Source organism: Cuculus canorus, chromosome 14, assembly GCF_017976375.1.
Source record: "Cuculus canorus isolate bCucCan1 chromosome 14, bCucCan1.pri, whole genome shotgun sequence".
NCBI lineage: Eukaryota > Metazoa > Chordata > Aves > Cuculiformes > Cuculidae > Cuculus > Cuculus canorus.
Genome location: NC_071414.1, coordinates 13,578,524 through 13,641,694, shown reverse-complemented (window position 1 = coordinate 13,641,694; position 63,171 = coordinate 13,578,524). Strand labels below are relative to the sequence as shown.

At 47.5% G+C, this 63,171-nt stretch overlaps 3 protein-coding genes and 1 long non-coding RNA gene across 5 annotated transcripts; 1 reads left to right on the top strand and 3 right to left on the bottom strand.

The window, feature by feature from the left end:
• Positions 1 to 9,986: 9,986 nt before the first annotated feature.
• Positions 9,987 to 23,868, bottom strand: LOC104060023 (LON peptidase N-terminal domain and RING finger protein 1-like). Its single transcript, XM_054079785.1, has 12 exons — positions 23,337 to 23,868; positions 20,299 to 20,417; positions 19,534 to 19,656; positions 18,667 to 18,798; positions 17,871 to 17,994; positions 16,986 to 17,079; positions 15,251 to 15,365; positions 14,484 to 14,605; positions 13,939 to 14,097; positions 13,011 to 13,173; positions 12,776 to 12,922; positions 9,987 to 11,651 (listed from the first exon to the last, which is right to left on the bottom strand). Exons 1-12 carry the CDS (start codon positions 23,851 to 23,853, stop codon positions 11,454 to 11,456), a joined length of 2,013 nt encoding a protein of 670 aa, XP_053935760.1. The 5' UTR covers positions 23,854 to 23,868; the 3' UTR covers positions 9,987 to 11,453.
• Positions 23,869 to 32,012: 8,144 nt separating this feature from the next.
• On the bottom strand, positions 32,013 to 35,901 carry LOC128853589 (uncharacterized). The gene is made up of 5 exons (XR_008452198.1): positions 35,172 to 35,901; positions 32,938 to 32,998; positions 32,733 to 32,842; positions 32,395 to 32,445; positions 32,013 to 32,203 (listed from the first exon to the last, which is right to left on the bottom strand). It is a non-coding gene; the product is annotated as an uncharacterized LOC128853589 (long non-coding RNA).
• A 3,356-nt stretch (positions 35,902 to 39,257) lies between these two features.
• Positions 39,258 to 49,311, bottom strand: FAM114A2 (family with sequence similarity 114 member A2). The gene is made up of 14 exons (XM_054079409.1): positions 49,169 to 49,311; positions 47,688 to 47,899; positions 47,370 to 47,469; positions 46,825 to 46,920; positions 46,429 to 46,541; positions 45,350 to 45,484; positions 45,029 to 45,187; positions 44,281 to 44,404; positions 43,253 to 43,332; positions 42,479 to 42,607; positions 42,120 to 42,259; positions 41,287 to 41,359; positions 40,649 to 40,702; positions 39,258 to 39,918 (listed from the first exon to the last, which is right to left on the bottom strand). Exons 2-14 carry the CDS (start codon positions 47,895 to 47,897, stop codon positions 39,817 to 39,819), a joined length of 1,515 nt encoding a protein of 504 aa, XP_053935384.1. The 5' UTR covers positions 47,898 to 47,899; positions 49,169 to 49,311; the 3' UTR covers positions 39,258 to 39,816.
• MFAP3 (microfibril associated protein 3) lies at positions 49,279 to 59,562 on the top strand. Of its 2 annotated transcripts, none has more exons than XM_054079410.1 (3): positions 49,279 to 49,419; positions 53,684 to 54,145; positions 55,499 to 59,562. In XM_054079410.1, exons 2-3 carry the CDS (start codon positions 53,866 to 53,868, stop codon positions 56,242 to 56,244), a joined length of 1,026 nt encoding a protein of 341 aa, XP_053935385.1. In that variant the 5' UTR covers positions 49,279 to 49,419; positions 53,684 to 53,865; the 3' UTR covers positions 56,245 to 59,562. The 2 variants fall into 2 exon arrangements, with proteins under 2 accessions (XP_053935385.1, XP_053935386.1); XM_054079411.1 differs by lacking the exon at positions 49,279 to 49,419 and adding an exon at positions 49,655 to 49,799.
• The last annotated feature ends 3,609 nt before the right edge of the window (positions 59,563 to 63,171 follow it).

Here is a 63,171-nt window from a genome sequence, read left to right as displayed (position 1 = left end):
TTTTTTGCCAAGAGTTGGCCATATTTGCTGTGACCACCCAAGAGCAGACTTATAAATGCATCGGCTGTGTGTCTTCATCAATGATCCGGGATGCTGGTGGCGCAATGCTGTGAGCTTGCTCCCTGCCTGACCACGCTCTCATGAGCAGGACTTCTAGGTCTGGCCTCGAGCAGGCAGGAGGATGAAGATCTGCCTGTTCAGCCGGCACAAGCAGGACTACTGCCAGGGAAACGGCCAAGAGAAGTGGGGCACAGAGCTCAGGAAAGGCAGTTTTTCAGTGAGTGGGTGCCAGTGCGGCTCTCGGGAATATGTCCTTCTTCTCTGGACCCAGAACATCCATCCTCACATAAATCCACCTCTGTGCCAGAAGCACTGAACGAAGCAGAGCTGCTGAGTAAAGAGAGGCCCCATCATTACAGCCTGTTTGTCTCGAAGCTCATTTTGAGGAACCACAAGCGATAATCTCTTTCTTAATAAAATAGCCAAGAATAGCCATATCTGAGCAGCTCTTGCTACTTGATTAATCTCATCTCAGCCCTGACCTCCCTATCCCAAAGCTTCTTCCACAGACTTGCCTTTTTCCACTGAGTCATGCACAGTGCAGATCTCTCAGCTCCCAGGCTGTTTCTTCAGTCGCGTTATATTTTTAAAGCCTAGGTTGGTTTTTTTCCTCCCCCTGTGTTGAGCCAAGTATAGGTTGTGGTCTGGTTTATGAAGTCAGGATTTGCACCTCCTGCCAGAAATCCTAGTTAACAGCTTCCAAAAGGATCCCGGTGCTCAGTACATCCCATGCCACGTTGGCTATGCCGCAGCTTTTGGCATCGGCGAAGAAGGAGCACCATTGCAGCAGCCAATAAGGGGGAACACGTTGCTCTCTTCTGCCCAGTCATTCCCTCCTTGGTCTCAAGTTTTCAGGATCTCCAGAATTTTCAAATGGCTATTACAACCCCCCAAACTGCCTCCCTCCTGTTGTCCCACCTGCCCACTCCTCGGCTGCGGCGTTCATCAATGGGAACCTCCGTCTCATGAGCCTGTGAAGTCTCTGCCCTCAATTCTGCCAATGAGCATCACAGACATGGAAAGAAAAAAGAAGAAAAAAAATTAGACAAAAACATGAAGTCCAGGGATGGTCATTACTTTCATTGGTTTAAGGGGTTTGTGCTATCCCATGTCAGCTTAGATGAGGTCAATATAATAATAGCCGTAGATGACAGAGAAATATTGAGCATTAAGGAGTAGCTTCAAGTTAATCTCAGCTTTATTTATTTATTTTTAAGTACAGCAATGCACCTCCCAGCTCCCTTATCTTTTTGGGTGCACCTGGAACTGCAAAAGCTTTAAACTTGCAAATCCAAAGCTTAAACAGCGTAAATAGTTTTGCTTCAAACATTCCAGAATGGTAAATAAAAAAAAAGAGAAAAAAGAAAAAAAAGAAAGATCGTACTCTATATTTGGCCTTTGGATTTGTTGCTCATGCAAAAGAGAAAGGTTTGGGGGAGCTTATGGATTTGTAGAGAAGTCGAAAATCTTGTGCCTTCTTAGCAGCCTCCATTGCAACGCAGGCAGAAAGGGGAAAGCTGCTCCTTTTCTTATGTGCCAGTGTGAGCTCCAGTGCTGCCCATCCGCCCCTGCTGAAAGGTCCTGCTGCAACGTCAGCCCTGGGGCTTGATTTCCCCCAGCTCTACTCAATGCCTTGAAAAACTGCTTTTTAAGCAACTCTTTTCTCATCTCAGAATAAAACTTGCCTTCCTCCTACTGCAGTTATTTGTGGAAGATTTATAAAGTGTCCGTGAAGGAGAATAATTCTCCCCCTTTACTCCCAGGCCTTTCAAAATTCTGGAAAAAAAATATAAAAATATTAATCATCATCATAGAAAAACAATGGTGATGTCAGTGTGTCTGAGTGATGTCAGGAGTGGTCATGAAGACAGCCCGGTAACTAACCCCCGAAGGATCCCCACGGGTCTCTGCTCCAAAGGAGCCTGTGAGTGGCAGAGCAGGGCGCTGTGCCCTGCCAGCGGTGCCGGAGGTGACTGTCAGCAGAGGTTGCTCTGCCAGCGCAGATTTTCATCCTGCTGTTAAAGAGCTCTGACAGCACACGCTGGCTGAAGGTGGATGTTTGCATCAGTCTAATGACACTGCCTGCATCCCTTGCTGTGGAAATACAGCCAGAGGCGCCAGGAAGGGGCTGTGACCTTGAGGCAAACCCTGGTCAGAGGGATGAGGACAGCTTAAGCTATTTCCCAGAGGAAGACAAAAAGGGTTACAGGCCATATCTCCTCTCTCTAAGTTTCTCTGCACATTGGGAGCAGGACAGAGTCTGTCAGCAGCGTGGCATTTCCCACTGCTTGGGGCAGTCCACCCCAGGGTGTTATAACCCCTCAGTTTGAGCTGGGATCGAGGAACCAAGAATGGGGTTTTCACAGCATTTGGGGGATGTCATGCCTGACTCCTCAATGTTTGATTTTTGACCAAGATCTTGCAGGCTCTCCAGACTTGTAAAGAGGGTGTGTGCTGCTTGGCCCATCTTTCAGCTATTTGCAGCAAAACAGGGCACTGTGTATAAGAAAAAGAAGAGCCGCAGCAGCAATTCAATGACTCGCAAATAAAATTTGATGAGGAGATGCCTCCATTCAGTCCTGGCTACTTTTTCCATTTACACAACACTTCCTAAAGTACATGGTGGCTGGTTGTGAACAGTGAGCAAATCTGTCCAGACAACAGAAGTCCAGTGGACTTGAGTTTGATGTGGTAAGGGCTTTTAAGGTTAAATCCCCTATTTCTAAGGCATCTTTTGGAGTTTAAGAACAGGTTAATGTGCCAGTGGAGTCAGATCCATTTTTCAGCTTTTCTTCTTGGAGAAAAGACAAGGGTCGATGTGCTTTCTGCAGGCTCAAAAAGCAAGGAGATGGAGAAGGCTTCCAATTTATTCATATTAATGATATTTCTTTCCAGTCCTGACTTTTACAGCACTTCCCAGTTTGAGTTCCTCATTTTTCAGTGTTTGGGGCTAGCTGGCAGGTTTTCAGTTTCCATCAGTAGCGTAAAGCAGATGGTTACCCCTAAGTGCCTGAAAGTGCCCAGGAGAGCCAGCGGAACTCTGGAGGAGGGAGGAGGTTGGTGACATCCTTGCTGTGGAGAGAATGAAGAGGGACAGCTTCACCACAACACCGGCCTACCTGCTGCTTTTCAGTAATCACCCAATTTAGCTGCCTTTTTCCCCCCTCTCTCTTTTTTCACTATTAAGATTTATGGGGAGGATAGTGCTCAGCTGCATATGAGTGCAATAAACCTCTTGCGGCTGGTAAAAACCGAAGAGCTATTCTTCCAGCTTGTTAGCAGGCAGGAAGATGGAAGGAAGTGGGAGGAATCCAGAGGGTGAGGTTTTCTAATGCCTCGCTCGTCACTGCCAAACCCAGCGCTATTTATGGTGCAATTATCACCACAGACAGACTCCTTTATCATCCAGCCAATATTCTCACAGAAATCCTGTTGCAGCACAGCCACTCCATATATCATCTGGGTGCAGGCAAGAGCCAGGTGAAGAGGTTCGCTTGCAGGGAACACGTCTGCCAGACGCTGCTTGGCCCTGGCATCCCTGCCCACCCTGTATTTACAACCAGGGAGGACGCTGCTGTCCTTCTGCCCTCCCAGCAGTCCCTAAAGCAGCGAGAGGAGGCAGAGATAGCGTCTGGCTGTTCTCCACAGCAATGCCAACAGGGGCTCCCTGAGGGAACCTGCTCCTGTTGGTGCAGGACAGAGGGGCTTTCAGTAGTTACACAGAGCCAGCAATGAGGCTGCTGCACTGAAGGTGGCTCAGGGCAGCGGGGGAGAGAGAGAAGGAATTGCAGAGTAGTTGCAGGAGGTAAGTTTTGACCTTTCTGTGTTCTGATAAATGAATGACAACGCAGAAGAGGGGGAATCAAGCACCGTATATCCTGGTTGTGTCCCAGAGCAGCAGGTTCTCTGGGTCTCTGTGTACCCCCACAGCTCTGCTGCACTCTCCTCACCTCTTGCCTGGCTCCACTGCCTGAACCGGTGCTGCAAGCATCATCCTTGAGGAGTCAGCTTGGGTGGGCAGGACAGCTTCACCGACCAAAATTGCTCTTCCCAAACTTCCTTTTCCTCTAGGGAGGAAACTGCACTTCTCTCCTTACTTTGTGCTGAAATCTCTTCCAAATTTCGGCTGTGCTTTTCCACAGAGCAATGGGGTCTTGGTGCAAACTCCCACGCAGCCCACTCTTCTGGCTGGTTTGGGAAAAGACCAGAGCAGTTTGGCTCATGCACAGCACCAGTGAAGCTAGATATCCTCTTCAATACCTGTCTGGAAAAAGGCTGTGGTGTAGGCTCTGAGGTGCAGGCTCAACTTGGGGTTGAGGTTTCCCTTCCTCTCCTCATTGGCAGATGCATTTCTTTTCCCTCTTTCATTGCTTGTTTTCACAGACCTTGTCAGGACCTCAATATATCTGGAAGCCTCTTCCCCAGAGTCAAACGTGGGTGGTACTGGGCAGCTGCTAGCGGGAACCAGCAAGAACAGACGCAAGGCTGCTGAGTCACGTAGCTTAATTTTCCTGAGGAATTGGATTAAACTCCCACCCACATCGCTTTTTCCACTGCCAGGGCAGAGCTGGGATGTGCCCTGGTCTGCGTTCCACCATCTCCCCTTTCTCTTTCACTGCGCAGAGCCAGGCTGCATTTTATAACGGGTGAGCCTTAATACTTGCAAGGAGTGAAATTCTTGAGGTAGAGGAGGTAAACTAATCACTGCCTGTTTACCTTTTAATTGTCACTGACTCCTGTCTTTTCACGTTCCTGGTGCTTGAAAAGGGAAGAACAGATCTGGGCAATGTAATTTCATACCCCAAACACACTGGCTTAATTGCAATCCCCATAAGCCAGCCACACAAAACTCTAAACAAATTTGATTAATTTATTTCAATTTGCACAAGTCTCCCTCTCAGACTGTAATTAATGGAGGGAAACAATTAAGGTAAACACAGAACAGCTGAGAGAGCTGTCCTTGCTAAAAGTCACATTTTATTTTAATAATGCTATATTTATATAAGTTCCACTCTTTTAACAAGTTTCTCCTTTCCTCAATGTTTAATCAGTCCTGTAAATATTTTGCCTGGGATGAAATAGTTTTGTGAAATCAGAAATCAGCAGTGAGGACACGAGGCAGGTAGAGATCGAATCACCGGTGGATGCTTGGGGAACGAGGGCTGTGGGCAAAGACTCAGGCAAGAGACCAGTGTATATAGGTAGGGTCCAAGATGATCCTCTCTCCGCAAGCCGGCACGCTCCACCCGAGTACCAGCAACGGCTTGTTTGATGATGTTTGCTTTGGTTGTGGGGTGGTGCCTACACCAATGGCGATCTCACCAAGTGCCCATTGCTCCTATCCATGGCAGCAAACGGTGCCCCTTGTTGCCAGCTGCCAGTTCTCTTAGAATCCTACGCATCTGGTCCGAAGCTAATTGGTGTTCATTAAGACTTAGTCCCCAAGAGAGCCATTAGTATCAGTGATGGCTCTCTGCATTGCTGTGCCATCCAAGGACGGAGTTCCACCTGGACCTTGACGCGGCAGGAGCAGGACAGAGCTGTCTTGGGGGTAATCCTGCACCTCCTGCCCAGGGCTCAGCCTCAGGTGTGTGCCTGTCATGGGACTGGGGGTGTTGATTCCTCCACCAGTTGCTCCCTGAGGGGCTGAAAGGTGGCCCTGAGTCAGGTGGAGTGGGAGGAGGGTTTGGAGACAGCCCCATGTGGCTGCCCCAATCCACAGCTCTCCAGCTGCAGGTTGGCAGCGCTGCTGGTGTGATCGGCCCAAATGGGTTTTATAAAGCTTGTAGGAAAACCCTGTCCCAATAAATCTGTTTACTTAAAGTGTAAGTGACCCATGTCACATCGAGACAGCTCCACCTGACATATCTTCTCGGGTTTTCTGGTTGTGCTTGGACCAGGCCTTGGCTCCGCACATCTCCTGGCTGCAGCACAGCCTGGGAATGTGCCAGCGAGGCACCTCCAAAATGCCACCAAATGGGAGGCAAAGGCATTTGTTCAGTTACCACTTGATCACTCTGGGTGACCTTCAGCACATGTCTGCAATCACCCTGCTCGGCTCCATACAGGATAGAAACTGATTTCACACCAGGCACAGCCTGACCAGAGGATGCGATGGAGCCATTTCTTCAGGGTGACAGGCAGGTCTCACTCCAATCACTCTAGCAATGACTTTTATTCACTTTTTTTCATCACTTGTCATTTTCTGTCTTTGAATACATCCCGTGGGTGAGTTTTCTTGAAAGAAACAGCACATCTGTCTTCATTGCTTTCCTTTATTTTTTTTTTTTTTGAAAAAGCAGGAACAATACAGCTTGTCTTTCATTGCACAAACTGGTATTGCTAAAGGATGGAAAAAAATCAGGTGCTGGTTTTCTCCCTTTATCTTCCCACCTTCATTAACCTTAACACATACTGTGCACATCTTCCAGCAACAGCATGGCCTTGCTAGAGAAGATCTTAGCACGAACAATGCCATGTTGATTTTCCACTGTCTCAAGCACTAGCTGGTCTAATTAGCTTGGAAATGCATCATTTGTTAAAGAAAGATGAGGCACAGCCTGACACCTGCTGTATAAATTATTTGCCACTTTAGTTAATTGCTTGCCAACACTATTAGGTAGGGGAAGGTGACACCGATGCCTGGAGTTGAAGGTGCTGAATGGGAAGAGAGGAAATGGGGTGGAATAGTGGACAGGAGCTCAGGAGAGCTGGAGGATGCATTTTGGTATGGTGGAAGCAGGGCCAGTGCTAATTTATACCTCTGCAGGGATGTAAACAACAAGTGGAGGATACGTCCCTCACAGAGGTGAGGGCTGGATAAGGTGGGAAGAGGGACCCGCTTGCAGAATGGTCCCCTGAATACCAAAGACGTTGTCGGGTGATCCTGGGCAACAAGTTGTCTCTCCCCACCTCTGGCTGCTGACTGTAAAATCTGGAAAAGGATACAGATGTCCATTTGAAAAGTTCTGATGATGAGTGTTATATAAAGGTCAGAAATTATTACTAGGTATTGTTGGGATGTGCACAGGAGGAGCACATGCAGAAATGGAAAAATACAGGGAGGAAACAAATTTGAGCAGCAGAAAGCGAAGTGCAGTGGCACACGAGGGACAGTTTCTGTGTTGCAGAGCTGGGTCACTCACCTTCCTTTGAATGCCGAGCACCTCTGAGAAGCCTCTGCAGAGATGGACCCATTTCTCCGTGGCTCTGGCTGTAAATGAAGCTGCTGCATGCAGTGCTACAGAGTCTGGGGCAGAGAGGCTGTAGGTGCCCATAGCTGCCAGTCCCAGCTGTGACAAGCAGAACCAGATCTGGCCTCTCTGCAGGCGAGTGGTGAAGGACAAGGTGAAGTAGGAGTCCTTGGAGATGAAGAAGGAGTCACCTCTGGACACCCTGGGTGCTCTGTGCCCCCACAGACAGAGTCAAGCCTTAGCAGCCTGTGTCCAAGACTGCCCAGAATGGATCTTGAAGAGAAAAGCAGCTCAGAATGGGGTGCTTTGGTGGGAGCAAGAAATAAGCACAACATTCACTTTACAGTCCCACTTGATAGTGAGGATGCTAGAGTTCCCTCACCTAGGTAGACATTTGGTCTAAGGTTGGAAGAGTGGCAGCACAGATGTGGCTGGGTCCCTCCCAACTGCCTCGGTCCTGATCCCAACTGCTCAGTGAAGCAACCTGTCATCCCAGTGCAGCTGAGAGGGGATCTGTATTTGCAAGGAGAGGGGTGTAGGGCACTGTTATGTTCCAATTATGTGCTCGGACAAGAAGGTTCTTCACCCCCTCCTTTGAGCTGAGGCCATGACCAGCAAGCAGGGTGGCTGGAGGAAAGTAGGGTGGAGGGCATCCACCAACAAGACCTTGCTGGATGGAGTGGAGAAAGGATCTCCCAGGACAGACTCTGTACATCTGGGAAAGAGGAGATGGCCTCAAATGATGCTCTGCACCAGCTTCACTTCTGGCTGTTAGACAGCTCTGGGCAGCCCAGCTCTACTCGCTGTGCAGGGCCAGGACTGACATTAGAGCTGCTTTTGGGGCTTGAGGGTGAGAAAAGCCTGGCCAAGGTTCTGGCAGCAGCTGATACTGTACATCCTCTGCAGTGTGCCTCCCTTCCCACCCGTACTCAGACTCTTCCTGACATCTAGTGGGAGCTGGGCAACACAGCATAGGGATCTGGTGCCAGCTACAGACTCCCGGACACACAGACGCACACTAGCCACCTGGCTGGGCACAATGCCTGGGCTGCTGGAGCCACCGAAGGGACTGGCATCAGCCACAGCATCCAGCTGGGCTTCACCAGGGCATGTATTTTCCTTCACGAAGAATTGTTGGGTGTCAAATTCAAGGTATCATTCCTCATAGAGCCAGTTATTAATGGCCTGGCACAGACTGTGCTCTGAGGCATGGGAACTTTTCAGAGTTACCCACCATCTCAGACCACTTGAGCCGTCTCCCTCTCTCCTGGTGTTGTCCCAGGCTCCCAGGCAGGGTACAAAACAGAGCTGGGCAGAGGACGTTCCCTTCTTGCCCTTGGTTTTGGATGGCACATTTGGGAGGTAGAGGTAAGAGGTGAAGTGGGAGCAAGAGACAGGTGACAGCTGTTGTGGCAGGACATCTCCATGCTGGGGTTTGAAGACCATCCCTTCTCCCTCCAGGGCCACCCTTTCATTTTAGAGCCATGCATGTCTCTCTGGATGACATGTCTCCCTAATCCCTAATGACAGCTGCCAAAACCAAACCCGCTCCTGGCTCACAGCCCTCTGCCCCCGGTTACAAAGGCAGAACAGGGACAGATGCTCCCCACAGCATTCAAAGGACAGATACCCTGCAGGGCATCCTGCCCTAGTCAGCATCTCTACCAGACTGGTCTCCTGATTTGGTCTTTTTCTATCAGCCCTTCCTTCCCCAAAGCCTTTATCTGCAATGACAGGCAGGAGCTAGTCCCTTCTTCCACATGCTCACTTTCTGGAAGCAAAACCAGCTTATTTTTTCCCATGTTGCTACTTACCTTTGCTGGACTGTGTTCACTGCATCTATCTAAGTTGCTGTCTAAAGGCCAGGGTGTCACCTCTTGCCACAGCCCTGTCTCCCTGGAGATGTCCAAGCACTTGCATTAATCACTGGCTAAAAGTTAAGCACCAGCAACAATACAACAACAAAAGAGGTCTTTATTTCAATGACCAGAAAGAAAATTTAATTCAAAGATCAAAGATATTAGTACAAACCCCAAAGGCGCTCAAAGCAAACTGGAGAGATTTGCATGAGTGCCCTCCCAAAGCAGCCAGGCAGATGTGGTCCTGGTCACTGCCTCTCCCCCAGTGTGGACACAGTGTAGACTCATGCTTCTCCCCTACATCTTCCCATGCTTCCCCCTTCCTGGAGGGACCCACAGCTGCCCAGGTAGCTCCCACTCCTGGGGAACAGGAAACACGGGGGATAGATGAGGGGCCTTGGTGGTCACTGGGTGAGCTCATATTGACCCTATAGAAAAGAAAGGCACTTCCCAAACTTCAGTGGCAACCCATCACCTGCACACACACACACAAACACTCCCCAGGACTGAAGTGGAACATCCATCACCTGCCCGTGCCCACCCCAATCCAACAGCCTGGGGATATAGGCCCTTAAGGGAGTCATGCTGCCCCAGAGAAAGCAGCAAAGTGGGAGAGGACCTGGCTTAAAGGTAGAGGAGCAAATCCAGCTTTGAGTTGTACTCAGCTGCTCTGTGCTTATTATGGTCCCTGAAGAGCAAGCTCTCGACTTCCCCAACTGTCTCTCCGGGCAGGCACTTTGCTGGAGAGATGGGACTGAGACCCCTTGCCCCTGGAGAGAGCAAGACGGGGAAAGACGGTGACCCTGGGTAGCAACCGCTCTGGAGCTGTGTCCAGAGTCTCCTGCCCTGGGCTCAACCAGACCAAGGAAGTAGGACCACTTCAGGATGCTGAGATGCATCATGTGCAGCAAGGATTATTGTAGTCCCAAGTAGATTTTCTTTCCCACACACAAATCCAACAGCTTGTTGAGCCCCAAGATGGGGTGTGGAGCCTTTGGGAAAAGCAGGGATAAAATTCTGGAAGTAACGTTAATCCAGTGACTCACTAAGTGGCAATCACTCCTAAAATTCAACCCAAAGCCACTGAAATTATGGATAGGAGACAAAAATCCCAAACTTTCAGCATTTCCATGGAGGGATGTCTGGACTGTCCTGGGGATTCTCTTTTCCCCATGTTTAGAGACAAGAAGCAGCCAGGCACTTGCAGACAGGCACTTTCTCTCCTGATATGGGACTCACAGCCTCAGACACTGGTCCTGCCCCCTCTCTGACTCTCCAGAAATCTGCCTCCTTTTGACATCACTCTTTCAATGGATGCTGAACTGTTCCGAGTCCCAAATGCAAGGATCCAGCCTCAGATCCTGTTTTTCTCCTGAGGATGCAGAAAGTTCACAAGAAACACTGAACATGGGAAAATTGCACTAGTCAAGGAGCAGACAGTCTCACAAAGCCACTTCCAGGCTTAATTCCCTCACTTCATCAGCTCCTTCAGGCTCCCAGGCCTGACCCTGCAACCTGAACCCAGCCAGGCTCAGGAACAGCAGCCTTTGGGTGGGAGCAAAAGCACCAATGCTGCCAAATGTCCCTCTTCCCACAGCACTTCACAGCAGGGGAGTTGGCAGCTGGGGAAGCAGTCAGCAGCCTCCAGCAAGGTTCCAGCCCAGGGAAGTGGCTGGTGAGCTCAGCACAGCAAACACAGCAGAGCACCAAGCAGAGCAGTGGGAAGGGAACATCTGGACCTGGGCACATTTTGAGAGAAGCACCTCTTTGCTGAGTGGCCATGGAGGTGGTTAGGAGAAGGATCAAGAGTTTCAGATTGTTTAATTTAACCTTTCTTACTGTTCAAAAAGAAATTGAGTCAAAGTCATAAGCAGAGGCAGAGCCATCAGCTCCTGAGGCTGGGGGAAGCCACTGAGACCTCTCTGCTTCCCGGTGCCACCTTTCCCAAGGCTCTAAACCTGCTGCACAGAGCAGGACCACCTATGAAAATCCTCTACGCTGTCCTTCAAAGTGAAAGAACCAAAACCAAATTGATCTTGGCACTACATCTTTAGCCCTAAGGAGACTACTCCTTTGCGCCACAGCAGCTCAATAAGTTTTGCTTCCTGAGATGCAAGCCAGCTTTCTATCCTCGTTCCCCCTTTGGTGGCACATCACAACCGCATCACCGAGCAGCTCCCCGAGGCAGCATGGACGGCAGTGCTGCTGCCAGTGAGGCATCAGCCCCACTGAGTTGGGCAGAGGGTGCCTGGCTCATTGCTAGGGGGGCTCAAACTACCTGCAAACCCATGAAAGCAACACATAAGAGAAACACAAAGGGGGTACGGAGGGCACAGGGGCTTCAGACACAGCCCTGGGGGCTGCGCTCAGGCAGCGGGCGCCGGGCTGGGGGCTGCTGCAGCAGGGCAGTGAGGATGCGCTGCAGCTGGATGAGGCGGGCACGCAGGGAGGTGGAGGAGAAGAGGTTGAGCTGGTAGGATGGGTCAAGGGGCAGGATGGAGATGAGCCACCAGCACCACGTCGGGCCATCTGCTGAAGCCTGGAGGAGAGAAAGGGACAGACCCCCATGTCAGGAACTGAAGGGTGAATGTGTGGCCTCTGGACAGCGTTGCTGATGGGAAACAATTGCTCTTGTCAGGATAGCAATGCCAGCTCTGGCTAAGGTTTTCTTCTGTAACAACACTTTTGTCTGTCCAGTCTCAAAACTTCTGGATAAACTAATTCAATTTCCAGACAAGCATTCCCCAGGGAGTCTCCAGACACAGATGTAACCAGGAAAAAAAGTCTATATTAAAGATGCAAAAAACACCTTGTGCGTTTCCTTGTTTAAGGCAATGCTTGTACAGGCCAAATCCTGTGTGGTCAGTGTCTTTTGGGGCATTTGCCTTATTATCAAAGAGGTCAGATGCACGCCAGGCAGGCGCAACTACTGGGCAGTGCTTTTGTAAACCAGCTTTTTTAAAACCTGAGCCAAACTAAGAGGGAAATGCTCATCTCAGCTGAAGGAGGTTGAGTCGTTGCACATTTTTGAGCACATTGTTGATGCAATTACTGGCCAGGATAGCTTTAGCCCAGGACAAGTCAGCAAGAGCACAGTTGTTACAATTCAGACAAAAAACACTTCCTTAAAGGAGTAAAAACTAACTTTGGAAATGTTTGTTTCCCTCCAGAATCTGAATTTGTCAGAGTAATTTAATGATCAAACTGGATCTTGCCATTTTAGCTCCTCTCCTCTGGCCAGCTGCAACTATCTCAAAGGAATGCAATGAGAAAGAAGACCTCAGATTCACTGAGCTGTAGAGGTCACTTCTTTGCCCATTTTTGGGTTGTTTTTTTACGAAGTGTTTTCAAACCCAGACAGTTCAGTTTCTCAGTTCTTATTTAAGAAAAGACTCTGGGAAAGCTTTTAAAACTCCGTGCTCAGTTTCCAAGAACAGTTTAAACTAACAAAGAAACATTAAAAGGCTTTAACAAACCAGTCCTACCATCTCTCTGAGTGAGAGATGCCGTAATTCCTAACAGGATGGGAAAACAAGGTTTGTTTTGCTCATCTTGAGGGTGATCCAGGCAAGGGAGCAGGGTGGTTGGCACAGGAAGGGCACTGCTTCGGAGTGTCTCTTGGTACCCTCTCTATTTAGAGCACCCCTTCCCTCAAGGCATTACCTGGATGTCCTCTTCCTTCTCAGGCAGTGGTCCATGCTGCATCAAAATGTGCCTAGAGGCAAGGTCTCCATGCTCGCAGAAGCGCTGAGCCAAGCAGTAGGTGCTTTCGTGCAGGCACTGCAACTCCTGCAGCTCCTCTCCGGCCACCTGTGTGGAGGGAAGAGGAATGCAGATGGTGTCATGGGCAGGCTCTGTCCCACCAGAGCAGGGACATTTGCCCTGGCCCTGCCCTCACCTTCTTGTCCTCCAGGAACTCAATGTCCGCAGTGTTGTAACCATCCCTGTGTCCGCGGCTCAGCACCCGGAACCGCCGCCGGCCGATGGTGTCCACCAAGGACCTCCCATCCGCCAGCAGCTCGATCTGCCGAATCTCCAGCATGCAGCCATAGTCAGCAAAACTTGGGGGAGGCAGAGAGAGAAAAGAGGGACTGAGCTGGAATCCTAGTGGCGAGAGAGCTGCTTCCCCTGAAGACACCACCTCCAAAAGAGGAAAAGGCCTAGGAACAAGCTAGATGGGAGTGGGCAAATTCAAAGATTCTCTCAATTCTTCTGAGTTACGTCTTGCTGCTAATGGGCAGGGAAGAGTGCTCTCCTGGATTTGCCATATACCAAAAATACTTAGATCCTCATATCGCCCTAATGTCCAGAGGCTGAAGACACCATCCCTTACAGAGACATCCTCCTAAATCCCGGAAACTGTTACCTTATTTCACTTGAACAGGACTGTAGCAAGGCAGGAGATGTCATGTAAAGATAGGTATTTAGCAGCGTACTTGGGTTAGGAGCCTAGAGACTGAGCCCATCCAGGATGAGAAGGTGCCACTAGGAACATCGTAAGGATGATCACGCTGCACCAAGCACAAGTCCATTTAACTCTACATGCTTTCATAGCTTGTTAAGGATAAAGTAGGAGAAATATGGCAGTTTTCAAGTGCTAACTAAGAGATGGAGGTCACAGCCAGGGAAACATGCAGCTCAGAGACATTCTGGGCCAGAAGCTGTTCCCAGACCATCATATTTAACAGTCACTGCTGATTCTTCCCAGCACTAGCCCCAGTCCTTGCCTGGCTGGTAGGGATGCTGGGAAGCAACAAGACCCTGCTGTGTGGAGAATGCACCACAGAGGAGGCAGCAGAGGGAAGCTGTCTTGCCCAGGAGCTCACCTTTTCCCATTCTCATGTATACACATGCCGAACCTCCTCGTGCCGGTCTCCTGGCACCGCCGGATCATGAGGCGGTAGCGAGGCTCAAAGACGTGCAGAGGGCAGGCGATGCCTGGGAAGGACATTGTGCATACGAAGATGGGGATGTTCTTGGTCAGGCTGAGGAACGGGAGGAGAGACTACTGTGAAACCTTCTAGAGCAAATCCCATCCCGAGGGCTCTGCATCAGCTACTCCCCTGAAACGGATGTGTCCTTTATGCCAAGAAGTGATGCTCCAGCGCAGACCTTCCATTTGGCCCACCAAGACCCCAGAGACAGACTCTGCCCACAAAACACTTCTTTGCAGAAATGGTCCCTCATCCCCAGGTGCCCCACGGGCCATGTCCGCACTTACCTGGCACTGCTGTGATGTGGTCCTAGAAGCAGGACAGGCATCACTAGAGCAGAACCAAGCCAGAGCAATGGTATGTGGTATGGACAGCCCCCTTTGGAGCCTTTCATGGCCCTCATGCATAAACACACACTGCAGTGGGTCCCAACCTACTTGGAAAGCTCTGCCATCTCAGCCTGGTGCAGCTCCCGGCGCTCGGCTAGCTGTGTAGGGAAGGTGGCCAGTATGATGTCTTGCAGCAGCACAGTGGGGTTGTAGCTTCCAGCCTTGAGGTACTAAAAGAAATTAGACCCAGAAATAGGTTAGAAAAGAGCAGGGGGAGAGCCCTGAGACCCTGCCGGGCTCTGAATCACGCTCACTTTTATTGGAGCTGAAGGTAATTTTAGACCAGAGAAAGTCTGGGATAAAACCTATTGGGGGTTGTCGAGCTGTCTAGCAGGACGGGATGTCAGCTCCACTGAGACCTCCAGACGTGGCTCAGACGCAGGGCCCGTCCAGCACAGTGTCCTGTCTCTGACAGTGACGCAGTCCTTGTATGACAACCTAATTTCCCTGATGGTCTCATCCGTATCCCTTTTCATTAAAGATTAAATCAAATCTCCAGGCTAGCAGGTTTTCCATCCATTTCCATTTTTAAAAGTAATTAGCATTCACTTCTTTCTTTCTCTCTCTCTCTCTCACTCTCAGTCCTGTTTACAATCTCACTAAATCATTGTGGCATCTTGTGGAAATTAATCTCTTGGTCTTAATTATCAACTGTCTCATCATTCCCATGTGAGTGGAGCTGACACTACTGTGCCAGGGAGCTGCTAACATGTAGGCACTGCACTTTCCCACCTCAGCCCTGGGCACACTGCTGGAAGACAGAGATGGTCCTTGTCTCTCCCTTGGGCTCCCTCCCATGGGACACGTGCCCTCACCTCTCTCAGGCTCTGTTTGCAGAGGGGGCAGTTGGGGCGGTGGTCCAGGCAGCGTTCGAGGCACTCCTTGCAGAAGGTGTGCCCACATGGTGTTGTCACTGGCTCAAAGAACATCCTGCAAAGGGACCAAAATCAACAACCTGCAGAAAGCAATGCTTGGGAAGGAGCACGGGTAAGGCCAGAAAAGAGAGACATAAGAGAGCCTCTGTGCACAGGGCTGGGTGTCTTCAAGGCTGTCATTCTCCAGACCTAACTCAGCACTCTGCTTTGGAAACTCTAGCTGGTCTCAGCCCTACAGCAAGGGGGTTCCACAAAGCGCTCAGGCACTTGCAGAGGCCATGGGTGTAGTTTCTGGCTATTCCCAGCCTTGTACCTGCATCTTCCTTGAGTCACCTTGATGACAGCAAGCGACTGTGCTTCCAGCAGAAACAAGGCACTCCTCATGTCCCCTACCACCATTTCAAGATAAATCTGCTGCCTTCACCAGCCTTCTGCACTGAAGACAGTGATGCTGCAGGGATGCAATGCCACAAAAAGCTTTCTCATGCCCTGTTTTCCAAGCCCTGGCAGCCCACAGCCATGAAGCTCACCTTCACTAAAGCTGCGTTGGCTAAATTTTGCTCCTAACTCCTGTTAATTAAATTTAAAGGTTCCTAATGGGCTTATTCCTTTAATTAGAAGTCTGGGTTCAGGCTGTCGGACTTGCACAATAATGTAAGATGAGAACTGTCCTGGGCCTGAGCACTGCTCCCCAACCCAGCAGGGTTCCCACAGATCCCATCAATACACACATGGCACCCCCTGGTCGTGGCCAGGGCTGCTGTTCCCTTGACTCCCACTGAAGCGTGCAGCCCAAAAAGCAGCAATGGGAAAGTAAATCCTTCTCGTCTTCTCCAAGAGTAGAGCTGGCAGTGAGCACTCAGTTTGCTCACAGGAGCTCCAGGATCAGATATAAAATTAAGGTCTCAGGAAAGCCCTGCTCAGCAGTAAGCCCTCACTCCTCCTGAACATTACATTTCCCTGCTTTCAGAAGAGGCATAAATTCACCTAATTCAGACTAGATATAGCCTTGATCTCTCTCTCTCTCCCTCGTGCTATTTTGCCGTGCCATGCCCAGACCTGAACAAAGTCGCAACACAGGAGACCCTGACTGTCTTGCACATCAGGCAGTGCAATGCTCAGCCCTCTGCCAACAGCTGCTTGCATAACTGTTCGAGGTCCTGGGACACGCCACAAATAATAGCCTGATTTCAGCATGCCCTGTGATAGCACCCAGCCCTCCCCCTTTCCTGAGTCAGTAGATGGATACGGGGTCTATCCTATCCCCTTTGCCACCTCCAGGCAAAGAGCTCGCAAATGCTCTCCTCTGCATTCGCAATGCCTTCACCACTGATGGTATTTCCGTGCGGCAACACCTTCCGGTTCCGGCCTGCAGTTACAAAGGGCAACCACTGTTTTCAGTCTTTGAACATCTCCACCTCCACATTTACGTCCTGAGTGATGCAGACCTAACGCTGCTGCACCCTGAGACAGGGTGATCTGAACTCTTACAGCCTGTCAAGACAAAACATGTCTCTGTCCTCTCCTCTTATCTGTTTTATCTACTGAAACCTGTGTTTCAGCACTACTAGGGACTGAGTTTGCTATTAAGATGTGAAGAAAGATCCACACCAGGAAAGAAAACCTAGCAGGTACTAATTTGTCATCCTAAAAGCTCTCGCGACGGAGAACTCACCGTATGCAGAGGGAGCACTCCACGTCAGATACGCTCAGCACCTCCCTGAGGCACAGCTGGGTACATGTTTCTGCTGCTGTTTCATCTTCATTATCTAGTGGCAGAAGAGAAGGAAAGAGAAGAAGACCCTCCACTTCGATACTGAAAATTAATCTTTGCCTTCTGACCTTTGTTCTGAGGTCTAAGTAGTTAACCGCTACACTGTGAAAGTGCTTTGAAAGTTAAAACCAAAACTGCTAGGAAATGCATAACATAAGCCCCTCTATTAACCAATCCATGCTCATCCATAGCTTTTATATCAGTGGGTCTCATGGTGCTTGGTAGGGGAAATTTCCCCTCCTTCTGCAGGCAGGGAAACTGAGGCATCAGAAGATGAAGCGACCTAAGAAGCTCCCAGATGGATGTCTCTGGAGACTGGCCACAAGGCATCGTCACTGCCTTGTGCAAACCCACGTACATGGAAGCCATCCGGCTGTACGATAATGGCAAGTTAATGTCAACGGAGCTGCCGCTTTCCCCAGAGCATGACACGCTGTGTGCATCACAAGGGAAATTAAGTTCTGATCTAAAAGCCACGGAAACCAAAGGAAGCCTCTCCCTGTGTCCACACAGGGAACAAATGATGCCTGACTTTAGCAAGACCTTTTGACCAAGTGAGGCCAAAGGTTTGGTGTACATTCACCGGCTCAACCCAGGATGATTGCATCCTCCTCACATGCATGCGAAGGAGCGCGTGTACTGGCCAGAGCTGCCCCACCAAGTGCCCCTGGGATGACTGCTCGCTGAGCTGGAACACACCACCAGCACAAAGTTTTCAGTGCCAAAATGGATTTTAAGCAAGTATTTTGCATGAGATGAGGTTTTGGTACCTGTGACAACACTCACCTACCAACTGCTGGTCTTGCCTCTCTGATGAAGTTTCTGGTTCCTTCCATCGTCCCGTGGCTGTCCCCTGGCTGAGCTCAGATCCAGCAACTCCTCTGCCGTCTGCCGGCTCTCCCTCCTGATCCTAGACACAGCAATGAAATTGAACCCAAACCTCTTCTCCCTTTGAATACACTGCCCGATCCGCCCCACCAGGCCCAACGGCACAGGAGTTTTTCTGGTGTTGCTGTATATCAACTTCTTGCACCTGAGGGACAGCAGGAGAGTGTGGCCTTCCGGCATTCCTGCTCATCTCATGGTTAAAACACGGGTTTAATCTCTCCAGATGTACCACCTAGTATTTGGGTGTATCTGAGCCCATTTTCTCCTACTTCCCCCCTTTCTCCAAACCTGCCAAGTTCCTATAGAGAATGCAAAGAATGAAAGAAAAAAAAAATGACATTAAAACTGATATTTTCTTTTCTATTTTTTTCTTAATGTAGTGTGACTGGGGTGTTTTAAACACAATAACAGTCTAAATTCTTACCAGACGTATTGCAAAAAGAAAACTGAGAAAAGAGTGAAAGAGAGCAAAACACTTTCTCCAGTCCCCACAGCATCAGCCGTGATGGTGTCTTTGCTCTCCCACCCTTTGCTAGCTGCAGCTTCTCATTGCAGCACACAACCACATGGCTATGGTCCTGCACAGTGTCCCCTTATCACACCTCCATTCCCACCATTGGAAAATCCCAGTTCAGGATGTCCCCGAGGGACATAAAGTCCCATCACAATCTCAGAGGGTTGCAAGTTCTCTTACTTCAGCTTGTGTGGAGGAAGATGGGAGAGCAGGACTTCCTCCATCGCCCTGGGGACTAGTCGAGCCCTGGTGAGCATTACCCAGGCACGCAGCATCCGTGCGTGGCCGCGGAGCATCCTCGCGCATGAGGATCTGCAAAGAGAAAGCAGGGCTCAGAGGCTGCGGGGAGGCAGGTGGGCTGCCAGGCTCCCTCCTTCCCCAGAGCAGCCTCCTGCTCCCCGCAGGGCACATCAGGGTTAGTTGCTTCAGCTCTGGCTGAGCTCTGTGTCAAACAAACATCTTAGCATTGCATAAGGAAGGAAGCAGCATGAGGCAGCGAACAAAATGGTGTATTTTAAGGGCTGTAAGAACATGCAGGCATGTTCTCCATCACCCACAAAGAGTAGGAAGGGAGTAAGTTGTGAGGAGTACAAGGTCATTGCCCATTCCCCTGCCCTTGCCCTCCTGCAGGGCATGAAGTCCCCACACCAGGGACACTGCTGGAGGCCCCACCGTTAACAGTAATTTTGTTACATGGGTGGACACTGGCCTGAAACCACCTGCAAAAAAGACACTGACTCTCCAGTGGCAGCTTTCAACTGGCTGCTTTCCCTCGGGTGACTACTGATGCTGCCTTGAAGCCCACACCATGCCATATCAGCATCTAAACCTTGCAAAACCTGAAACTCAAAGAGGAAAGGGAGTTTTCCTCACAGGTAAACCTACACCAGAGCAATGGGAAGGCTCTTGGACCAGGATGCGACTTCTCTTTATCCCAATACTGGCCAGAGCAGCAAAACCACGACTGACATGAGTCCTTTGGAGGAAAAGCGTATTTCCATCTATGATGTGAGATCATGAGACCCTGCCATGGTACAGGCCACACACCTTCTCCATCTCTCTCCGAGCAGGGTGGAAATGGGGACTGAGTGTCAGGCAGTGCTCCCATGCCAGCAGGGCTTCAGCTCTCCGTCCCATCTCCAGAAGCACCTTTCCTTTTCTGAAGAAGCCCTGCAAAGCAGAAAAACCTGCAGTGACTATAAGACAGTGACCGGCTGAACACGTGTCCCTTTAGCTCCCGTGTGAGCCCAGATGAGGTCTCTCTCCAGCCTCCTGTTCGCCTCCATCCCAGGCCAAGGCACTTGGACATGTTGCTGCTCCCGTGCTCAGACTTGTCCAAAAAAGACAGGTCCACCTGCAGCCAGGTACCCATAAAACAGGGCTCTCCCAAAATACAGCAGTTGCAAAAGCCAAGCAAACAAACCCTACGGAGACCTAGAGAAGGAGTTTCTGCTTTTGAATCTATGAAACTGCTGCCAATGGGTGATTCACAAATGAGCAAGAGAGCTCCAAGGGCTGATTTCTGCAAGGGCAGCTCAGCCTCTGCCCAACGCCTCCCCGAGCCCCCAGCTCTGATTCCGCGCACCAGCACAGCTCCATGCCCTCACTGCGGTGCTGGACACGTACTGGTCCTCTCCCATGAGTGCAACACAGTGCTTGCAGCCAAGATTTGCAACTCAATAGGTTTAGCAACTGTATTTCTGAGGCAGATGAATCCAATGGCTACAGAATTCAGGAAAACATGGAACTGCTCTGGTACAGTAAGATTTGGCTCCAAGTGCAGCCACCTACTGGGACCCTCCTTCCACTCACCTCAAGCTCTCCAGGCTGAGCCCTGCACACAGCATCCAGGTCCTCCAGCGCCTGTGCGTGCTGACCCAGAGCCACAAATACCTCTGCCCGGCACAGCCGCAGAGAGCTGGCGTCTGGTGCTGGAAAGAGAAATGCTGTCACTTGTGTGATGAGCCCGTGCCCGGTGAGGCAGTGAAGCTGGATAAGGCCAGGGAGATGCCATGGTGGTGGGACAGTCACTGGCTTCATAAGTCTCAGTGAGGAAGTTATTTCCCCTAAACATCTACTTTTAAACATTTTGAGGCTCTTTCCTTCAATTTCCTCCATCTCCGCCAAACATGGTCAGCTAAGGGCCCCCACCATGGCCTTGGGGCTCAGCCACACTGGGATCTGAGCTCTCATCCATCCTTTTGGGATGCAGCAAAAAGGCTGTACCATACACTTACTCCCTACTGAGGCTGTAAAAACATCGCGGAGCCTCCTGGACCTGCCTGGCTGCTGCTGCTCTCCCGAGGCAGAGGGGAAACCGGGGGCAGTGCAAGGGTCTGCCCCCATCACACAACTCAGGGTTTCCAAGTATGAGAAAAGGTTGAGATTTCCCAAACGGAGAAAGAGAATTTGTCATCCAGTTCCTCATCAGAGAGACGTCACTGATGGGATCTCAGTGGTGGCAGGGACACAGCTCCTGCAGGCACTGCTGGTTATGACACCCCAAATGACATAGTGCAGGGTACCTTGCACACTCCTGCCTGTTCCTAAATAACAGGCCTCAGAGAAACTCCATAAAGACCTTCCTTCCAGCAGGGGAATTGGGGTGGTAGAGTCAGGGGATTACAAGCATGCAGCATCCCAAAAGCCCACATTCATGAAGTAACGAGGTGCGGTAATGTTCGTGGGTTTGAACTGCAGAGATTCACAGACCCACCCCATTATATCACAGCTTGCTGTGGAGGTGACCTACATCCAGTGCTGTGCTGGCTTTCTGGCTAAGACAATGACTCTCTGCACCCAGCCCTGCATTCCACCCCAGCACTGAGCATCACCAGACAGCTGCCAAGGGCTGGGGTCGGGGACCAGCTGCTCTGGCCATGGCTTTACTGGCCATGCTGAGCTGTTCAGCAGAGCAACACCTGATCCCTCAAAGCTTGCTTTCATTTATAATGTTATCTGGAACCTTAGGACTCAAGTCGGGAAACGTGGTAACTTGCTGCTCAGTACCCTGTCCTGCAGGTGCGCATCCAGAGATGAAATACTACAGCCCTACTGACAGGTAGAGATGAACAGAGGGGTACAAAGTCCAGAGGCTTATTTTCCATGTGGGCAAACCTATTCAAACATTTGCACAGCCTGGCAATAAAGCAAATCATTTGGTAAAAACAAGATGTGTAAAATGGGGCTATGAATTCTGCATTCCACTTCTGCTGCAGCTATTTTTTGATCTATGATATCATTAGACATTAGGGACGTAAGCCAGCTGGCGGCACTGGCGGCTGATGAATGACTGATAGTGCTCCCCAGCCTCCCAGCTCCAGGCACAGCAGGAGGCCTCCTGTGTTACGCATTACAGTGCATTTTTTTGTTCACCTGAAAAACAGATGATAAAAAGTTGACAATCTATTTTCTGCCAAGCAAAGAGAGCTGCTCTGCAGGCTGGCATGAGCCGGGCACTGCAAACTGGTCCACAGCATGACAATGAACCACAAAAAAACCCCATAACATTTATCAGCAGTTATGTTTGAAAGTGAAGGGGAACCTGCAAGAAGTTGTGCAGCCTGAAAGTGGAAAAGCCTGCAAGAGTTGGAAAGCATGTCCCAAAAGCACCACCCACGTGGTTGAGCCCAAGCAGCACCAGCAAGCGCAGGTTTATGGGAGCTGCAGCTGTGACTGCAATTTCCTCATTGTCCTAAGCCAGACTTCTCCTATCCTTCAGGGAATCGAGCATGCAGGGAAGACCGAGGACAGAGCTTGCAATGTTTCTTCTTCATACTCACAGAGGCATTTTAAAGAGAGATATAGAACTGTACACCCCAATCAGACAAAAGCGTGGCAATAAGGAAAACAGTACTAGAGAACTGTGCACGTGAATTTGCATTGAAGGACAGGCATGAGATGGATGCCTCCGGAGGTTGCATAAAGGGACCTGCTTTTTGCTGCCAACATCAGAATCAGCCAGCCCACTCAGCCCTTTGGTTCCAGGCATAATCTGAACCTCTGGCACTTGTCTCGCAGCGGGCGATGAATAAGTGTCTGCACCGTGGGAGGAGAGCTGACTGCTGTCATAGAAACGCCAGTGGAGAAAGGACCTTCTGCCTTGGCTGTCCCAACCCCCTGCTCCAGACACATTGTATAACCCCTTTTATTTAAGCATTACTTCCCAAGAAATCCACTTACAGTCACACATTAAAGCAGATCAACCCCCCTGGGCCCCATCCTGAGCCTGCAGGTAAATATTTCGCCGGAGCTGGTTGCAGGAGGAGGCTGGGGGGAACACACAGGACACCCTGCCCTGTGCACCGGGGCTGGCACAGGAGCTCAGCCAATGCTGTGTCCTGGCCAGGCTCTAGAGGCGAGGACACCTCTGTCCCAGACTGGAAAAGTCCCAGCCACTTTACATAATGTTCCCCCTCACCCCTCCCCGGGCAAAGCTCTTCCTCTGACCCTGAAATATTGCTGGGCAGCAAAATGCAAGAAGCTGTTTGCAGCTCTTTCCTCCGCAGCCACTTGCCAACCCCAGGAGCGTGTGGCCGACGGCACCCAGGCTGTGCGCCCTGCCTGGCAGCGGGACCTCACCTGGCCACCACCCCGGGACACCTATGGACACGGGAGAAATGCCCAGCAGCTAGATCCCCCTCTCCATCCCCACCAATTTTCCTTTTCCAACACTCCCACCTTCCCAGGTCTTCCAGCTCCAGCCCGCACAGTCTCAGAAGGACAAAGTGACCCCCATTGGTACCCACCTGCTCCGAGCGCACAGCCCGAGCATCCTCCTCCCGGCTGCAGCGCTCAGCATGCCCCCCACCCCCACCCCCCCCCAGCCCCTCGGCTCCGGCGATGCTTACCCAGCTCGACCCCTTTCTGAGCCATCCGCAGCGCCTCCCGCGCGTCCCCGCGGGTGACACAGGCTCGGATGCGCGCCCCCAGCCCGGCCAGCCGGCTCTCCCGCGGCACGCATTTCTCCAGGAGGCCGCACAGCACCACGTTGCACCTCGCCCCCCCGACGCCCGGCAGCTTCAGCCTCTCCTGGCACAGGGGGCAGCGGGAGGGCACCGTCCCCCCGAGGCACGGCTTGCAGAAGGAGTGACCGCACGACACGGTCACCGGCTCCCAGAGGAGGAGGAGGCAGCAGGGGCACTGCAGCGCGTCCGAGCCGGGTTTGAGGGGCTGCCGGGGTGGGGAGGACGGGTCGGGGGCGCTGCGGCTCATGGCAGAGGCTGCGGGTGCTGCGGCGAGGGCTGGCGCTGCCCGCACCCCCCGCGCACCCCCGGCTCGGCTCAGCCCATCCTCCCCGCGGCTCCGGCGCGTCCCGGGGCAGGATCCCCCCGGCAGGACCGGCGGCCGAGCTGCCGGGGACACCATTGGCTGCCGCCGCCGCCCCACCCCGCTCCGCCCCGGCCACGTTTCGTAACGGAGCCGGCGGGATCGGGGAGGGGAGAGCCGGCGTGGGACCCGCGCGGGGCTGAGCGGCGCCTCGGGGCGATGGGGGCTGCGGGGCTGGAGCCTCAGAGAGGGGGTGCAGAGGGGTTGGGGGCTCCGGGGCTGATCCCCGGGGAGCCGGAACGCGGGGATGGTGGGGGGCTCCGATGCTGATCCTTCAGAGCTGGGGTGCAGAGGTGTTGGGGGTCTCCAGTGCCAATCCACAGCGGTCGGGATGCGGGGATGTTGGGGGCTCTGGTGCTGATCCCTCAGAGCTGGGGTGCAGAGGTGTTGAGGTGCTGCGGTGTTGATCTCTCAAAGCTGGGATGCAGAGGCGTTGGAGGCTCCGGTGCCAACCCCCAGGAGCCGGGATGCAGGGTTGTTGTGGGGCTCTGATGCTGATCCCCCAGGAGCTGGGATGCAGGGATGTTGGTATTGATCCCTTGAAGCTGGGATGCAGAGGTGTTGGGGGCTCTGGTATTGATCCCTTGAAGCTGGGATGCAGAGGTGTTGGGGGCTCTGGTATTGATCCCTTGGAGCTGGGATGCAGAGGTGTTGGGGGGCTCTGGTATTGATCCCTTGAAGCTGGGATGCAGAGGTGTTGGGGGCTCCGGTGCCAACCCCCAGGAGCCGGGATGCAGGGTTGTTGCAGGGCTGTAATGCTGACCCCCCAGGAGCTGGGACTCAGGGATGTTGGGAGGCTCCCATGCTGATCCCTCAAAGCTGGGATGCAGAGGTGTTAGGGGTTCCGGTGCCAACCCCCAGGAGATGGAACAAGGGGTTGCTGGGGGGCTCTGGAATAGCCAGGGTGCAGGGTGCAAGTCAGGGCACTGGAGTGTGAAGCCATGCAGGCGGTGCTGGAGAGCCCTTTGGACCCAACTGGGTGCTTGGTCCCTGGGGGGATCTGAAGCAGAGACAGGGTACAAGGTGCTGGGGGGTGTTACGGGGTTCTTTGGAGTGGGGCCAGGGCAGTTTGGAGCCATCCCATGGTGCGTGCAGCCTGCGGTATCTGGGATGCTGCAGAGCAGGGCTGGAGCACAAGTCCTGAGGAACACAGGGTGCTCTGGAATGCAGCCAGGTGGGTGTGATGCTCCAGAGTAGCAGAATACCTGCGGTGCTTGGGAGCAGAATTCAGAGTGGGAATTCCAGAGTGCAGGGTGTTGTGGTGCTCCAGAGCAGCCAGGGCTGCTGAGGTTGGGGTGCATCAAGCGTGCATTTGCTAAGCATGATAGGATTTATTTTATAATCTTTTTTTTTTCACTTAAAGGTGGGAAACAGCTCAGGGTCAGTGCAAGGTGAGGAGTTCCAGGTGTTGCTGCAGGAAAATACAGCTCCTCCTCTGGCTCCCTCCACTGCTTGTGCTTCAGCTTGAGTAGAGCCTTACTAGCATGGCCCAGAACATTGATAGGGTGACATGAGGATCAGGGATTTCACACCAGCTATGTCTGCTGTGTTCGTTTCAACTACTGAAATTTGATTTTGACATATGAGGGACTAAGGAGTAGCTCAGAGGTGATGGCAACTTCTCAGTGGTGCCTTTTTTGTGTGGAGAGGAGACCTGTGTGTTCCTAGAGGTGTCTTTGAAGACACTGTAAGCACGTGCTAAACAGCAGCATGCACTGGGAATGTCATGACTCCTTTTACACACAGCTGCCCCCACTCTGCCCACCAACCTCCTCCTTCATGGGTGACTGTGTCACCATCAGACCTGAAAGTCCTGTTTGACAGAGGTAAAACTAGTCTCCGTTTCGAAAGCATGGGAAGGAGGAAAGCGTCGGCATCCCAGCTGAGGAGGAGCGTTGACTTTAGCAAGGGTCACGCAGGGCTGCTGTGGCACAGATGTGTAAGAGCCGGTGCAGCCTGCACAGGATCAGGTCCTGTTTCATTTTTGTTTTTTTCTGCTTGGGTGATTGGCCAAAGAACCAGGGCCAAATCCAGCCTCAGCATCTGTGCAGAACCACTCCTGCCCCCATGCTTTACATCACTGTGCATGGATCCCAGCTTGTCTGCAAGCCTTGAGAGTTGCCTTAAGGAATTATTTACACCTCAGTAAATGCAAATGACATGCAGGGAGTTATTTGCATCATGCCCTTTCCAGCCTGTCAACAAATATGTCAGCTCCCTAGAATTTTTGCTGTCTTTGCATCATAATATTTCTAGGTCTGAGATGTCATTCAAAAACCAGGTTTCCCCATTTGCCACATGCACGTAAAAGCCAGTCCTAGTAAGAGAAGCAAAAGGAAGTGGAAGCAGGTGGTGTGGGAGGTTTCATTGGCAGCCACGGCTCATCTTTTATAAGAAGCACCTTTTCTTTCAGATCTCTGTATGCAATAAGAGGAGCTGCTCCATGCCTGGTTTTCTCTTGGGCAGAGGCAAGTAGATTTCCACGCTGCTCCTTGATGTTTGGTATTCTAGGTCTGCACGTTGTCTAGGGTTGGGCAGGGAGCAATCATCTAAATTACATGGTATTGTTCCTGGATCCTGAAACTCTGCTGCTTGAGAGCTCAGAGAGGCCCTGACTCTCTCAGTAAGGAGGATCAGATGTAAACAGGATTGAAGAATTAAAGAAAACTTCAATATTTTCTTTGAACAAAAGTGTTAATATTTTGCCTTCTGAGTCATACAGGCTTTGCCTGAGGCATCATCATTCCTGGAGGAATGAATTGACTATCATGTGGATTGGCAGGACACAGAGCTGCAATGTAATGTTACCTCATTGCTCATGTAACTGGGCTTATGCCTGAACTCCTGGGAACTGGAGAGTCACAGGGGGACAGCCCAGATCTGTATCTGGTTCATTTTACAATCTTAGGTGAAACACCTTGGCAAAGAGGTTGGCAGGACGTTATCACTTGTTCTTGGAAGCAAGTCCCACATAAAATGCGTTGAGATGTACTTTTCCATGGTTGGTCATGTACTCCAGAGAAGGGACTACTGCTAAAAGCAAGGTGAGAATTCTCCCCTTTATCTGAGCAGGAAGCCCTAGGGTAAAGGCCAAGACCTTTGTCTGTGATGCAGGGTGCTGTAGGTTTGCCTTGATGCATTGCAATTGTTTCATCAGTGGTTCAAGGACAGCTGAGAATCCTCTGTCTGGAGGAAATCCCATGGAGGAGCCCTAAATCAGCATGGCTCATTTAGCACCATCTAATCCTACAGTGCAAGAGCATGGATAACATAACCGAGTGATCACAGGAGGAAAAGCCATAAGGTACTCACTCTCTGAGGGCACGACTCCACCTTATTGCAGCAAGATCCACACTTCCAAGGGGATTGCTGTGCACAGGGAGCTGCATCCTAGCAGGCTGCACCTGGAGGTCGCATCACCCACTTTGTCTTCTGGATAGGGAAGGCTGATTTGTAATCAGTTGTTAATGTGAGGCCAGACAAAAGTTACTCGCTTCACAAGCTGTTGTGTGTCCATGTGCCTGACCTGGGACATGTGGCTAGGGCTGACACCATGGTGACCCGTCACTGCAGCTTGAGGAACCACCAGGCTGCCCTGTCCTGCTCATTCACCACTCCATGTGGCCTGGGCTCCGTGGTACGTGACGCCTCCCTCATTTCTTCCTTTTTTTTACTTTTCCTGTTTAGTTCCCACTCACCTCACAAAGATGCCAGCAGGGCTGGCAGAGACCCAGTGCTTCCTGTTCACTTTGCCAAAGGAGGATGCGAGTGGCAGTGGGTGGGCTCTGCACATGCCTTTATCCTGCCCTGGTCAGGTCAGGTCCAGCATCCAGCTTGTCCCATTCATCCAGTACCTTAATGGGCGAAAGAAGGGTGCTAACGGTGGAGGAGCCCAGCTCCCCTTCACCAGAACACTGACTGGAAGTGTTGTCTGGCATCCCAGAGCGATGGTACAGGCGAGCATAGGCAAGCTGACCGTCCTTTCCATGAACACTCCTTCACAGAAGCCAAGAGCTGCTGGGTGAGTGCTCACTCTGTCTGCACTCTTTGGGGGACTGCAGATCTTTCCCCCTCTTCCTGCTCTTTCTGTTGGCTCCTGTACAGATGTTTTTGCAGATCAGCTTTTGTGTGTCTCTTCATCCTCTGCCCTGATCTTTTATCTTTCATCTTCAGCATCTCCACAACCACCAGCCTGATAATTCGATGTCCTTCTTTGTAAGGACAAAAGAGGTCTTGCAAAGCCAGTGGCTCAAATTCCAGCTAAGACCCATGTCTGACTGTGGAGGAGAATGAAGAACCTCGGAGAGGAGAGGAGCAGTGCAGGGGGCTGCTAAGGACCCTCCTGCAGCCCCCCTTCCCCAGAGCCAGATGATGTGAAGCCCTAAATACAGTCATTGGGCTGGATTTCAGCAGGGTGAGCAAGGCTGTGTTCTCTACCACAATTATAGGTAGCTACTTGTGGGCTCTCTTGCTGGCTGCAGCTGCGGTGGCCAGAGTAGAGCTTTCTGCCTGGGGAGCAGACAAGTATTTCTGGCTGGGCCTTTTTTTTTTTTCATGAGCTGCTTCGCCTCCACCTCTTGCTGCACTTTGGACAGCAGGTGAATCGAGTTTGGGCGAGTCACTGCCCTGCCGCCAGCGCGCCCTTTCATAACGCACAAACGTCATGGCATTTAAAGAGGTCATGTTGTTAGTCCTCAGTGGAGGATCTGTCACCCAGAAACCTGTCCTGGTGGATCTGCCAGAGCAAATTGCAGGTTTTCCTTCACAAGAAGCCTAGCACCGTTCCTGTATAGATTTTAGCAATGTATTGCAGTGAGGTTTGAGGAGTAAAGAGCCCGCTGTGCTCTTCTGAAAGAGCAAATGCAAGAGTCCCAGAAGGGTTTGCGGGGGGAAAGAAGGGCGCTCTGAAAGTTGTGTATCCTTAGAAATGTTTTTATGAAAACGAATCCCAAGCACTTCAGTAAATAAAGCTCTGCTATAACGTTTAGCTGCTAATTAACATAGCAAAAAGTCTTAGTTTATATATTTTCAAGCTAAAAGGACAAGATGCAGAAGGATGCAGCCCGAAGAGGAGTGATTTTAAGCACTGTGCAGGGAGCAGGAGCAGAAGCAGAGATTTGACCTTCCAAAACACCCTTCACTTGCAGCATTCAAGGTCTGCTTGGTCTTTGCTTTTCTTATTATTCAGCACAAAAATAGAAGAGCTGTTTCATAGGAAACTTCCGCCTGGCGCTCTGCAGAGATTAGCAGATCATAAGCAGAGCTGCAGGAATCAGCTTTTCTGGGAAAGTCAGGATTTCTAACTGTTTCCATTTTTTTGTGGAATGAAAAAGCAGGTTGAAAGTCGCTTGGGAACAGAAGAAAGATTTATTTTTGATCTCTGCTTTAGAGAGGGTTGTTTCCCTAATAGGACACTTTATATAATAAAGTCCTTAGATGCAAGATGAAAAATTTCATCGCGAAATAAAAGTCCAACCTTTCTGTTCTGAAATTGTTGGCATTTATATAAAAAGGCTTTCCTTTGTAGGCATCTCAGCATGAACCGGTATGGAAATCAATTCTTTCTCCACATCTAAGCCCTCTTGGCATCTCTGCTGCTGAGAGGCCTCAGAAGGCTGCGTGCCACACAGATACCCCCAGATGTTGTGACCAAGGGACAGCACAACCCCTCCTGCTCCCCAAGTGCCAGCTGAGCTTATTATATAAAGAGGAGTAAATGTGTGTAAACAAGACTTGCTTAAGTAACTCCACAGCTGCCAGTTTCTCTTGCTGAACTTTCCCTACTCCACCCCTCCGGAGCCTGACACGATGGGCATTCGGCAAGGCTCTGTCTGTGCTCCCCTCCCAGCTGGCTGAAGGCACATCAGCTCCAAGGAGCCCCAAGCTGAACCTTGCACGTGCTTCAAGCAAATGAGGTGGTTAAAAGTCCTGATGAAGTCAGACCTCATGCCCAGCAACGCTTGGGAGGCTGCTGGCTGTCATGTCTGTAAGCAAGAATCCATCTCAGCACTCTAAGGTGGTGCTGGGGGATGTGTCCCACAGAACAGCCACTGTACCCTTGTGGCCAAAGTTCCTCAGCATCCCCAAAACCCAAATGTTCCCCCTGCTTTCTGCTTCCTTACCAAGTGCTTTTAGAGCCCTGATCCATGTGGCTGGTGCAAATGCTTGTGCTATACACCCATTCACGTCGCCTGGCTTCAAGGGATGCAATCAGGACTTAGGGATGCCAGATCATTTGAAATGGTTTTCTCTGCTGCAACTTTCTGAGGAAGCTTGACCAGTTCAAATCATGGCAGCACAGGAGCACAGAGGGGAGCGAGAGACGTGCAGGGCAAGATACCAAAGACAGGACAGAGAATCTCTCAGCCACCAGAGGAGACGCCTGGATGCTCACACAGCTGGTCCTTGGGTGTGTTTTGCTTTTTCCCCTTGTGCCACTGGGATCTGGCTGCACGTGTTATGTTTGCACAGAGCTTAGCACAGTGGCCTGAAGCAGTGACCATAAAACACAAACTGCAAACAGTAAACTCCACCTGGCTCAGCACTCTCCGTCACTCGGTAGCACAGGGTGTACCCATGCTGGCTCTGAGAACATGAAGGTGCTGGGATCTGGGCGTTGTAAGAACACATTGGTGGGGTCAGCTGCAGACAGCCACTTGCAAGCTTCAACCACTTTGGAAGCTTGGGCACAAGAGGCGGAGAACAATTTTGGGGCTTTAAGCTTGTTAGGCAAGATATCTGTCATCAGCGGAAAAGCAGAATCTCTCTCCAGTGAGATGCAACACCTCTCAGCTCCAACTGGGCATCTACAGGCACGCTTGGCCCCAGAAAATAGAGTCTCATACAGCATGCTTGAAAAGTTTCCAACCTTTAACCTAAAAACCAAAGGCAGGGCCTCCCCTTTCCATGTCCAGATGCAGAGAATTTATTCCAAGAGATTCCTGTCCTGTGGGAGCGTGGCCAGAGGGGACTGTAAAATGCTGCAACTCCACATACTGTTTGGAAGTAGGTTGTGTCTTGTGCAAGAGTCCTGCATGCTTGCACAGAGGCAAAAGTAAAATATGTAAAATAACCCCAGACAGGGTTATTTTACATTAAGGTGCCCTCGTTCACAGAGCGATAATGCACATAGACTCAGCCGTTCCCTGCTGAAGCCAAACCAGCGCTTTGAAATCCAGTTTACCTTTTGGGGTTGTTTATTTTTCCCCATCTTTGTGGTTTCCCTTTAATCTTTGTGCTGGATAATTAAGACAACATTCGCCAGCATCTTTCCTGCTGTTTGTTGTGATTATAAAAGAACCATCTGCCTTTGTTCCATGAAAACAACATCTAAAGCCACGTTCTGTGGTTTCAAGTAAAATCCTCCACAGTGTTGACTCTTAAACTCAAGTTCGTCCAAAATCTGCATTAGTCGGGAAAATATCCTTAAAACTAGATTCCTGAGGGAAAACAAATCAAAGGCAGTGATGCAGCTGGGAGAGCTTGTGCTCAAGTTTGCATTGAAATTTAGATTGAGGGTGAGACTTCTGGGCTTGGCCGGATCCCCGGAGCAGCAGCTGGAGGTGCTGGCACTGCTTTGAGGGCACAACCGAGTGCCTTCAGCTGCAGGGTGGGATCCCGCAGGCACCTCGGACCCCGATGTACTCCCTGTTGCGGGGGCCTTACGAAACAGCCGTGCGGTTATGAAACTCAAGGACCCGCAGCCACACGTCCCAGCCCCGGTAGATGGCGGTGACAGCTCGGTTTTCTCAATTTTTTTGCTTTTCATCCTTTTTTTTCCAGGCGCTGCACACTGCTCAGCCCCCTGCGCTGGAGGCAACCCTGCAGAAAGGCGGGGTGGGGGTGCGTGGGTGTCCTCATAACTGCTTTTGATAGATTGGATAATTTTTTGATAAATTGTTTTTTTGATAAATTTGAAATGACAGTCGCGTAACAGCTTGCACAACCCATCTGTCGCCGCTCAGGCGGCTCCATCCCATTGCAAGGGGCACGGAGGGGACACGGAGGATATCAGTCCTACCTAATTTTGGAGGGCTACGCAGAGCCAAGCAGCCAAAGCGCTTGGATTTCTCCTCAGATTCTTTCATGGTCTTGAACAAAACCTCCCTGCGCACACCCAAATTCCAGCTCCCAACCTATTGCCTTTCTATGGCTGTTTTTCAGGAGGGACAGATAGCACAGCAGAGGCAGCACAACTGGATGAATAAACAGCATTTCTCTTTGGAGCCCACAGATACCTTTATTTGGCTAAAAGTGGCCAAAGTGCCCTCCAGCACGTGCTGCTGTTTGCATCCCCACCTCCTCAGTGTGTGCAGGGCACACGCGCTGTCGCTCCGGCTCACAAAGGCTAATCTTTGTCTGCCTTATCATCCTTGTCGCTTCCATGGTCCTAGGGCAGGAACGAAAAGTGACAGCACGTGAAGGGAGCGCTGAGTGTTTTATGGCCCATCTCCTGGTACCTCTAGGTGTTTGATAGCCCCCCTAGCCTGCACCCACACGGGGGTTTGTAGGTGCAAACGCTACAGGGCTGGTGCTCAGTGGGGCAGCCAGAACCCAGCCTGGACGTGGCGGTGTGGTTACCTCCTCCAAGTTGCTATCAGAGCTGCTCCTCCTGTCCTCTTCCCCATCTCCCTGAAAGGGCAAAGAGAGAAGGATGAGTGTCATTGGGGACACTGGAACCCCTATTGCTGTTTGAGCTACAGGCTTGGGTCAGGGAAGTGTCTGTTCTCGTGGCTGTCTTGAGCCAGGCTTCGCACGCAGTGGCACAGTCGGTCCGGGGGGTCCCCAGCACAGCCCCAGCGTCAGGTGGTTTGGGAAGTCTTGAGCTCAACCTAGGTACCACTCTGGGGCATTTGGGGCTGGAAATCCTCTGGTAAATAGTTCAGCAGCTGATCTGCAGAAAACTGTAATTTCCCTACCTTTTCCTCTTCATCCTTCTCTTTTTCTCCCTCAGTCTTCTCCTTCTCCTCTACTTCCTTCTCTTCTCCCTTGTCCTTTTCCTCTCTTTCCTTATCTTCCCGTCCAAACCCTACAACAGGGCACAGAGGGAAGTTTGTTGCCAACGTGCAGCGTCCAGCACACGCAAACCCAGCAGGTCCCCCTGGGTTCACACCAAACACTTACATTTCAGGATTGTCGACATTTCACTGAAGCCAAAGAGCTCTGGGGCACGAGACCGTCACACCTATGGCACAGAGAGAACCTGAAGGAGCAACTGGAGAGTGGGGTAAGGTGAGCTTTTCAGGGAGGAAAACACCTCTATGAACCCCACTATTTGGGGTTCTCTTCTCCATGGGAGAAAAGGCCACGAGTACTTCATACTCCTCAAAAGAAGAGGGAAAGGGGTAAAGCAGCCTGTGATCTCCACAAAACCAGCCCAGGACCAGACCTTGCACAGAGCCAGACAGCACACGTTGCCCTTCACCCAGGGAGGCAGCAAGGGGACAGTGACAGAGGCAGAGAAATCTCACGGTGAATTTGACGGGAGATGCCTTAAACAGCCCATGAGCAGGTGGAAATTACAGAAATATTTAAAGTAAATGACAATGAACCAATAGGGAGCAGGAATTGGGGCTCCCAGAAAGCCTCAGCTGAAAGGAGACCTCCCCCTGGGACAGGGTGATTGGAAGGGAGAGAGACAGAGACAGCGGTGAACAGAAGAGAAACCAAGAGCAAGAAAAATCTGAGCATTGATCAGGTGCCTGAAAGGTGACAGATGAAGAGAAAGGAAAGAAAGGAGCTCACTTTTAAAATAGCAAGACCAAACAAAAGGTCCATGAAATAACCCAGGCTGGTCAAACCCTCCCTCTCGCATGCAAACAGCAAAACGGGGCAGAGGGGAGACAGCAGGGGCAAAATGGGGTCCCTTCTGCTCGCAGGGAAGAGCAGTCCTTGCCCTCCTGCAGCAGGTGATTAGGAAACAGTTTCTCTTCCAGCCACTGATGGAGGGAGGCAGGATATCAATGCTTTCCTTTAATGTTTTTTCAGCCATAAAATGACATCATCTGGTTGGTATTTGGGCTTTTAAGAGAGCCAGTCGGTCCCTGAGCAGATAACATTGATTTGTATTTTCCAGACAGGTTTTAAAACTCCCAGGATGCCGCAGGAAAGCGGGAAGCGGTGGGGTTTGGGGAAGCATCGGAGGAGAGGCAGGTTGGACTGGGAGGTCAGGAGTCTGGGAGATGGCTGATAAGAGGTGTAATCAATGCAAAGTTAAAATCTAATTAATAATAATGAACAGTAATCTAATTCATCTCTGTAATTAAGAAGTGCAACTGCTAATTGAAAATAATTACATTTTAATCTAAAATAATTAAAAATAATCAAACATTAACAAAAGATAAAGCAGTCCCTGGGAAGGCACAGGAGATGGCAGAGCTGATATCCCAACCCCAAATCCTGCACACCAAAGCTACTCTGCAGCTCCCGTGGCATGTGCCGAGCCCCCAAATCCTCAAGGGATGCCCCTGCCTTGTGCCTTCACTGCCAGGGGGTGATCAGATAGGAAAGTCACATGGTACACAGGTCCACAGAAGTGACCTTCAAGCTTTGCACTAGGAGATGGGCAACCAGACCAAAGCCCACCAACCAGGGCTGAGAAGGGGTAGTGCTGCCCCAACACATGCTAAAAAATGCCACTGTGGGTGTTTACAGCCCTTTAATTCTCCACCACATCAGTAACTCTGTCCCTGGGGACCATTCCCAGCCAATTTCCAAGAGATCTGCTGGGTTCACCTGCCCAAGGGCTTTGCCGCTTTCCTGTCCTGGGGTGCCACCCATTACCCTGTGTAGCCCCATGGTGGTCAGTGGCTCAGATGATGGCTGCCAAGGCTCAGCTCTTTTTCTCATCCTAGACCAGCACCCTAGACCAGTTCTGCCTGTTCCTTCATGCAGTTCGCTGTCCCAGATGAGCTTGTTATCAAAAGCCTAGGCAGGAAAACCAACAAAACCTAGCGACTGGCTCTGTGGTCCCCACTGGTAGGATGCAATTGTTCTCCATGGCCAAACAAAACGCAAGGTGCACATGGAATGGGCTTCTGGCTAATGAAGCCAAACAGCACGTTCTTAACCCTCCACGTATGATAGCCCAGATGGTCCCCAGGCACAACGAGTTTACAGATCACAGTGTTTCCACCCACCCTCATCTCACCCAGTGGACAGACGTCCCTCCTTGTGAGGCTCAGGCATGATGCCCAGTCCCCATCTCCAAGACTGCACAGAGCATGAACCATCCAGGGATGCTCCGGCTGCACCTTCTGCTTCACCCTTCCCTCCCGCTCTGGTCCTCCAGCCTGTAAAATGGATAAGTGAGTCTGTCAATCTCCTCAATGACAGGAGGGACACAGGAGAGTGCCTACCTGAAGCTGAAAAAGGCAAGCGGCTTCCTCAATGCCTGGCTGGCAGCTACCCTGGATCTGGGTATTTGAGTGGTGCCGTCTCCTCCCCAGTCCCACTTTCAGAGCAGAAAAACTGGCTCTGCCACCCGCCATAGACAGCACATGACACTGGGAACATGACTAGTCGCATTCATACTCACAAGAGTCATTGCCTCCAGCACGGGCAGGAGCAGAAGGACCTCCTGACCCTTTGCAAGCAAGCCAGGGCGGCTCTGGAGGCTTCGTACATCCCATGGGACCAGGGAGGGCACGAGGGACTCAGTCTGGGAACGTGCTAGAGTCAGGATCCTGCTGGAAGCAGAGAAGAGGCAATTTAGGAGTGTCCTTAAAGCCATGGTGAGAGAAACCTCCAGAAGGCCCTCGTTCCCTTTTTGGTGGGAGGCATCACACAACTCTAGGAGGTCCAGGCAAGGCCAGACCAGGCAGAGTTCAACACTCTCAGCTCCCTCCAATGCTTGTCCTTGCTGCTGGCTTTCGCTCCAACATATCATTAAGCAAATACCTGTCAGCAGAGAGCAGTTACCAGCAGGTCTAAACATTGCATAATGTGCTTCTCCTCTAATGCAATGCCCTCATTTCTAATAGCACCAATATGGGATAATAACAGTAACAATAATGTCAAGAAGGGCTTGTGTACCTGAAAGCTAATTTGTTTTCTCCACCTAATAAAAGATATTACCTCTCCCACAAGATTCGTCCTATTTAAAGCTTTCAACTCTACAACAAAGTTGCTCCCACAGTCATTTTATTTTAATTTACAGTAATTGCAGCATGCATGGAGCCCCCCTCCCACCGGGCGAGAGTAACCCTGGGTAACTAACTCATGCAGGGAGCAAGCGGCTGTACAGAAGTCACTTGTCCCAAAAACCTGGCCATGTCTGCCCCAGGTCTCCTCCACTGCAGCCCACACTGGCCCCAGAGAGGCCCCTTGGCTGGTTTAGATTAGAAATACGCGATGGGTTTCAATGGCAGGGGTGGATAAACCCTGGAGCAGCTCAGCAAAACCTCTGGCAGAGTCCCTGTTGCTGCCAATTCTACGATCTGTAGTGGCAGTGCTTTCTAGCAGAGATGCATCGGTCCACAGAGAAATCATTTGGGGAACTCCCTACACCCAGTGCTCAGTCTGGGGGCAAACAATGGCCCCAATCCTACACGATCCTCGGATGGCACAGCTGGGAACTTGGGGTATGGCATGGGATCTCAGTGAAGATGTGCACAGGGAGCACAGTGTGGGATTTTGGGCCACATCCAGGGAGGCTGTTTGGTGTCAGGACCAGCTGGCATCCAACTCCAACTCCTCTGAGCAGCTCCTGCCACCAGTTTAGGAGGATCCACGCCCACAAACGCCACGCTTAACCTTATTTTTAACTGATGACCTCATTGCTTGCTGCTTGCCAGCTGCAGCCTACCTCTCAATGTTGTGAAGGGAGGGACCTAAGCCTGTAGCATCCTCCAGGTAGAGTAGCCAAGGGGACAGCCCTGCCAGCATTCCCTGGACGTGGACACACAAAGCACCACCCCACAGAATGGGCTCTCGGGGACAGGCTGCAGACACTGTCACTTTACAGCATGGGGGTGGCTGCCCCCACCGAGCAGGACAGAGGAGGGTGGCAGCAACAGCCACTTCCAGATCACAGCCCACAAACAGCACAGGCTCTGCTCTTACCCTGCAGTGAGCACAAATCTCACCTTGAAGGAAGGCAGCAGCCTGCCAGCCAGCACCCAAAACACAGCGCATGGCCATTTCCAAGCTGCTGTCAAAGTGCAGAGCTGCAAGAGACTAGCAACACTCCCAGGAAACATTAATTACCTGAGTATTGGGTAATTACGTTACCCACTCCTGTGCCAAAGAGCCTTTGGCCATAGATCAATCTGTCTGCTTAAATCACATCACCGTAGACCTCCGTTTGTTTATTTAGGATCCATTGTGGACACCTGGGGAAGAAATGCTAGAGCGCTCCTCCTCTTCCTACCTCCGAGTCAGGTCACCTAATCTGTGCTGTGAGTGACCTGGGACAGATATCCCCTTGCTCAGGGCCACCAGTGGCAATGTAGCTGCTGCTTCTTCCAAATGAGGCCAAGTGCTCATCCTGCCTGTGTCAGAGGTTTTGCTGCTGCTGAACACACATGTTTTAATAATGAAAAATGAGTCCCTGGGAAGCAGGTTGGGCAAGGGCTGGGAGCAAGTCCTGAAACCCATCAAGAGGGCTGAGCCTTTTTTTATGTTTTAAATCTTTCCACAGCAGCTTCCAGGAAGCAGCTTTTACAGCTGCAAGTAACAGAATCTCTCCCAAGAAAATTATTGTGGAAGGCTTTTTTTTTTCCTCCCCTCCAAGTTACTGCCAGCATCTTAGCTTACTCTCATCTATTCTCAGCCACCTCTCACCTCCCCTAGCACTACCAGAAGTGCTCAAATTACTGCCAGCTCACATTAGGTCCATGCACAAGGCAAGGTGGGGTGATAAGACCTCCTGACAGCTGGATGCTGAATTCTGATGAATCCTTTTGGTAGGAAGATTTGAGCAACAGTGGAACTGGTTTTGTTGGCTATCTGTTGCAGGCCTTGCACTGGCACACAAGCGAAAGCCGGTGCATATTTGATTATATAACAAAACCCAGGTGAGCATTTGACTGAATTACTGTCTGCATCTTCAAAAAAAAGATCACCTCATTTCCTTTAATTATTAAACCACTCTGCACTAAAGCACGGCGAGTCAGTAGAATTTATCTGCAAGAAAAGCAGCTGCTGCTTAAAAAAACCCGTTATCTTTATTTCTTCTCTTCTGACATTTCTGTAAATGTTGTCTTTGCGGCAGGAGCAAAGCTGCCATTTTGCACCTATGCGGGAAACAAGAGCTCAGCTGTGGGAGCTCCCACTCCCCAGCCAGGGTTCAGAGCCTTGTTTCCTGTGAGACGCTATCCTGCCATGGGAAAAGCCCCAGCTGCCCTGATCCCAGAGCAGCTCCCAGCCCTGACTCGCTAACCACAATCAGGACTGAGAAGAAAAAAACCCACCACAGTTTGTTCTTCTCATTTCATTTGTGCCCATTGCTACCTTGATAGCTTTTAACCGAAATGGTTGTCAGAACAAATCGATTCTTTAATAATGCTATCAACATAAAGAAAAAAAAAATACAGCATTTATTGTAGTGCACATTTTTTGATCCCAGACACACTCCTTTCAAGTCCTGTTTTTCTTAAGATGCAAAAGAAAGGCTCTCCCTTTACAGATCCGATCAGTTTAACTAGGACTAAGGCAAGGTTTTTCTATATATATAAAATCAGGGGAGTATTAGCCAAAAGGTATTCTAATAATAAAAATACTCTCTACTGCACAGATAGAGCAGAGGAACGTTAAGCCTTCAGTACAGCAGAAATGTACAACACCTGCTAAAACCCAGAGGATTTTCAAAATGATATTTGAGCATCATTGTTACCAATGAGCAAGTACAGAGGCAAGTGTGGCACTCCGTCACCTCTGGTTAGCTATTCTGGACTTCCTAAAGTTCCATTTTTGCTGTGCACTTGTGTTCTTGTGATTCTAACAGAGGCTGCTCCCTCCCAACAGGCAAGCTCAAAAGATAGAAATTGCAAAAAGGAAGAAAGCAGGGAACTTTCACCACACAAAGAAACAGGTATGATATGTGAAGCAGCTTCCGAGACAAATTAGGACTCCCGCTAACACAACCAAATTGCTTCCTCTCCCCCTACTTTAATATAACTTCCAAGAAGAAGGAACATTGTATTGTAGCATTTTTATACAGAAAGAGGAGAAAAGCAGAGTCTGAGTTTGGGAGCAGTCCTGTGGCTGACACATCAAGCTGCACTGAAAAAGAGGAGCCCTGCTAAAGTCTCACATTAAATTGCCCAAACACAAATCAATCCCTTTTAGCCAGTTCTCATTTATTGCTATAAAGAAAGTACCCACATTCTTAGGGCCAGATCAGCATTTTTCCAGCTCGTGCTGAAGCAAGCACTCTGCAAGAGAATGAGAAACAGCACCCTAGTGAGATTTCCCATCCCACATCCCCAACTCATTAACAGGAAGCCGAGGCTTCTCTTTAGCAGTGATGGCTCAATAAGGAATCCCCTTCGCTCTATTCTTTCCAGCCTAGGAACTGCAAGGTTTGCAATCACAAATACTTGCCTTTTCTTGCCCCTCCTTTCCAATATTCACTTCAACACCAACACAGACCTATCAGGAATCTAATTACGTCTCTCTGACTTAAAAATCACACCATGATTTTAGCTAGCTCTTTAACTAGCCAGCTGCTACTCTTTTCCCAGCACTGTCTTCACAGTCTAGAGATCCCAGCTCGTTAACACGTACAGCAGAGGGATTTCAGTGAAAAGGTATAGACAGTCCATGAAAACAGAGAAAGAATCTGCACTTTAAGTCTGTCATGTCGTCCACCAGCCTGGACTATGCTAATCACATCTCACAATGTGCTGTAAGAGCTGTCATTGCCAGACTGCACTTAATCACCATTTTTGCAGCAGCAACGATCGGAGTTAATCTTTTTCCCTTTAATAACAGCCATTACATCATTTCCAGCATGGAAACTATGAAGTAGGAAGGTCAAAAAGTTCTTAATTGGAAGGATTTTTATTGCTGTGATAGTTCCGTTCGAGCCTCAATAAGAGAGATCTGCAGTACAGGCAGTAATAGCTGGAAGGCATCTTGGATATATGAAGCACTGTTTGAAGCCTAAGAAAACAAAAATCAAAATACACACATGAATAATTATGCTACCAATCAGCTTTACTAATGACATACTTATTTCAAAGAGCATTGATTAATGCATATAAACAGAAGCCTACTGCTTGGATTTTAAGTCTTCATCCTAGAAATAAATTTAATATTAAGTTTTTGAGGGGCTTTATGCCACTGGGCAAAAAAGTAAGTGGCTTAAAAACTGCCAAACAAGATCTGGTGCCATCCAAATGTAGGTTACTGTTTTTGATAATAGATGAGGGGATTTTATTTCAAAGTAAAGCATAAGCAAGTTGTAGAAGGAAGGAAAAACACACCAACATGAAACATCTATTTCCTACCACACTTCAGTAGTTTACAAGCATTGAGAACCAACATAGCAGCTGGAAAGTGTTGGGACTCCTGCATGCTAATTTATAAGCTTGTCTAAGGTTTGACTTTGGACATTTAAATTCTAGAAATCCAGACTGCTGAATTTAATATGTGTCTTCTGACCCAGCATAACTGCCAGCTGAGACCACACAAGGCTCACTCTTTACTAAATTACTCATGTCTTGTGCAAACCTACAGACATTTATTAAACCTTTTAAGTTATTAGAGAGGTAAGCAGAATCTTAGACCATAGGTTAGAGAACTTGGCACGCATAAGCATACTGAAGTGGAAAAACCCAGCATACTTATTTTTTAAGTATTAGCTTAAAGTTTTAACTTCAGCATAACTGACCTCCAAAAACACTCCAGTGATTAAGGGATTAAGCACATCTGCTTTCTCTTCAACCTGCAGAGATCAGACATATATTATCCTGATTGAAAATTTGATCACATTTCTTCAAGCAAGATAAATCTAAATCCTCACTAAGTTCAAAATCACCACTACTCCCTTGGCTGCAGCAAAGCTAAGTCACAAGCTGCAGAGGGCCTGCCCTGTGGCATGCAAAGAACAACAAAGTAACCCACATACGCCCAGAGCCACTGGTATACGAACACACACTTAACACCTTCAAATGAACTGTGGACAACTAGAGAATTTAGAGATAATGACATTATCTTCAATAGCACCTGAGTGTTTTGGAAAATCCACAACAGGATCAAACCCCCTAATTTCTCCTATCCCCTTAAGTACTGTCAGCACCGATTCCCACCTCCACTCTGTACCAGGCTGCATACAGCAGAAGGCATTCAAACACTCTGCACACATGCAGCTGCCACAGTTTGGGTGACACTGACCTAGGTGATCACTTCACAGGGCAAAAAATCGTATATATAAATGTGCGAACACAAAAACCACTGTGTGGTGAAGATTCCAAGACTGTAATCAACTAACCACATGTCCTTCCTAAGAACTATGGTGGTAACTCTTACCCCTGCAGTTGTTAAGCACGTAGTAAACTCTTTAGAGAAAGATGACAGTTCTTTACACAGCAAAATTGTCATTCTGTGGAAGAAGAGTGGAAAAACCATGTAGTAAATACAGTATACAAGAATAATGTTCTTCTAGCATTCCTCTAAACCACAAATACCTTGCTTTCATGCATATAAAGCTAAATTAAAACAAAATTGACATAGAAACAGTGTAAGAAGATCCAGAAGAGGCCCAAGGAAATGAAGGAAAAATAAATGGTTAAAGCTGAAGATATGAAACAGCATTCAGAGGACAGACACATCTATTCAAGAACAGGACTAACTTGTTTTTTTTTTACTGACAAGCATCATTTTCTGAATTAGAAAGTACTGCATATTTCATGCACTTGCCAAGTTTCTCCTGACATAAAAGAAAAATCTCGTGTTACACATTATTGGCAAGAGCAATCTACTAATTAGTTGCAGTAGTTTTACAATATCACGTACCTAACATACTAAATTATTAACAAAGATGTAATTAAGAATCACTTTTACACAACTGCTTTATCATATTGTAAATGTTTTTCTGCTAACTAGCACAAGGTTACTGCAAACATTCTTGGCTATATAAAAGATTTCAAGTAGGGTTTCCTCTTTCTTACCAAGAAATGTCTTTAAGCTGGAAAAGGAAGAGACAGCTGAATTCTGCTGGGACATAGCAATGCCACCCATAGCAACTTCGAACACATATGCAGAATATGCCTTGCATCCCATGGATCCACAAAGAATCATTATGCAGTTTAATCAGCATCTAAGTAATTACATTCTACCCATTTACTAAGAGATGAGCTTACTGTGAAAGGGACTTGGCTCTCTCTGTGGGGGTCACCTCTTGTTTCTCACCATGTAGAAACAAAGCTGCAGTTTTGTGAAACATTTCGATGGAGCATGCTGTCAGTTCAGCCAGACTCCTTATGGCAAACGCATGAATATCCTGCAAAAGTTAAAAAGATTCTCCATACCATACAAAAACTAGCAGCTTTTATTATTTAAAATAAGTAAATCACACAACGTACTATCACTACACTGCCCTTTCAAACCTCAGAATCCGCACAGAAATAGAAACCCATAAACTCTGAGAATCACAACTGTAACTTAGCAGTCAGATAAACACCCTGTGGTCAGACATTTTCTTCCTTCATTACTCAATTACCTCTACTGATTCTTTAGCATCACCGTCACCACCTTTGGATTCTACTTCTCGTTTTTCTTCACTCTCATTTTCTTCTTTTGGAAGACTACTGTTGAATCGTGTTATCCAGTCACAAGCAGATGTCCTCACCTGTATGAGGATGTGCCATAGAATTTAATGACTGGAATGAAGCCCCCTTGCCCACCACAAAACATGTACTGTTAGATGTCTCTAGAGGAAGGAAACAGCTACGACTCCTGAGCTATTGAGAACCAGGGCAAATGAACCAAGCACCTTCAGGACTTTGTAGAAGGCTGGCTGTATGGATGTAGTTGAGGGCAGTCATTTCTCTAGCACTGAGTGCTAGAGTTTATCAGTGAGAACACGACTAACAGAGATGCTTTATAAAAGTATGCCTGCAGAATGCTGCTGCCACTTGGTGGACCTGAAGGGTAGTGAAACAAAGGCAAGAAACACAATTCTACCTCATAACAACTTGATTTCACTGTTGTGCCTTAAAGCTTACCACTCCTCGTTATTTTTGCCACTGCTTACTACTGCCCAGCAACAATGCAAAGACACACTGGTGTCTACAGATTCAGAGCCAAAGACGTTACACAACATGATTTTGCCCCATTAAGTCAAAGGAAAAGGCTCATCTCTTGCCTACCGTTATCAAAGGATCTAAAACAGGACTTGTTTTCACATATTTGATATTTTCACAAGCAAAGCAGGACTGAGAAGCAGTTCCCGTGAGGAATCTCTCCAGCTTTTAGAAGATGATAAATAACTCACCATGATGAGTTTGTCTGGCTTTGAGGAAACACACAGTTCTGAAAACAACTCTGTTACTTCTTTTGTAAACTCTTCATCCCCTAAAGGACAGGAAAGGTTAAAGAATCCACACAACGGACAGATACAGGAATAAGCCGTACCTCAATGCACAATTAGTCTGCACAAGTCTGTCAACCGTTTCCTTTATTTCTCTCTGAATTATCACCTCAGGCAAGAATGTATCAAACCTGTTTTTTTTAAACACAATTTATAAGGCAAGTTCTGAAAAGGTGTAGACACCAGTACCAGAAAGTCAGTCAGCTTTCGCTTTCTCTGTTGTAGATTTGTAGCTAAGGTAATTTCATTTTTTACTTTTCTACAGGCAGTATTTTATAATGCACTAACTTGAGCATCACCTTGGAGAGTGTAACTATAAACAGCAGGGCAGATGTTAACAGCAGGGGGAAGGCGGCAAGATCTATCATATGCAAATATAAAAGATACATTAAACGTTAAATGATAGCAAATGCAGGTGTGTAAGCCCTCCCCGATGTGCCATTTAGGTAAACGCAATGCAAGAAATTTACATTTAAATCTGCATAAGCCTCAAAGAATCAGATGGTTCTTGTCTATAGAGGCACCTCCGAGTCTTTTGATGTGTGTCTCTAACTCTCTTAATTAAAAAACAATTTAAAAGGCTTTTTGCTATCCCACAGGTTGGTCAACTCCATTCACAGTCTTTCCCTTGTGGTCAGGGAAAGTAGTCAGCATCTCTTTAAATTCGCATCTTCGCTCAAGGTCAGTTGTATGAGCTGCCCAGGAGTCAAACAACTCTAATCCTCCTCCAGCAAGTAATTGTTTCTGGTACAGAATTAATGCACAGCAGCTTTCCAGACATGCTCCTGGCCACAGACAGCTTTAGGATTAAGCATCCAGCTAAAGAATAACTTTGGCATCATGGCCATTGCTAGTGATCAGGGCTGCTTGGCTCTACAGTGAGAATTTCATTGAGAACGAGCTTCTCCTTCCAGAATCTAGGGCTCTCTTACCCTGCTTTTCTTCCTCTTCTTCTTCAAAGAACTCAGGTAAAGAAAAGGCTTCTTGGAGCTGTTCCATTTCCTCTTTCAACATGTCCAATTCTTCTCCAGAGAGAGCATTTAGAACCAACTTCACCTAGTTAAGGGCAGCACAGCCAAAGGAAGAATTATAAATCCAACAAGAAAAAGAAACAGGATGGAAGATGCAGCGCTGGTTTACAATACACATGAAAACATCTAACACTGATGTTAATTAGAAAGTAGTATTTTCCTACAGGAAGGAGGAAACAGACCTATTTGTGAAGCCCTGATAGGTAATAATGGATTCTTGGGGAGAATTCAAATTTCTTTCATAAAAAAAGTGAACGACTGCTGAAATTTCATGTTGATCTGCCCTCCTCCCTCCCCAAGACTAGACAGGACAACCTGTGCTGTGCTTACTATACTTTCCTCTTTTCCAGAGCAAGGTAGCAAACACGTGGATATGAGGAGAGAGTTACTTGTGAAAAGCTGTTGAAGACATGCAGGAACTGAGGGTAACTGGGTAAAGAACATGGCTGTAGGGGCTGAGGACAGGATATAACACTCCCAAGGTAAGCACCAGATCATAATGCAGGGGTCAAAGCAAAGTTGTGTAATCTGTCATCTTATAGCAAGTTCTGAGCACTTGATTTTACATGTATATACATATATTTCTCATCCCTTTTTCCCTCTGCTCAGCTGAACTCAAAATAGAAGGCAAATTGCTCAAGGCCATTACCTTTGATTCACTTTCTCTGGAAAGCATCTCTAAGGCTTCCAGATGCGAAAGACCCTGAAACTCATCAAACAGTAACCCATAATGGGCTTTCTTCTCTGTAGCCATGGTAACCTCAGTAGCTGTCTGCTGCTCTTCTTTCTCCTTTGCCTCTCGTAAGACCTGAAAAAGAAAAGCACAGGACTGAGGCCAGCACCAGAAAATACAGAATATGGGAGGAGAAGGTTTTTGATTCAATAATGAAAAGGGTTGCTTAATGACAAGACCACAAAAGGAGGAAGAAATAAGAGAAACCAATGAGGAGACAACACGGAACTGCCATACCTGAGATAATGTAGAGGTTCTGCTTATTAGGCCCTTTGTTTTTTTGAATCCAGGGTCTCCCTCAGCTATGACATCCATTGTTTTTTTCCCGATGAATTCCAATGCATCCAGACCCCCAGTAATAACAGTTTTTCCCTAGGAATCAGATTTGGATATAGACAGCATGTAAAATTCACAGAAGACTATACAATTTGAGAAACTGAATTAGGGGATTTATATTAGCAAAGTTATGCCAGACACTCACATAAAAGACATATTGGTTCTTGCCACCCTAAAATTCAACCCTAATTGCCACAGAAACACACGGAAACAACTGCAACGTACTATCATCCAACAGTTTAATATAACACACAGACAGCTGCAGCAATCTGATGAGAAATACATCCTTATTTTGTGAACAAGCGGGTTCTTAGCACATTAAAGTATTTAGTTCTCATCTTTCCAATCAGAAAACACTAGCCCTGCGGGTTTTGGTTGCTAACTCTTGTTCAAGTCTTAGAAGCAGTAGCAAGCTTTCCACTGCGGCGCTTTCAGATTCATGGGCAAATTGACAAGACAGCAGATCACAAAAGCACAGTTTCTAAGGGTAATGGGTTCCTTTGAAGTGCATTTCTCATGGTCACAGAAGCAAGCTGATTTCCAAGCAATTTGGGCTAGTTTTACAGAAGTTTTTGAAGAGGAGAATAGATTTCATCTCTAGACATTTCTGTGGAAATCAGTGAAAATACTCTAGGAATGAGTCTGACCCTGCATTTACCTGACTACTCTAAAGGAAAGGAGCAAAGACAACAGAGTACAGAGGTGACATGCACAGGAATGCAAGCACCCTGGAGTCCACCGTTTGGATTTTTGGTTATATATCAACATTTAATACAGAACTATCAAAATTTGACACAACTTACACAAAGTGCCAGTTAGAAGCAAGGCACAGAGTAAAGGTTTTCTGGAGGTTGAAACAGTTTTTCACGACGCATCCCACGAAAGTCAAACTTAAAATATATCTTATGATGTTTCAACAAAAGGTAAAAACCCCAACACTCTCCTAAACCCATTCTCTCCTGCATTCCCAACTCACTCACTGTGCTTTGGACAGCAGTAGAGATGGTTGATAAGACTCCAAGAGCCCCAGCAATAGGAAAGGAACTGCCATCATCAACTGCATCCGTGCTGCCAGCACCAGGATCCCCACTTCCTGCATTAGAAGGCAGACAATTAACTTCCTCACTCCCAAAAGATCCTGTCAGATGCAGAGTGGGGAAAATCAACAAACAACAAGCATCGGCCAGGACCAGGGAGAGACTCGGCATTCTCTTCCTACCCACTTTTCAGAGCTAACAAAAGTAAGCAATAGACAATTATTTTAGCACAGAGATATCAACCTCATTATGCAAAATGTAGAGTAAGGTGATGTTGGTCTGGGACTGATTACATTATAAGAAACATTTCAGTGTTGGTTTTATGCAATAAAAACTGACCTCTTGTAGCATCTCTAGTCTCTGAATATATTTCAGTAGGACTGGGGATCCCAAGGGTGGTTTCTGCTTTTTCTATGACATTTGAAATACCTTGACCTAGAGAAGACAGCAATATAACTTTAACCATGAGATACAGCAGAAATCAGAACAGAAACAGGATTAGGGCTGCATATTGGTTTTTATTATTCTAGATTCCTCCTGTTCAATACAGTTTACTCCGCACTAAAACCTATTACCATCCAGCTTGCTTGCCAATATAAGGAACTTGGGTTTCATCTCAGATTTTAAATCAAGTTGTAAATATCAGCTGAAAACTATGTAAACACCTCAAAAACATGAAAGTAATCTTGGTTGTGCATATCTCCTTAATCTCACTGTACCTTTTGGTATGAGTTCTTCCCTTTACCCTGTACAATTATCTTGACATTTTTCCAATAATTCTTACTATAGCAGAAATCCTCTTCTCTAGAAACAAGCTCAAAAGCACTAGCTTGAGACATGAAGCATGGTTTAAAATATTTATCAAATATCAGAGAGAGCCTTACCTACAGTAGCTACAGTAGCAGACGCAGTTGAGAGAAGAGATTTCCCCCAGCTACCCCAGTACCCCCATCCTGTCTGTACCGCAGCAGGAGAATCTGAGACCTTTAATGAAAAAAAAGCAGAAGAGAGCAATGCAAGTATTACTGTGAGGAGAGAAACACAAGCAGTCTGTGATGTTTAACTTTTCAGCAGCTTTTTCTTTTCAGATAAACAGCAATTTAAATTTTCAGAAAAGGAATGGGGCTTATGCTCAGAATTCTTCTGTGCTCAAGGCCGTGAAACGTGAAGTCACGTCATTCAGAGCTAGTACAGAAACATACCTTAAGGGTTTCAGCTGTGGGCTTTTCTATGGCAGCAGGCTGGCTTGGGGGTTTCGGTTCAGGTCTTTTCCGAGTCATAGGCACAGGCTCAGGCTCTTGGTCTCTCTCTTCACTGCTCTCTGTGCAGCCAAGTTCCTCTGCTTTCTCTTCATTTTCATCTCCGTAAGAGGTTTCTTCTTTCAGATTTTCACTGCTGTCTTTCTCAGACATGACTACAAACATCCACAGAGAGCAAAGCAGATAAAATAATCACTCCCTTGTACATTTTGACATTAGTTCAAAAGCATCACATTTGTGTTTTAAATAATTAAACACAACTAAGACAGAAAACCTTTCATGTTGCCAGATATACCCACATGAACAGAGTATGTTTTTAAGCACAGTATGTACACCAAGTCACGTCTGCCTGGAAGAAATGTCATACTTGGAAGTTTAAAGTCCCACAACACGTAGCTTTATCTAACTGACACGCCCTCTCCACAAGAAAGAAACAAGCTGCTAGCTCGGAAAAGCAAATGAAAACTACAAAACATCCTCATATAATTAAATCCATTACTTGCTTCACCAAAACAAAGTGAAAACAAATTGCTTGGGATAGCTGCTTTGAAGGGCGTCAGATACAAATGGGGATATATGTCAGAAGGCAGGCAGGTAGGAAAGCAGCAACTGGTTCATTTCTGTATTTCAGGCTGAGCTTCACCAGGGCACTAACACCACCCAGTATGTGAAATAGGCTCCACGTGCCTGAGCAACCAGCCCTGACATTGCACACCAGGGATGACGGTGCCTGTAAACAGGGCTGCCACGCTGCAACTCACAAGGGCAGAGGTTTCTCCCTCCTCCTGGCTTCTCTGGCAGTACCTCACCAGCTCTGGGGCAGGGACAGGCTGAGCACTCCACAGACCCCCAGTATCACTACTGGCATGAAACACCCCGGAGAAGTGGCCACTGATGTCATCAACGCAGCTACCCTCAGAACAGGATTTTGCTGGCTTTAAGCGACGGAGGAGGCCAACGTTGTGGGATGGGCAGCTCCGGGTGACGGTGACCTCCATCCCATTTCCCTGGGACCCCGCGTGGGACCGCACAGCAACCCCACCCTCCCGGCCCTGCCAGCTGCGATCGGCTCCCACCGGCCCCCGATTCTCCCTCCACGGGGCCAAACCCACCCGGGGCCCCTCACTGGCCCCCCCGGGTCACCCCCTGCACCCTCCAACCCCAGGGTTCTGCCCGCACCTCCACTTCCCCGGGGACCCATAACCCCTCCTCGGGACTGCAGCCCCACAGGTGAGCCCAGGGTCCCTAAAGTCCCCACAGGAGTCCTGCCCCACACAAGGCCCCACAGCCTCCCCATGGCAGACCCCTGCCCCAGCACTGCCCCCAAAGGCCCCAACACCCCCTCTTCCTGGAGCTCCCCGTCCCACAGAAAGCCCCTTCGAGCCCCTTGTGCTTCCTCTCCTCCCACCCCGGTCCCCCCTCACCCGCTGGGCCGTGCCGCCAGCGCCACGCTCCCCCCTCAGCGGGCGGACCGTGACCATCGAGGCGAGGCACAGAGCGGTACCCGCTGGCTTATGTCTCCTCCCACACTGGGCGGACGGAAACCATCGAGGCAAGGCGCAGAGTGGCCCCCGCCGGCTGACGCCGGAAATGCGATCCAGACCGGAAGGGGAAGCACGTCCTGCTGGCGGTGGCGGCAGCAGCGGTGCGGGTGGGCCCGGCCACTCTCGTCCCGGTGAGAGCGGCGTTTACCGCTACCTCACCGCGTTGCGGTGACGCCAGGGCGTGCCTGGCGACGTCAGAGCGAGGGGGGAATGGTGCAGCGGCGCGCAGGGTCTCACCACTGCTGCGGGAGAAGGCGGCGGACTGTGCTTTACCTCACTGTTTTGGCGTAGAAATGCTGGGGGGGAGAAGGGGGAGTGTTCTGTATCTCGGCCTGACGTCAGGCCTGGGTCTCCTCGGCTGCGGGGAGGGGTGGAGGGGGTGCTGTAAGCCTCGCTTTCCGCCGCCTTGAACGGGGCCTTTCCACAGGCGAACATGGGCACATCTGGGGCCGCGAGGGACACGGTTCCCCTTCCGCGGAGTTTTGTGCCTGATCGGTTTTAGCCCACAGAGGTAAAGTGCTTGTTTTCGTGTCCAGTCATTCCCGAGACCTTCATCAGCTGCCTTGTGACCCGTGTTGGGCAGCTGAGGGGCTGCGCACAGGGCAGAGCACCATGTGTCGTGGATGAGATCCACGTTGCTCCTCTGCAGATGTGCTCTTCACACTGGGTTTTGGGCTGTGGGTGCAGCTCCAAGTGGAGCCTTCACTCTTGCTGGCAGAAGGTGAGCCCTCCTTGCGGTCTCTCTTGCACTGGGAACGCCAGTAAGGGCTCTTGTCAAGACTGTGTCATCTCTATTCACAAACTTCCCAGGAGCAGATCTCTCCAGGGCTCTGCCATGCGCGGCTCCTGATTTGAAAGAGGGTCAGAGAGGCGTCACAGGATAGTCACAGAAGCCTTGTTTCTGCAAGGCATCACACAGCAATTAAGAAGGTGCAAAAGTGATCCACTTAGATTTGCTTAGTGTTTGTTATTACCAGTTAGCTTGTAAATGTCACAATGCATTTCCATGTCGTGTGCCAGAAGCAGCAGCTGGTGAGACTGGGGTTTGCCAGGTGTATCTCAGTTTATTGCTTTTCTCCAAGTATGCAATGGTGTTATGAGCAGCAAGTGCGAAGCCATATAACTTGCAACTTTTTGGGCCCCGATTTTGCAGTGCCTTATTAATATGTGTAATTTGAAGCACTATCAGTACTTCCATCAACCTCAGTGAGATTACTTGTAGTGCTCTTAACTTAAATGCAGATGCACTTTTTCAGGATAAGAGCCAAAGATGACTCATACAAGCATATGCATCATGGGTTTTTATCTTTCGACTGCTATTTGTTGATACAATTTAGGATTTCATAAAGGTTAAATATGTTGAGCTCAGCTTTGGGTTCGGTTGTAAAACAGCCAGTTTCTGTGTTGCACGTTGTGTCGTGCTTGGGCTTAATACTTTCTTGAAGAACTGGTGTTGGCTCTGTTCATGCTTTATCATTTTTGAATCCTTTATCAGCTCCAGTAGCTGTTTTGCGTAAGTGTGATGGTTGAAGAATACAGATTTCACAAATTGTTTCACTTTTGCCAGCACTCGGCAGTGAAAGATCATTGTCTGCTTAGCAGTAATGGCTTTTCCAAAAGGGAAATTTGACAAACAATTTATAATAAATCAGACCTCGAAGAGTCTAATAGTAAAATTCAATGACCCATCACCAATGTTTTATACATTATGCAAACTCAATGCAAACATAGTGAGAGCATACGCAATTACTGAAGATAATTACCTTATTCTTACAGGGGAGAACATTGCTTAGCATTTCTTGTGTTAAAGAATTGACTGAAGTTACTAATGTCATTTTAGGAGGAGTGTCACAGATGCTTGGAAATGAAACGATTTAAATTTAATAATTTAAAATTGCAGTAACATGGGCAAAGTACAGAAGGTACTGGAATTGTTCTTTAGTAAATCTAAAACATTATGGGTTGGGAGGTTATTGTTTTAGAAGACTAAGTTATTCTGTGCCTTTGAGTCAGTACTGAATGTGACTGTTTGTCTTCACTGTCATCAGTTTTAAGTGCATCAGATGCTGTTAAGTCAAGTTCTGATGCATGCAAAAGCTATTAAGCGCAGTGGTTGAACTGTGTGGTTGAGCGATGTGTGTTGAAGATCTGTAACCACTGCGCTTCACTTGCTAGCAAGAGCTGTGTCAGACCCTCAAACGACGACTTCTGCAATCCAAATGTCAGTAGTCCCCAAACTGCTGACTGTCTGCAGCCTGCCTTTAAGAAATCTGTGCAAGGTTACTGAAACAAGCTAGTCAGTTGTCAGCAGCTTTCTGAAGGCTCTGAAACACTCTGAAAATACTAGGCATACTCTAAAGAGGGAGGTTAGAATCACTCCTTCAAACATCAGAGTAGTTGCTGATCAGCAGCAACCTTAGTATTGGGGTTTTTTTTCCAACCTGTGCAGTTGCTGTAGCTGGGACGCTGTTCTGCCGAGGCAGAACTCAGCAGCACTTTCCCTCAAGTATAACTGATGGAAAACAGGAGAAAAAAAGAGGCGCTGGTACTGGGTTTAACAATTTAGCTGTGGGAATGTCATTTCTTCAGCACAACACTATAATTAAGTTCTCAGTGCTGTTCTCATCTTAAATGAACGGACAAGAGGCACGATAAAAAAGAAAGCGGGGCCAGTGAAACAAAAAAAAAGAGGGCAGATGAAGGGATTGCTGTTTGCAGGGAAACAAGCAGAGGTCTGCTTTCTAGTTTTGCTTTCAGGATTTGGTCGGTGAGTTGGGTAGTCAGGCTTGAAGGAGAGATTGACACAGCTGTCGTCTTTGCCTTCTTTGTTAAGCTGGTTTTGGCAATAGCTGCAGCAGAAATGGGTCAGATACATGTTTCTCATCAAATGTCAAGTCTGGAATCTGGTTTGACCTCTGACAAATTACCTTTAACTGAAAAAAATGCCTAGTCCATGTAGTATGTTGTCTGCAAATTTTCCCATTCTTGAGTATGCTACTTTTTCTCTGCTGAAAAGACAATTAGTACAAATCACCTGTACTTATTTATACTGAATTAGTTTTCCTAAGTCATAAAATTTGTCTGCTTTAGATTGTTAACAAGTGATTCTCGAAGGATGAGAAGTGTCTGCTATATTTATTAAGAAAATGTATTCCTTTGTGTTGTGATATTTATGAAATTCATTTCTACTAGCATTTGTTATTGGTAGAAGGCAAGATGATAAATTTGAAGTCACGCAGTCAATGTGATGAAGTGAGATGTTCTTCAAGATAACATTTTGGCTTGGGGCTTCTGTGCTTTGTAAATTGTTGTTTTAGGGCTCTGCAGCAGTCTAGATGGAACCATAACTTCAGGGAATGCATATTGAATTAGAAATTTTCTTGAATCAGGCTTCCAGGAAAATTGATCACAGATTTTTTCTTATTGGCGTCATCTGGCTTTGTTACAAGTTGGTTTTATTCTGGCTTTTCAGTGTGCAGAGAATGTAAAATTGAAGGCTGCATCCTAATGTCTTAAAATACTTAGAGCAGCTTAATTTGAAGACAAAAATGGTTGGACAAAACATTTTTTCACGTTGCTGTGAAATAAGGGACAGCATTTAGGTAGAGAAGATGATAAACAAGTTGTGACCACTGAGATACAGCAGCATAAAGTAACAGATTTTCAACAGGAACTTACTGCAAAACAAACAAGAGAAAAAAAGAAGCAGAGTTCAAAAATACAGCAGCAGCAAGTGGTTGCGAAAAAGGAAGTGTGTTTAGCCATCAGTGTCCTGATATTCAGAGAGGAACTTCCTTGATGTGACTGCACATAACTGCCAAAAGAATTTTACCAACACTAGGAGTTATAAGCATATTATGTAGTATTTGACATCTAGCACCAGTTATGACTCTCAAATCAAGAAAGTAGATGTGTAAATGCTAAAAATGAGATATGCGTGTGCTTTGTTTTTTTCTCTAGATGGTAAATGAAAGACTTTAGCAAACCAGGCTTAAAAGCACTTCCTGGAGAGGGAGGCAGAAATTATATCCTTTCTTGCTTTTCTTGCTCTAATAAGAAAGCACTTTTTCTCCATTAACCAATGCAGACCCTAAATATAGTTATGCATTTCGAGTAGTCTGAACAATTTGTTCTTTTTTTAAAACCTTTTTCCCTTAATGATTATTGTTCCCGAGATTATTTATTTGGATGGGAAGATGAACATCTAGAGGACTGAAGACTGTTCTAATGCCTTCTTACCCTCGTTTCATTACTGTGTGTTGAGCAAAGCTCTGATATAGAACCTCTCGGCTGACAATTTATATTATGCTGATCGAAATCTGTTTACTGGAAATGAAATTTGAATATGCCAGAGGCTTGCTATCATTAATAACCTTAATTCCTTTTTTTTTTCAGTTGGATTTCCAGTTCCCACTTCTAATATCGATGGTCTTGAAAGTACGTTTGGATCCAAGACGCTTTCTATCACTGAACAAATCAAGAGCATCCTCTCATATCCCAGACCAGTACAGACATCTTAATATCATATGACCTCATTTCTCCAAATTAAATGAAAAAAGAATTTTCCTCAGTTTTCCATGAAGCTCAGCTATTGCCTGTTAATTTTGACTGTTAGTGCTGATCTTTCAATTGGATTTACACTGGAAAATGTAGCTTTTAACAGGACAGTTGGTTTTGGGTCTTTCAATGCCTCGCTTCATGCAGTGTCTCAGGCTTTAGTCAGTTCTCCAGCACACCACGATATCATAGCCAAAGAGGGGACCAGTGTTTTAATTGAATGTAAACTGAACATCAGCCAGTATGAATATATTCTTTGGTATAACTCCAGAGGACACCTGCTTGAACAGAAGGATGAAGGTGAGCTTTCCTGACGTTTTCTATTCTTCAGTATTCCGCTTTTATACAGTGTCTGAAAAGCCGAGACTTTATTATTTTCTCTCCCTATCCTCCCACTTTTACAGCAGAGAACTAAGGACAAGGCAAGACAAAGCCCTTTGCCCTCTGACATGTGAATTATACCTGAGTTCTTCTGTCCTAGCCCATCCATCCTTCTATGACGCACCACAGATTCATCACAGTATGCAGCACAGAAGAAATTAATCTGCATCATACCAGATACTGATGTTTTTATTTATTATTGCTCTGGTTTATATTATGTTTTTCCAAACACATGAATTAAATACAATTCTCAGCTGCTTCTCCAGCTGGCAGTCAGTATTTTAATCTTGTTGCAGGATTTTTTTAAAGCATGGGGTAACTTAGTACATTTATTTTCTGGTGTATGCACCAGTGAGGCTGGAAGCTAATGCAATTTGTAAAGGCTAACGATGAAATACATGCTATTTAACCCTTTTCTACAGAGGGAAAATATATTTTCCTAGTGATTAGCTCTTATAGTTCTGTCCCTGTAGTTTTTAATTTCCAAAAAATAATGTCTTTAAGAGATGCATGTGGTTTTCTCCACTCTATTAATGTTAATGAAGGTCATCGAGCTAATTGATAGGATCTTTTCGGAGGCCATCTTTCTGCCTTAAGTCTTCAGTAACCTCTTTGTAGTTGTAATGCCATCTGGAGAGTAGTTCAAAGTAGAGTAATTAGAAGAATGAGTTATGAAAACAGTTTTCCCCTTAAGTTATTAACGCATAGGAAATACTGTATAAAGCCAGCTTCTTTTATTGATTTCTTTTTACATGGGTTTTGTATATCAGCACTGCATGCTCAGCAGAAAACTATATCTCAAGAAAATCTTGGGCTCTTTTGCCAGCAGAGCCATTTACAGACTCTGATCTTTTTCATGGGTCAGTTGACTTTTGACTTGTAACGTATGGAAAATTAGACTTTATAGAGAACAGTCTTTCAACATAGTGTTACACAGTGGGTGAGAAGCACTAGTTGAGAATCAGATTCTCTGTCATAAAGAGCTAGCAGTCGAAAAGCACACAAGAAAGTGCAGGTGAGAGGAAAGACTAAAACCAGAGTAGTGAGCATGCAGAATAATTTATTATTAAGCAGTAAGATTGGTAACTGGGTTATGGTTTCTGCATCATAAGTATGAAAAGGCAATGTCAGTCCTTGTTGTGCTTTTGTATTATGCGAGAAATGAACTGCTTACCTCCAAGCTCTGTCCGTTGTTGATGGAGCAGGCAGTATGTCTACTTTACCTAGGGATTTTTGTTTCATTAGCTCAGTTTATTTCTTTTGAATCTCCAGGTGGCCGGTGGAGGATTGCTGACAATTCCCTTAACATCACAAAGGTCAACTTTGCTGACCGGGGGCGATACACGTGTGCAGCTGTTAATCACAATGACACCTCCTATTACACAGTCACCCTGAGGGTTATCTTCACCTCAGGAGACATGAGTATCTACTACATGATTGTGTGCCTTGTTGCCTTTGCTATCACCCTCATTTTAAACATAACCCGTCTGTGCATGATGAGCAGTCACCTCCGCAAGACAGAGAAGGCTATCAATGAGTTCTTCAGGACGGAAGGGGCTGAGAAGCTTCAGAAGGCTTTTGAGATAGCCAAGCGTATCCCTATCATTACATCTGCCAAAACACTAGAGTTGGCCAAAGTCACTCAGTTTAAGACCATGGAGTTTGCTCGGTACATTGAAGAGCTCGCCAGAAGCATTCCTCTTCCACCTCTGATCCTTAACTGCAGGGCATTCATGGAGGAGATCTTTGAGGCTGTACGAGTTGACGATCCCGATGAAGTTGGTGAGGAGGAAAAACAGCCCCAAGCCTGTGGTACCCAAGCTGTGATTTACCCCAGCAACCCAGAGATCAAGCGCAGCGATTCGCCGGCTGGGGATTCAGATGATGGGTCCATGAATGAACAAGGTCAAGAGATAGCCGTTCAGGTGTCCATTCACCCGCAGTCGGAAGTGCAGAGCATCGACACTGTTTCTCATGACAGCTGCCAGTTTGCACCTTCTGAGGAAGGCATCTGCTGAGTCCAGCAATATGCAGCTGTGAAAGAAGCACAGGGGACCCTTGGATACTGCAAGTAGAGGGTCTGCAAACAAGCTGCCTCGGTCCTATATGCACAAATTTTCCAAGCTGCGAAGTGCCAGAACTGCTACTGAAATCTGTATTATATTCTGTCAGTGTTGATGTAACAATTTCAAGTCTGTTCAAGAAGGCCAATTGGAATATTGTGCAGTGGCTTTTCTTTTTAAAACAAGCTTGCTATACTTAAATTATTTACGAAATAGGAATTCTTTGTCCTTGGCTCCTCGGTACCTTCTGATACTTGTGATCTGTATTAGAAGTGGCTAAGCTGAGCAGTACAACTTGCAATAAAGTCTTTTCCTTTGTGAACTCTTTCTTCCTTCACAAAGTGGAGCCAGAATTCCTTTGAGTTAGTGGTGTTGTCCTGATTAACTGAATTGTGTGCTCATTTGGAATTGCCTCTTGGTGCATGTAGCCCATTGGAACCATGGTGAGCTTGAACAAATCTGTTTTATGTTGTGTGCTTCTATGTTGCTATCAAAATGTACTGTACTGTACTTAGGAAAAGAACAGATCTGCTGCTGGATTAAGTGAATTATTGCTGTTTCAAAGCAGCGTAGAAAACAGCCGGGAGGTCTCAGTTTTCCTTGCATCTGCAGAAAACTTGTGGATGCTCTGATGGACAGCAGATTATTGTTACAAAGCTTGTTGCTTAAACTTGGTGCTGACTGCCAAAGCGCCTTACCCTGGTTCTGTCTTACAGACTGGAGCAGTAGCGGCATTTTCTTTCTTTTGACTTGGATTCCACTTGCTATAGAAAATCCGAAGTTTTATATTGTATTTGACATTGTTGTGAGAAAAGAATTGACAGTAATCATGTAGTGGCAAAATTTAAAAATTAGTTAATCTACAGCTCAGGTGTCTCAGGCAATTCTTTCTGAACAGCATTAAGGTAAAGGAGGTGAAAAATAGTGACGCATTGCTTGGTGAGTACTTTGAGAAGGCACTGGAAAAGAGTGGTGAGTGGTGGGGCTGGCTGAGCTCTTTGCCAGTCACTGTTTATAGGAGTGGAGTAACTGCCCATGCCCTGTCTTACCTGCTGAGGAGGGGTGGCAGGTGAGGGAGGTGTGGGTGCTGACACATGGACACAGCGTAAGAACTTCACTGAGGATCTACCACATGGCTTCCTCAGCCACAGAGATCCAGCCTCGAAGAATCAAGGGTGCAGATGAGAATCTTGTTTTTTCTTTCACTCTTTGGTGGAGATTGCTGATTTTTTTTCTCCATAACATTTGTTAAGTTGTATCACTTAAACAGCATTTTATATCCTGTTGAAATTTAGTAGATGTAAGGCTTGTAAGCACTCCACAAATTAATTTCTTACAACTACTGGAAGCATATTGCCATATAATTTTAACAACTTGGCAACAGGAGCACCATTTAATTTCCCACAACTCTTTTTTTTCTTTCCTTATTATTACAGAAATGTCAGTTGAACAAGTGATTCTGGATGGCTGCTCAGGATTCGTAAGAGGATTTGACATTATATTTATATGAGTAGAGATGGAGAACGAGCAGCCACAGTGGGAATAACCGGGTGGAGCCGTCTGTTGTAATACATGCTCGTAACAAAGGGTCTGAACAAATTATAGTTATGGAATCCTGTCAGAGGTTGGGGAACTGAAGTGTCTATTACCATTTTAAACTACCTTCTGGGGAAAGATCTGGGTTCTGCCACCAGTAAATGTAGCCTAGTTGGCTTTGGTGTGAGATGAGAACAGTGTCAGGAAGGAAAAAGACTAGTTATAATGGTGTTCTCACCAGGTTTGTGTCATTTCCAATACTGCAGCAAACTTTGTCTGCTTCAGGGGAATCAAGCCTTCTGTAGAGACTTAGAGTGGCTACTGCTCTCAATAGTAACTTCTTTTCTTCTTCCATAGTTTGATGGCACTTTATGTCCAGGTGAAAAATTTGTAAAATTTTGTTTGATCTGTCTAAGTTTTTTGAGGTGATCAGTGTTAAAAGTGTGAATAAATGCCTAGTTCTCTTAGAAGCCCTGCTAAGATGCTGCTGGCTTTACTTCTGTACTATGAGCTCTGCAGGTTCGTTGCACATGCATGAGTGGAGATTTGAGGGTTTGCACTATTTTGGATGTCCTAGTGTAAAGAGGTGAAGGCTACAAGAGAGAATGACCTGTTCTAACCTTCTTTGTGCCACAGGCCATCAGGATTGTACCTGCATCTGCCTTTTTTTCCGCATAAACAGCTCTTCTTGCTTCTGTGAAACTGTTGCATTACATGTGGCAGTAGTATCTTGGGCATTTTGTCCCCAACTACATACATAACGCAGAGGTGCAGCTACAAAATCAAAGCTCCATTGAATTGCTTCCTAAGAAGCAGTATGCATTTGTGATTGACAGATGTCTCGTCAGAAGTGGCAGCTTACAGGTAGCGAAATGACACTTGAGATGTCAAGGGTGTCAAGAGAGCAGTTTCTAGATTAATTCAATCTATTCTTTGATTTTTATGCTTTTTTACGTAGCTCTGAGTTCTTATGAAGCACAGTTGCTTGGTGTCTTTGTGTGTCCTGTTGCTGGTGGGGAGGAAAGAATGATCATGCATGAAGGTCCTCAGAAATGCAGTTGCAATGTCAATTGCTGGAGCTTTCCTGAATTATTACAGTATCTTGTTGGCTAAGTTAATTTCATTCCTGGGAAGGAGGCTGTTTTGTGAGGATTTCAGTAAATCAGGAGTACTTATTAAATGTAGGAACTGATCCTACTCCCACTGAATTAAATTAGAGCAGATTTGAAGCTCTAGTGTATTTTGCAAATGATATTACGGGATTTTTATGCATCTGAAAGCAAGGATGATGGTGGTGTTATACAGTAAATGTAATTTCCAGAGAAAGGAACCTGACACTGGTTTCCAAACAACTCGTGAGCTATTCTTATTATCCTGAGTAGATGTGTGCTTTTAAATTCGTTGGATGCGTCTAAATGAGCATTAACATCGAAAGACTGAGTAAACATCAGTGTTTGTATTTTAACTTTTTGTAGGACAAGGAAGGTCTACAGTGGTTTCCTTGCTTTAAACTAAATTCTTTGACAATCACAATGCTATTTTATCTCTTCTTTGTGACTTCTTTTTATTTTAAATAATGTAAAATCTATGTTATCCAAGAGTACCTAAAACTAACTTTGTAGTGGCTTATTTGTATTACCTCAACTGTAATGTAACTGTTTAATGTAACCACATAGGATTTCATACTTTCATAAAATGAATTGGTAGATTTGCAAAATAAATTTTAACTAAAGCCTTGTTTTGTTAGGGTTTTAATTTTTATCTTTAAGGGGTGATGAGTAGCTGTCTATCCAGTTCTGGGTATCCAATTAAATAGCAGCTGTATTCAACTAAGAATGTTGTTAGCGAGCCTGACAAAGGTTGCTGGGATGTTCAGTCATCTTGGTAGACCATTCCTGCTATGACATCTTTGGGTCAGTCATTTTTTTATGCCTCAAAGTTCCCAGCAGCATCCATAAGAATTGCTACCCGCTGCATAAACTGATGATTACAGGCCTGAAATGGCTTCAGGAAGACCCATGCATTCTCCTTGATTTCACTTTTGCAAGCTAAGAGGGCGATGGTGAAGTGCAGTGACCTTCAGCCACAAACCTGTATTTTCTGTTCTCACCTGTTTCACAGTATTGTGCTATTCTGTATTGTGATCACCCTTTTTTTTTTTCAGTCTTCCTCAAGATCCAGTATATTTGGACACAACTTATCTCCTAAAGAGCAACACAGCACAAACGTGGATATCAGCCTTCATGTGACCAAGTCTGTGTTGCTGTTTTTCCAATGAGTTGCTGAGATGGCATAATGAAATTTCCATACCTGTGCCAAGGGAAATACATGGACTGCTCTCACTCTGTCTCCCTAGAGCTGGAAGAGATGTAGGTCTGGCTTTACCCATGCTCTCCACTAGTTTATTAAATTACACAGAGAGGAAGTACTGTCCCCTGGAGTACTGTGGTAAGGATGAGGAAAGGGGCCATCCCACCTCATTTTGGTGACCAGGCTTGGGTTCCTGATCCCTTCACAATCAATTGAGAATATTGAACTATACCAGGGGATGATCCCAAGCCCTTAATCGAGTCGCTTACCTGTCACCACTGGTTACACTTTATTTCCCATGTGCCTGATGTTGCATTATAATGGATGTATTCTGTGTGGACACCTTCTTCATGGGCCTGTCCTGCAGCTCTGGGTGCCAACCTGGAGCACAGAGTAAAAGTGCCCCTAGCTAAGTTTAAACTGTGATTGCCCCCACCCCAAACACCAAAAGTCCAGCTTGCTGAGAAACCCTCTGTAATGCAGTCAGTGGGGCTGTGGCAGTGCGAAGGAGAGCAGACTTCAACCACGCTGTTTTTAGAGAATAGTCTGTGGTTGCCAGTCTCTGCACGAGGCAGATAATAGAATTAAAGCTGAATCTTGGGGATTTTCCCATGAGAATCAGCTTCTTATAAGAAGAATTATTGGACCCATACTCCTCAGGCTAGGTCAATGTTCAGTCAGCATCTGCTTTCTATCTACGTGTTACGAGATATGCATGAATGATAACAGTTCAGTTTCTTAAAGCTCCTGTAACCTGACTCTTCATGATCCTATCCAGAGTGAGCAAATTAATCTGCATGAATTTAAAGCACTTTTCCAGCTGGATAACAACAGATCATTTGAAAGTGAGCTACATTAAGGATAATTGGACTTTAAAGGTGTGCTCCTTAAAAAGTATATTTTTTTCTTAATGTTGCAGCACTGTCATCTTCTGAGTCAAGTCTGCGGCAGGAGACTGACACCACCGTGTCATTCAACTGAGGCGTTACAGTTTTATCGACTTCCATTCAGCCAGGTCATTTCACATCAGCTGGGTCTCTTTCCTCTTCATTTTTTTTTATTGTATAGCCACTCATTCAGATGTCTTCAAATGCTGCCAGCTTTTTAGCACGTGTAAGGGAGAATTGCACCATCACTCCCCCAAAAAATTGTTTTGCTAGATGTCCAAATATCCAAAAAGCCAGAAAGTTGTGCTTTATCCCTGGTAAGACAGTGCCTATTCTTTGGTCACGCCTGGCTGCCAGTGATCATAATAATACTGAGCAATTAGACCTTTCATTTTCATTAGGCTAATTAATTGTTTGCACAGTGCCCTGAATATGGAATCATTTTCCTTTGGAAAGAATGAAAGCATGAGAATGGCTTCATCCCAAGATGCTCAGAATGTGTTTTATTTATTTTATGGGAGAAAAACTCTCTCGCGCCCCAAATGTAAACCATGTACTTGAGTGTTGATGCCTGCGCTGGGACGTTTACATCAGCAGAGATGCACACAGATTATACATATGTCCATCCATCTGCCTCCACTCTCCATATGGTAACGGGGGTTTCTGCTGCATGTCAATGAGTCCGCAAAGAGGCTGGAGTCATCGTGTGTGCGCTGCCGGGTTTGTATGTCAGCCGTGGTTAGACGCTGGAAGAGGGATGAACACATCCCCTCGGATATCAGCTGTCCACAGCACAGACGGGCGCCGAAGGCAGCACCGCTGTAACTATGAGCACTGTATTGTGATAGCGCTCGGAGGGCAGAGCACTGAGCTGGATAAACGTACCGAAGACTGTCTCGAGAGATTTGTTCTTTAAATCAAAGGCAAATGAAACCTGGGCTAGGATTTTATGAAGAAGGGTACCCAGTGGATAAGATACTGCAGAGGCTATTGCTAGCTCTGGCGTTCTTTTATGTTTATCCTATTCAGCACCTCTTGGTGCTACAATATTATTAAAAATATATTTCATATTAAATCATTCCAAGTGTAATACAAGCTTGCAGAAAGCCATTTCGGTGGAAAATCACAGGATGTATTCAGCCTTAAATTTAAGGGAGAGGCTGCCATGACACAAACTTGCAGTAAAGCATTTGGAAATAGCTAGCTGGAGTTCCCCTTGCCTTTCCTGCTCGCTGCCTCTGCCCTGTTGTGAGCCATCTGCAAGAGAGGAAAGTGAAAATGGTGTCCTGTGCTGCTCCCTACTCCTCTAAAGATCAGGGGACTGAGAACAGTCCTGAGTGAGAAGGGAGTAAGAGAGGCCACCCAGGTCATGCTTTCAGACATAGATGTCCATGCCATCTCAGAAACAGCCACTGGCAGAAATGTTGCGTCTCCCAAGCAATCTGTTGCCCTGCTAAACTATCCTGACTACCGGAAAGATTTTCCTAATATCTTCCCCCAAGCATCTCTGAATTCACTCCCCATCTCATCCTATCTGTGCCCACTGCTCCTACATCAGCAGCCCAAATCAGGGCCACTCCAAACCCACAGGAAAGGAATGGGATGGTGACATAAAGCAGGGCCATTGGCTTTGTGTGCTTGCTGGGTCTGAGGAGGTCATGCTGTGTTCAGGCTAAGCCTGCGGAATTTAATTGGAAGTCAGACTTACTTTGTCTATTTAATACTTGGATGTCTGAGTGTTGCTTCTTGGGCTTTGGACCTTCCTGCTGTCTATCTGTGCTGGGTGTCCCTGGCAGCCAACGGTCCCTGTCCCCATTCATGTCCAATGGGTAAATCCAGTACTTTTGGTGCAGAGTTCTAGTGATAGCTTCATACGTACATGTGGTAGGGGATGGAAAGCAGCCACTGCAAAGAATACAAGCATCTCTCACCATTATCTCAAGAGCTTTTCAGTGTTTTACTCACTTTCCCTCTTTGGTGCCTTCTTATTGCTTTCCTTCATGGTAAGTATTCAGAGTATCTTGTCTGGACAATGGAAGAATCCCAGGGTTTCATTTTCCTTTTTTATTCTTTTGTGAGTTTTTTCCTCAAGCTTAACTCTCCTAAATAATGACTAGGAAGGAAGACAATGGACCAGAACAGACATGAA

Bases quoted from the DNA above. Each gene is read 5' to 3' on its own strand.
- LOC104060023 (XM_054079785.1), bottom strand. From the start codon at position 23,853: ATGGTGTCCCCGGCAGCTCGGCCGCCGGTCCTGCCGGGGGGATCCTGC. The intron at 18,799-19,533 runs GTGTGTGGCCTG...TTCTCTTTGCAG, and splicing joins CTCGGAGAGAGATGGAGAAG to ATCCTCATGCGCGAGGATGC. The intron at 14,098-14,483 runs GTAGGTTGGGAC...CCCGTTCCTCAG, and splicing joins GAGATGGCAGAGCTTTCCAA to CCTGACCAAGAACATCCCCA.
- FAM114A2 (XM_054079409.1), bottom strand. From the start codon at position 47,897: ATGTCTGAGAAAGACAGCAGTGAAAATCTGAAAGAAGAAACCTCTTAC. The intron at 47,470-47,687 runs GTATGTTTCTGT...TTTTCATTAAAG, and splicing joins CCACAGCTGAAACCCTTAAG to GTCTCAGATTCTCCTGCTGC. The intron at 46,921-47,369 runs GTAAGGCTCTCT...TGTCTTCTCTAG, and splicing joins TGCTACTGTAGCTACTGTAG to GTCAAGGTATTTCAAATGTC.
- MFAP3 (XM_054079410.1), top strand. From the start codon at position 53,866: ATGAAGCTCAGCTATTGCCTGTTAATTTTGACTGTTAGTGCTGATCTT. The intron at 54,146-55,498 runs GTGAGCTTTCCT...TTGAATCTCCAG, and splicing joins GCTTGAACAGAAGGATGAAG to GTGGCCGGTGGAGGATTGCT.